The sequence below is a fragment of the Humulus lupulus genome, chromosome 9 (assembly GCF_963169125.1).
Source record: "Humulus lupulus chromosome 9, drHumLupu1.1, whole genome shotgun sequence".
NCBI lineage: Eukaryota > Viridiplantae > Streptophyta > Magnoliopsida > Rosales > Cannabaceae > Humulus > Humulus lupulus.
In genome coordinates this window covers 8,000,918-8,073,006 of record NC_084801.1, presented here as the reverse complement: position 1 = coordinate 8,073,006, position 72,089 = coordinate 8,000,918, and the positions used below count along the sequence as shown (strand labels likewise).

General features: G+C 35.8%; 3 protein-coding genes and 1 non-coding gene across 6 annotated transcripts; 2 read left to right on the top strand and 2 right to left on the bottom strand.

Annotated features, from left to right (window-relative positions):
• The first annotated feature begins 25,991 nt into the window (after positions 1-25,991).
• On the top strand, positions 25,992-26,098 carry LOC133802972 (small nucleolar RNA R71). The gene has a single exon (XR_009877714.1). It is a non-coding gene; the product is annotated as a small nucleolar RNA R71 (small nucleolar RNA).
• Positions 26,099-31,264: 5,166 nt separating this feature from the next.
• LOC133802538 (tobamovirus multiplication protein 1) lies at positions 31,265-40,071 on the top strand. The gene is made up of 13 exons (XM_062240864.1): positions 31,265-31,673; positions 32,347-32,397; positions 34,398-34,431; positions 34,777-34,863; positions 34,950-35,001; positions 35,455-35,638; positions 35,749-35,844; positions 36,551-36,611; positions 37,505-37,569; positions 37,805-37,879; positions 37,994-38,066; positions 38,713-38,879; positions 39,572-40,071. The coding sequence occupies exons 1-13, from the start codon at positions 31,566-31,568 to the stop codon at positions 39,593-39,595; spliced, it is 1,077 nt and encodes a 358-aa protein (XP_062096848.1). The 5' UTR covers positions 31,265-31,565; the 3' UTR covers positions 39,596-40,071.
• A 7,204-nt stretch (positions 40,072-47,275) lies between these two features.
• LOC133802536 (mitochondrial ATP-independent inner membrane protease subunit 1a-like) lies at positions 47,276-48,781 on the bottom strand. 2 transcript variants are annotated; one of them, XM_062240862.1, is made up of 5 exons: positions 48,629-48,781; positions 48,308-48,532; positions 47,869-47,979; positions 47,627-47,689; positions 47,276-47,542 (listed from the first exon to the last, which is right to left on the bottom strand). In XM_062240862.1, the coding sequence occupies exons 1-5, from the start codon at positions 48,770-48,772 to the stop codon at positions 47,516-47,518; spliced, it is 570 nt and encodes a 189-aa protein (XP_062096846.1). In that variant the 5' UTR covers positions 48,773-48,781; the 3' UTR covers positions 47,276-47,515. The 2 variants fall into 2 exon arrangements, with proteins under 2 accessions (XP_062096846.1, XP_062096847.1); XM_062240863.1 differs by lacking the exon at positions 47,276-47,542 and having other exon boundaries at positions 47,655-47,792.
• Positions 48,782-56,422: 7,641 nt separating this feature from the next.
• Positions 56,423-59,498, bottom strand: LOC133802154 (transcription factor bHLH144). Of its 2 annotated transcripts, none has more exons than XM_062240424.1 (4): positions 59,299-59,498; positions 58,806-58,950; positions 58,458-58,649; positions 56,423-57,569 (listed from the first exon to the last, which is right to left on the bottom strand). In XM_062240424.1, the coding sequence occupies exons 3-4, from the start codon at positions 58,563-58,565 to the stop codon at positions 56,847-56,849; spliced, it is 831 nt and encodes a 276-aa protein (XP_062096408.1). In that variant the 5' UTR covers positions 58,566-58,649; positions 58,806-58,950; positions 59,299-59,498; the 3' UTR covers positions 56,423-56,846. The 2 variants fall into 2 exon arrangements, with proteins under 2 accessions (XP_062096408.1, XP_062096407.1); XM_062240423.1 differs by having other exon boundaries at positions 56,423-57,841; positions 59,299-59,495.
• Between the last annotated feature and the right edge of the window lie 12,591 nt (positions 59,499-72,089).

Genomic DNA, 72,089 nt, shown 5'->3' with positions numbered 1-72,089 from the left:
TTGTATATTAAATGCTTAGCAAATCCTGCTTACTTGTGTATGGTACTGACTATTCAGAATCGGCACTGGTCGTGTAGTACTGACCTAAGAGTCAGGAACGGCATAAGCGTCAAGAACGCAGAGCCGATAAAAGATTAGATCTAATCAATATCAGCGTTGAATGACTCTAGGAGCATTAATGCTGGACCGACCCTAAGGTCGATGAAAATTATAAGCACTTGACTAGTCTAAGACTAGTTACTCAGAGCCAGGGCCAAAGGCCTAGGTGACAGCTTGTCACATGGCTAGGGAGCCCTGGACAAGCTGTCACCTATAGGTCATAAATCATAAATCATAGGTCATAAGTCATAATCGTAACTATAGATCATAAATCATAATAACAAGTCAAATATAATAAAAAGATAAGTGCTTATACAGGGATGGCCATTAAGCCCTGGACATCAACTTAGGTTCGTCATACAATTTTGGCAACCAAGCCTACCAGATATAAGTCTGTCATACATCATTGGACACCTTAGGTCCAGACACACTTACCCATTTATTGTACCTTAAATGTTAGGTCATACAAAACATAAACTAAACTACCTAATTTTTCTTACCAAAAACCGGGATATTGGAGACAATAGAGGGATTGGAAACTCCTAAAACCAAACATAAGAAACCATAAGTCCTCTAGAGAAAATAAGATGAAAAGAAGATCTAAATTATTGGAATAAAGACTTACCAAAAACCTTAAGTTTGAACACCTAACCAAAAGTCATTAAAACAAGTTAGGTTTTGAAATAAAAGGAAAGAATAAGAAGAATGGAAATGAACTAAACCTGAAGATTAACGGTACCTTAGATAGCTTAGAGCTTCGATCTATACCTCAAACACTGAAATCACACAAAATCTTACTTCCCAAGTGTTTAGAAAAGCTTTAGATTGAAAAGATTTTAATCCCAAAATCTTAGTGTTTGTCTCTAGAATGAACTTAATAGCTTGGAGGCTCTGAACTATGCTTGAAAGATGATGAAAAATGGCTGAGTGAAGGGTCTTGTTTATAGATTTCAAGGAGTGAAACTAACTCCTTTTAAAATGAATAAATAAATGACTATAAATACATTTTTCGCTCACCAAATGCCCAGAACTTGGTCAAAAACGTTCAGGAATAAGTCAAAGTTGTTGAGAGTTGTTTCTAGTTTTGGATTCCATGAAAATTCAAAAATGGTCACTGGAGCCAATATATCGCTACCTATAGGCGATATATCGCCTACACCATAATCCCGAGGGTCCGTGGTTTTGTTCGTGCGAAATCGACGTGTTTTCCATATCAATCATAGACGATGTATCGGCCCCTATAACTGCGATATATCGGCATACGCTGATATTTCAAACACGTTTTTGCACACTTTCAGCACACTTGAATTTATTTAAATCACTTTGACTGAGTAAAATGTGATCCTAACAGCTACTGGAAGGTTCTAGAGTTTCCTAGACTTATCCATGATTATTTTTAATCATCAAAAACCTTAAATCCTTAATAAACATACATGTGACAAGTGTCACATTCTTAATTATTCTATCTAAACCTTAGGTTATAATAAATAATATTCTTAGGACTATCTTCATTAATCAAACCTTATGATAAAATTAATAATTTCAAACTATAGGGTAAACTTATAAAATCCATAACTAGCTCTACGAGTTTCCAACTAAATCACAGCTTGAATCAATAACCACGAAAACTAAAATACTAAGCTACTACTACTACTACTAATATCTAGCTAAGTAAAATTCTGAGACGCTACATAAAAATACCTACCGGTAGTGATTGAATAAAAACAATCACTACCCAAAAAATTTCATAAATAAATTATTATATATATCGAGGCGGGTATGGGGCAGATTATGCTAATACCGTATGTATGCGGGGCAGTTATTCCCCACCCCAGTCATTTTCCTCGCTTGAACGGTTTTTTCCCACCCCATTCAGATCGAATAACCATGGGTACCCATATCCATGGGTTATATATTGCCATTCCTAGGATTTCAAGACACATCTTAGTGTTATATCACATGGAAGGATTCCATGCATGAAGATTTCTTAGTGGGATGCTCAAGAATATAGAGAAATTCATTAAAGAAAGATACTTGTTGTACAAGAATTAAAGGAAAAACAAATTAATAAAATGGAGTTTTAAGTTTGTTTTTATTTTGTGATTATCACATAACTATATAAAATTAGTAATAATGTATTTTTCTTGATTGGATTTATATTTGTTAATGTGACTTCAACTTATAGTTGTAATTTAATCTAATTATTGAACTTGGTAAACATAAAAGTAGAAAACCAACTTTCATAAGGGGTATGATTAATCGTTACATTTATACACCATTTAAAAAAAATGATAGTAAAATACCTTAGAATATGGTTTTAATGCAATATCATTGATAACAATTTAGTAGGTGTATAGATATCAACAAGGCAGGAAATTGACAAAGTGAACTTCTCTTTTTCCCCAAATCTCAACCCTTGTCACATGACCTTATTGCAATCTTCTACTACACCTCAGTCCTTTGCTTCTTCATCGGGGGATGGGATCTCTCTTGGGAGAGAATCCCCATAGAAACCTATTTAATTGCAAAAATAAAATAAAAAATAATTTCTTAAATTAAAATTTAAGTGAAAAATAACTAAGTAAATTACATAAGGTTTATAATTCAAAATGCCAAATATAGTCCCAAATAAAATTAAAATTTTAAAAAGGCTTATCATATATGCTAGAAAATATATATTGAAATGTACAAAAATAAATAAATAAAGTATTAATAAAATAGAGCCCTGTTGGGGTGAGAAGTTCTGCCCCAAGCTCTTTAATACTCAGGGACGGTAAATGGTTCATCCCCACCTCGTCTTTTATTTAGAGCATCTCTAACCCCACGGCAATACCCTATATATATGGGGTTGCTGTGCATAAATCCCTCTAACTGAACGGTATATGTTAATGCATTTAGCCGTGTGTCAACAGTGACACAGCATATATGTCGTGCACTATTCATACGGCAAAACCTTTTTTTTAATATATATTTCATCTTTTTTTTAAAAGATAAATATATTTATATCTTATATACATAAACATATGAATATTAAAAAATAATATAATAATAAAGAATATATTTTTTGGTGTAATTTTTTATGTTGTGGTTGGAATGGAAAAAAATATGGTGCTAAGATTCTTTAGTTTTGGTGTTGGTGCAACACCATATATAGAGTTATGAGTTGGAGATGCTCTTAGATGGAAAATTTCTAATCCACTAGGTGTTAATTGACATTCCTAGTTATGTATTAATTGACTAACAATATTGGATAAATGTTAGCATCTTATTGGGGTATACATATTTGATTTTTTTTTAAATAATTATAAAATGAATTTAAAAAATAAAATAATAATAATAATAATAATATTGGGTACATATATTGGATACATTGTGTGGATTGATCATTTTGTTGACACTACTAAGATGGTTTATTGGATTAGTGGTCCCATCATACTTATCGAACACTAGCATTTTGAAGTTAGGTTGTAATGCCCTAAAATCTAGGGATTGGTAAGGTGTGCATTTTAAACAATGCTAAACTCGCTAATCGAGTCATTTGGCCATAATCGTGTAACTAAGTATGATTAGTGATTTAGGGTTAAAAATTTTGGTTAAGATATAACGTTTCACTAAAACGTTTACAGTATACATTGGGATCCCAAAAATATAATTTAAAGGTTAATTACAAGAAAATATTTACAACCAGCTGATCTAAGCGACAAAATAGGGTTTAACCCTAGTTCCTCTTTCAACCTTCGGCTGTGGTGGTCGAGCAGTCGCATATGTACACATCGTCACCTAAGCTCTCCAACTCAAGGATGGTCCAACTTTCTTTTGCCTTTACCTGCACCACATAGCACTCGTGAGCCGAAGCCCAGCAAGAAAACTCAATATGCTCATGAATAGTAATAACATGTCATCAAATCATAATGTACATGCCTAGTAATAATAGCCTTAATCACGCATGCAAACAAGTTCTGATAATTACGGGGGATTCATGACGAGGAATCCTGCCCTCCTGAATGGATGGCTATCAAGTCAATCCTAATCAGATGAGTGATTTAACACTTTGTGGTTCCATTAACCATAATGAGTGACTGACGAGCAATCAACTACGGGGCTCAGCACCCACATCCATGTGGCTGATGATCATTATAATCATACAGAGCTTATAGCCCTGAACAGATGAGTGAATATCACTTCGAGGTTCTGTTTAACCATAATGAGTGACTGACGAGCAAGTCACTACGGGGCTCAGTACCCACAGCTATGTGACAATCCACTCACCTGGACCTTCTGGCCCTGGCTCCAATCGAATGAGTGACTATTGGGTAAGTCACTTCGGGCTCAGCACCCATAGCCATGTGATGAAGTAGTCACCTGGGCCCTCTAGCCCTGGCTCTAAGTGACTAGCCATAGGCTAGACAAGCGCTTTTAGTTTTCATCGAACTTGAGTTCGGTCCGGCAGTAATGCTCATTTGAGTCGTTCAATACAGATATCGATTAGATCTAATCTTTGTCGGCTTGCGTTAAACACGCTAAGACCGTTCTTGACTTATTAGTCAGTACTAGGTGACCAGTTGTAACGACCCAAATTCGCTAATAAAGTTTAAGGGCCTTGATTAGTATGCCGGGAGGGGATAATTGGGATTAGAGTGAATATTATTGACTTAAATGTGTGCATATGTGATTAATGATATTATGTGATAATATGAATATTTATGTGATATATGTGAGAACCACATTATTATGTGGCCAGGTTCATAGAGCGCAACTCGAGACAATCCTAGGGTCAGATAGCGGGAAAAGTCACAACGGGACACAAGACATGACTTTGGACACGTCAGGGGTATTTTAGGTATCGGGTAGCGGTTTGGACTATCGGGTCATGAAAATAAATATATGGAGATATATATTGAGGTTAGGATGTCTAGGCGGGAATATTGGGGGATTTTACCGTTTTGGCCTCGGGGACGGTTCCGGCACCCCGAGCCGTGGGATTAACTTAATGAGTAAGACAACTTAGGAAGCTTTTAGAAAATTAGACCGACATTTTGGTTACTCTCACTTTCACTCTCAAGGCAGGAAAAACAAAGGAAAGGAAGCTAAGTAAGATTCAAAGGAAAACAGAAGAAAAGTGAGGAAGTTATTAGGAGATTAAGCTGGATTTTGGAGGCTTAGCTTAGGGCACACTCAAGAACTAAATCAGGGCTAAGGTAAGCACTTAATTCCCTTCTCTGTGATTAGAACTTCTGGATTTTCTTGTTGGGTTACTGAGGAAGTTGTGGTTTCATATTTGAAGGCAGAATTGAGGAGGAAATTTGGAGATTTTGCTAGGTTTTGGCTTGGTGAAGTGGTTCAGCAAAAGAGGTAAGCTTCAATCCATGATTTAAAGGTTTTAATTTGGATTTGAATGGCTGGTTTGAGTGTTTATAGCTTTTGAATTTCAGAAGTTTGAAAGAGGAGTTTAGGGTATGTTAGGCTGAGTTTTTCTGTGGAATTATATGGTTTGAGTAATGCCAAAAGAGGTTGGGTTGTTTGGTTGTGAGTTGGGGAGTTTTGGGATGGTTTAAGGAGAGGTTTCAAGCCTTAAAATGGTGGATTTTCTGGGTTCGAAGGGAAGGGACGCGGCTCTGTTCTAGAGCGCTGCGACCCTAGGATGAAAAAGGGCCAAGGAGGCTCGGTCAAGGGAGGGCGCCGCGGCGCCCAAAGCAAGGGCCGCGGCGCGTGTTTTGATTGGGGTGGCATTGGTTTTGTTTTGAGGCTAGGGCCGCGGCTAAGCTTCAAGGGTCGCAGCCCTTGGTTTCACACATGAGCTTTTGAGGATTTTAGGCATGGAAAAGTGGTCTAGTATGCTCAGGATTGATTTCACCACCGTGATTGGTGGAATTTGAATTCCCGGGAGTTAGTTTTGTAACCGGAAACCTATATACGAGTATTAATGGAACCCAATACTTTGGTTGTGACTAGGTGATAAAGGCTTAGGCTCGGAAACGGATCGTGCTTGAGGGGCATTGCTTGTAATTCAATAACCGTACAGACTAAAGGTAAGAAAACTACACCCGGTTGAATATTTGAACGGGACTAAGGGCTCCCTAATATAAATGATTGAAAGAATGGTATTATACCACGTAAATTGTAACCAACGGCCTAAGCGAGCCACGGTTAACTTGTGCAATTGGCACGGCTCGGACATTGGTATCCGAGGACAGCTTATATGCACTGAGTTCAGTTTAAGCGGGCCGGAGTCAATGGGTTAAACAGAGGGTGCGGCCTAAGGTGTCGGCCCTAGCATTTGTGTAAATTGAATACTGTATTTGGCTATAGATGAGGTTGTTGAGTAATCTAAGTGTGGTTGAAGTTGCTTGTACCTTGAAATATGCTTATATGCTATGGATTTGGTAACTGAACAAGCTTGCTAGAATATCTGTTTGAGATTACTATATATGTTGTGTATGTTGTTTTCTTGCTGGGCCTTGGCTCACGGGTGCTGCGTGGTGCAGGTAAGGGCAATGGCAAGATCGATCAGCCTTGATTGGAGAGCTCTGCAGGGTGAATGTACATGACAGGCTGCTCAGCCGTCACGATTGAGGAGATTACAGGGATGAGAGGACCAGAACCTTGTATTTTGCCTTAGTATGGCTAATATTTACTTTTAACTGTTGGGTTTTGTAAACCAGCTTTTGAACACTGATCTTTTGGGTATCCCTATTGTAAATTGTTTATAACTTATAAAACGTATCTTTTGAGACCAAAATGTCTTTTAACCCTAGAACACTTAAACTAATGACACATTCTTAAATTGATGACTTGATTAGCAAGTCTTGCACTTTATAAGTACACCGTGTAGCAGTCCTAGCTACCCAGGGCGTTACACCAGTGCCCAGTACTACTGCCGAACTTGACTAGTGAGTCACAGCTTCACAATTAATACTGACACCATTGCCAATTCTGACTATTTAGTCAGTGCCACGCACAAGTAAGCAATGCTACCAGGCATATATCATATGTTAAATATCCAAATGTAGGGCATTCAGCATGCTTACTTAACAGTTGCTAGCATAATTATGATCATGCACAAACATAGAGACTCAAGCTCTGATCAATCTCATATTCAACATTCATGGCATGCCCTAATCACATGTTTCTCGTGCATCACATACTAGGTGCAGTTTTCTTACCTCTGGTTCAAGCGAGAAATAACAATTGAACGACCCTTGAGAACGATCAATCTTTTGATCCCTTAGTGGTCACCTAGTCATAACAAAATATGGGATTCCATCAATAAAAGCAATCAATAAAAGGTTCCCGGACCAAGACCTAGCCTCCGGGACATCGAATCCTACTAAACTGGGTAGTAGAAACAATCCCGAGGCCTAAGGTCTGAGTTCCCATGATCAAAACACATTTCTGGCCAAAAATGCCACTAACGGTCGCGGCCCTACATCCACCATGTCGCGGCCCGCCTCCCAAACAGAAGCGGCCACCCTTCAATTCCCAACACGGGCTGCGGCCCTACCTTTCCCATGTCGCAGCCCAACGACCTTCTTGCACCCACTTGCTTCTTCATCAAGCTTGGGCCGCGGCGCTCTAGAACAGAGCCGCGACCCCACCTGAAACCCAGCCAAAAACCCTTGTTTTTCCTCTTCAAACTCAATTCAAAACCTCACTAAAACACTTCCAACATCACAAAGCAAAGGTCTCAACTATTACCACAACTTGTCTATCATATAACCAACAAAACCTAAGCTTTAAACCAATCAAAACCTCATCAAATTCCCATTCCTATGATCAAAGCTTCAACCTCAAGACTGTAACGCCCTAATTTCTCATAGATTACCGAGAACACAGCGTTGGGACATAATTGTAAATATTTCTCTTTTATTGAATAAAAACTTAAAAATAAATACATGGATCCATGGTTTTACAAAAATAAAATAATTGTCTTCAACATAAAAATGAGCAACATTTAAATAAAACTTTAAAATAAAATTTCTTTAATAAAAATAAATAATTAGGCCCGCTTGATCTTCCTCGACTATATGGTCCCCACGAGTACATCACGAAGCTCTTAATTCCCACTCACCACCGGCCTTTCTATCCTTAATTTCTGAAATAATAACATCATAAGGAGTGAGCTTCTAAGCCCAGTAAGGAAAATATAAACAAGGGTTAGTCATATATTCAAACATAACATAAATTCACAAGAGTCATACAAACACAAACCTCTAGGTCATATCATAGCTTAAGTCATAATTCTACATCATAATCTAAGTCATAAATCATAAGCATAGGTCATAAGTCATAAGTCATAGATCATAGGTCATAAGTCATGGATCATAGGTCATAGGTCATAGATCATAACTATAGGTCATATATCATAATCATAACTATAATAACAAGTCAGATATAATAAAAAGATAAGTGTTTATACAGGGGTGGCAATTAAGCCCCGAACAAAAGTCTATCATACACCGGACATAGGTCCGTCATAAAGTTTTGGCAACCGAGCCTACCGGACATAGTCTGTCATACATCATTGGACACCTTAGGTCCAGACACACTTACTCCTTTATTGTACCTGAAATGTTAGGTCATACAAACATAAACTATATCATAAACTACATAAACTAAGTCATAATACTAAACTACCTAATTTTCCTTACCAAAAACTGGAATATTAGAGACAAGAGCGGGATTGAAACTCCTAAAACCAAACATAAAGAAACCATAAGTTTCTAAAGAAATGAAGATAAATGGAAAATCTAAACCATCAAGATAGTAACTTACCAAAAACCTTATGTTTCAAAGGAATTGAACACCTAACCAAAAGTCACTATCACAAGTTAGGATTTGAAGAATAATAGAAACTATAGTGAACTAAACCTGAATATAATGAATACCTTGGATAGCTTAAAACCTCGATATATACCTCGAACACCGAAATCACACAAAAACTCACTTCCCAAGTGTTTATAAAAGCTTTAGATTTGAAAGCTTTAACCTCAAAACCCAGTGTTTCTCTCTAGAATAATCTTAGCAGCTTGGAGGCTCTAAGTTGTGCTTGAATGAAGAAAAATGGCTGAGTGAAGAGTCCTATTTATAGAGTTCAAGGAGTGAAACTAACTCTCATTTCAATGAATAAAAGAAATGATTAAAAATGAATAAATTTGAATTATCTGTTCAACAGACGCCCAGAACTTGGTCAAAAACGTTCAGGAACGAGTTAAGGTTGTTGAGGGTTGTTTCTAGTTCCGAATTCTACAAAATTCAAAAATTGGCCACTGGAGCCGATATATCGCCTAGGGTTGGAGATATATTGCCCCTACCATGATCCCGAGGGTCCGTGGTTTCATTCGTGCGAATTCGATGTATTTTCTGTATCAATCGCAGGCGATATATCGACCCCTATAGCTGCGATATATCGGCATACGCTGATTTTTCAAACACGTTTTTGCACATTTCAGGATAATTTGAAATTGATTAAAAACTACTTTGACTGAGTAAAACGTGATCCTAACAGATAATGGAAGGTTCTAGAGCTTCTAGATCTTTCTTTTAATTAAACTATTCATCAAAAATACTTAAATCCTTAATAAACATGCTTGTGACAAGTGTCACGTTCTTAATTATTCTATCTAAATGTTAGGTTATAATAAATAATATTCTTAGGACTATACTCATTATTCAAACCTTATGATAAAATTAATATTTCTAAACCATAGGTTAAACTTATAAAATCCATAACTATTTCTACGAGTTTCTAACTAGATCCCGGCTTGAACCAATATCCACAAAAACTAAAATTCTACAGCTACTACTACTACTTCTAATACTACTACTACTACTATCTAGCTAAGTAAAATTCTAGGATGCTACAAAAACTAGCACCAAAAACAGAGTAAGGAACTAGAAAATTCATGGCTGAATCTTACCTTAAGCTAGAGATTAAACCCTCTTCAATGGCTGAACACAAGCCTAGAACCTCAAGCATCAATTTCCAAGCTTGAACCCTCAACTTGAGCTTCAAAATCCAAAGAGAAATGAGGAGAAGAAGATGAACGGAAGAGGAAGAAGAAATGCTCTATTTTCTACAGCCTTCTTAGTTTATATATATCCTTTAGGTCCAAAAGACCAAAATGCCCCTAGGCTCATCTTCTTTCCTTAACAGCCCCAAGGGTAAAATTGTCATTTCCCATCTAATCCCGCTAATCATAATTAACATCCTCCAATTCCCATTACTCCCAATATTCTCAAATTCTAATAAATCACATCCCATTACCCTTTAATTCCCGGCAATGTTCTAGTCACCAAATTACCCCGAGACTTACCTCGAGCCCCGAAACTAACCACGTTATGACCAAACCGATAACTTGCATTCAAAGATCGTCTCATGCCAAACGGCTCGAACAAATCCACATATAATGTGGTATTATTCATAATTCACCCACATGCATGAAAATGCACAATTATGCCCTCAACAGGCCAAATTAGCAAAATGCTCTTATAATTAAAAATGGATCCATATGCATGCATTTATCGTCATATAATAATATAATTCACATAAACATGTATATAATCATTTAATGGCATAATAAATCAATTATGGCCCTCCCAGCCTCCTAATCAAGGTCCTAAACCTTATTAGGGATTTTGGGGCATTACATAGGTGGCATGGAGTGTCTTGTATTTTCTTGATGAAGGTGTAACCTTACTCGTTAATTGAGTATAGGTCCTTCTCTGGTTTCTTTGCTTGTTGCTCATTCAATTCTCAATCCATTCGGCCAAGTTTTTTCTCAAGTGGATTTCTTTCGATCACGAGCTTGTTCTTTCTTATTAAGAATCGACCTCAATAACCTGGTCATATCGCCTCCTATTATTATTTAAGTGGTGAGGTCTTCCCCCTATTTCCTCAAACACAACCACCTTAGAAATTGCTTTTCGACTTGTTGGGTCCTTGCTCGTGTTGTCACCCTTATTTTTTTGTCATGTCCTCATCGAGGAGCCTACAACCAAATTTTAGAATGGTTAATTCTCTATCCTCGCAAGAATCTTATTGACCACCTTCGTCATTGTTGTTCGTCCTACTTTGATGAAGGTGAATAGTGTAAGATTAAGTTCATGCATAGACACAACTTTTTACCCGGGTCTTCCTCTCATCACGGCTGGTCTCCCCATTCACCAAGAGGGTTGTTTCTCAACCACTCACACTCCATTGCACCTTCAACAAGAGATGGTATAAGAAGTGCAGTAGTAGTGCTCAAAGTGGGATGTTATATTCCTCAATGACTATTTGGTCCCTTGGGGGCAGTCACAAAGCCTCCTCTAAGGCAGCCACAGTCTTGGCCTGTTGATCTCTAACCCGTCGGAGCTCTTCCTTGCCTCAGCCACAACTCATTACACCTGCTCGATATGGAAAGGTGGCATTAGCATGGAATTAGTAGTGTTGTGATCCTTATGTATGCTTTGTTGCTTTCCAGGCTACTGAGACATCCTTGGGTCTCTTATGTTCATCATTGGTACAATCATGCCCTTGAGGGCAGCCCAAACAAACATTCATGGGGTTATTTTCATATTAGTTAGGTTTGATTGACTCAATGAAAGAACCAAATTATTGATGCTAGAAATCATCGACGACAATTTTTTATGAGACAAAAAATAATTTTATGTGGTTTGGCCCAAAAAAATTTAACCTGTGTTCACAAATCTTTTTATTGAGTTCTTTATGGTTTTCACACTTATTTCAGCATAATTTTGGCATAGTCCATCTCTCCCCCTCCCTCGCCTTTCATATTTTGTGGCTCTCTTATTTATTATGAGCCATACAACTATGTTTCCTTTAAATTAAGGGTATTACCCTATTTGTTTTATATTAAAAATAAATAACAAATTTGTATAATTAATTAAATATAAATAAATTTAGAAAATATCTAAGTGGTTGTCTATTCTTATGTGGTTGACTAATCAACAATCATTCCATCTTTATTGCTGAATATCTCATTTAGTCCATCTGGAATTATTACCAATTTAATTTATCACAATTTTATCTCTTTTTTATTATTTGAATTCGTTTGCTCAAGCATGTCATTCATGTTGGGAGAGAGTGAGATTACTGTTGGTAACAAGTTTACCATGTGCGCAGCATAATGCATAGGGTGGTGGGCCAAAGAGATTTAAAAAAAATTATTTAAACAATCTTTAAATAACGAGATCTATTAACATGCGTACATTAATCAATAAAATAGAAAATATTGGGAATCTTATGAGTTGATGAATATCAAGATTCCTCACTATCTTTTTGTATATCTAACGAACATCAAATTCTTAGCAGTCTCTAAAATACTCATACCAAGATCTTCCAAGAAGTATCTCTACACCTCAAGACGCAAGTGGGCAAGTACAATAATTGTGGGAATTTTAGTGATTCACAAGATATTCTGAGATCTTTGAACTTTCAAGTCTGAGATAATTTTCAGGTTTAGAGAATAAAATACGATATATTTTCTCTCTATGAAAACGTAAAATCTTAGAAGACTCTAGAAACTCTTTTCTAACAGATAGTTTTATAAATGAATTAAAATTCAAAATTTAAAATTCAAATTATAAAACAAATTATTAAATAATTAAATTAAATAAATAAAAATATCCAATAAGTTGTTACACGCCAGTCCTAGTGCAAGCACTATGATTGGCGTGTAACACATGTCCAATTTCAGGGCATGTGTCTTAACAAATTTTTTTATTTATTATTTAATAATTATTTATTCAAAAAATATAAAAGTATCTTAAATCTGATAACTATCCTTATCAGATAAATATTTTAATTACTGAATGAATTTTAAACCATTTCAAATCCAATTTGAATTATCTTATTTATTTTTCACATTATTTAAATAAATAAATAAAATTAATTAATTCAGAATTAATTATTTTAATTATTTTTATATATATTGAAAATTACAATTATTATTAAATAATTAATTTCAAAAAATTTAATTATATATTTGCCTTTGAAGAACAAATTTATTCCAAATATGTTATTTTATTGATTCTTCTCGATTTCAACTCTTACATTGAATAGTGTTGATAGAGCCATCTCGGGGACCTATGGACCTATAATTTCAAGCTCCAATAAATTTCTATTATTAATTAAAACTCTTTAATATAATAACCTTAATTTATTAATCTCAATATTATTCTACTAAAAATATGAGACTACTCTCTTGTAATTATAGACATTTATTTATAGAGTATTTTTTAAAGATAATAAGCGTCAATCAATTTAATCACTACATACAATTCAATCATATATTGATGGTTCATAATTAAAGCCAGGATAAGATCACCATTTTACCTCTTTAATTATCTCTTGTTTTTTTAAGTACCATTAACTTTACTAGTGAAGGTTAATTCATAAACTGATTTATGAATTTGAGCTCAATAATCTTTCAGTTCCAAAAGCTAACCCTTAAGATAACCATTATTCAAATCCTCTCGGAAAGTTATAGATTCTATATCCATATATTATGTCCACAACCATTCACATCAATGAGTCTCCAAAACAAAAGTTTTTCAGCTTGATCATTTTGACAAACCATAACGAGTGAATCAAATAACTCAAATGACATAAACAGGAGTTCATAATAACTTCAGGAATAAGATCAACATGTATATGATCATCTTAGTAATATGTTCAATTAATACTTATAATATAAAACGGTATTCAGTTAAGTATTAATAACATATCGGGTCCAGTTCTTATAACCGCATTATACAAAGTACATCCACTAAGATGTCATACTACATCAGTAATCTGGATCTAGATTACATGTATTCATAATACTAGTGAGTCGTACTTATTTAATCCAAAGATCACATATAACTTTGTTTTACTGTGAACTATTTAAATTTGTTCCCTACAATCTTATTCCTCTTGCATCATTACAAGATTGTAGTTACAAGTCGTACTTATCATGTGATTTGAGTGCAATAATTATGATGATTATGATATGATGGTTAGTTGAATGGCAGATTGTTAACTTGTTGAATATTATCGTTCAATGGGTGAATGTTGTGCACTGTTGAGTACTTGGTTATGTCTTGTTAAATAATTGAATATTATTAGTGATTGTGTTTTAAATGTTATGTTTTCTTGATGGGCCTTGGCTCACAGGTGCTACGTGGTGTAGGTAAGGGCAAGGGTAAGGCAAGTTAATCATGGGTTGGAGAGCTCTGGGGGCGAGGTGTACATTGTCAGCTGCTCGGCCGCCACGGTCGAGGAATTGTACAGGAACGAGAACCTAAAACGTGTATTTTATTAGAGTGGCTTGGCTATTTATAAGCTTTGGAAATTTTATAATTACGTTATTTAAACCTTGATTTGGGATCCCATGTACCAAACATGTATTTTAATGAAAAATTATTCGTTTATAACTAAAATCTTTTAAACCTAACATGTTTGTATCGTTAGATTCACATTTTTAATCAAATGACTTGATTAGCAAGTCTCACACTATTTCAAACACACAGTGTAACGGTCTTAGTTATCCAGGGCGTTACAGTGATCATCTCCCGAGCCTCTCAAAAACCCTAGTCACAACAATATAATGTAGGATTAGTCTCCCTTGAACCACAACCTACCATAACTTCTCTATAAACCCCACTAGGCTCTAAATACACTTTAAACATGCCTAATATTGTCCTAGGAACCTTAACTTTTGATCCCTTAAGGGTCACCCATCAAAATCCATTGAAAACAAACTCAAAACCCAACTGTTAGCAAAAGTCGGTCAATCGACTAACCAAAAATGGTCATGCCTGCCTAAAACATAGGTCAGTTGACCGGGTGCCCTAGGCCGGTCAACTGGCTCAAGTCAGAGAGCAATTTCTGCATTTTTTCATAAATCTAACCTTAACCGATTCGACCACAAACTTGTTCCCAACAAATTCCAAGCAGATTTAACACCAAACTCAACCCCAATACAACTTGTACAAGTAATATGCAACATTAAAACACCCTTTAAACATGCATTCACACATTAAAATCCCAAATGACAAACTTAGGGTTCTAAATCCACATTTTGCCCCAAATCGGAGATTCAAACCAAATTCATGAAAACTAATGGGGTTGGGAGCTGCAATTTAGTTTATAAACTTGTTTCAATCTTTAATCTACCCATTAAAACAACCTAAACTCATCAATTATGAAATAATTCCCAAAATCCCCAATTCTTACTAAAGAACAATGAAGAACACCAAGAACACATACCTCAAATGAGAAATTCTTGATGTCCAATGGTTGGTATAGACCTTAGCAGCTACAAATCCTTCCCTCGATGCTTGAATTCCCTTCAAGATACTCAAATTCAAGTCTACACTTAGCTTTTTGGGAAAAATTTGTTTTTGGGTAACTATGAAGATAGAACTAGAGATAGTGTGTTATAGAGAATGGCCTAGAACGTGTAGAGTGAGACTATGCTTCAAACTTACTCATTGTTGCCTAATTTCTTGGCCAAAAGACCACTTTGCCCTCACATGTACTTGTTGTGTAAAATCAATACGCAAGTGCATGTAATCGTAACAAGTAATAAAGAATAAGTGAGATCGTTCCCACGAGGAATGTATATTAAGTACCAAAACTTAATTTTTATTTCTATTTGGCTAACGATAATTGAGTCTCAAGAATTAACTAAAATTATAAAACAAAATCCTGAAATTAACTTCAAGAACTAAAAATAAACAACGTTAAGAAAATTTAATGGATTAAAAACTAGGGCAATCAATTTCATCAACCATCCTCTTTAATTTTTTTTAACACAAATCTTACTATTCATTTTTTCTCTTGTGATAGCAGGTCAACAATAATAACTTATATTCGTACTAGGATATATAAGTCTCAATCCTAGGCAAATTTTCTACATCTCTGTGATAAATAAACATAAGATAGGCATTAAGATTAACAACCCTAAAACTACACAGACCACACAAGTACTCTCGTCCTAATATGAAATCTATGTTTATTCAATTACAGCATATTCAATTCTCACTTCTCAGATTTCGAATCAAAATCATATATTTCATGTCAATGGTGATCAATCATTCACAAGCATTAGCTTCAAATTGAATAAATCACAAGATAAAATTGAAATCATAAAACTTGCATTAATTTAAAATAAAGGTTCAGGAGAATCCATTTACACCCTAGAAAAAGAGTTTAGTTCATGACAAGATTCATAATAACCATAGAAGAAATAAAAAGCATCCAAAAATACAGAAAATTCCAAGTAGAAAAGATGAAAACTGTGATGAATTCTTTGATTCCACTTGCAATCCTCCACAATGTGCCTCTAGCCGTCTTCTAGGGTTAATCCTCCTCTTAAAAACGTCATTAAGAAAGCTTTTATAATCCCTAATTAATTATGTACAAAAGGACAAAATTGCCCTTGAAAAATGCCCTAAATTTGGCTTCCGTACGGACTGACGTCGCGGCTCCATGTGATAGAGCCGCAACTCTAATGCATTTTGCAATCCAGATTTCATCTCTGGATTTTGTAGCGCTGTCTGATAGAGTCGCAGCTCTAATTCTGATTTTAATAGAGCCTCAGCTCTGTCTGATAGAGCTGCAGCTCTAATTCTGGCAGATTCTTTTCTTCTTCTCTGAAACTCAAAGGACTGCGGCTCTACACCATACAGTTGCGGCTCTAATTCTAATTTTTCACCAAATCATCAATTCGACCCCCAGTTTCGCCTAGTTTTCATTCCTTAGCCCGTTTAACATCGTTTCTTCAAGAATTAAGCGTTTTTCCTCCAATTTCAAGCTATTTCCTTAATAACCACACCTAATCCTGAAAACACAATAAACATCGGCATAATATCGCACAAAACCAAATAAAAGACTAAAATTGCATCTTAAAACACGCCATAAAAACATACCAAAACTAGTCCTAACAATACTTAACCTCAAAACTAACCTCATTTGCCTAAAAATCCAATTACACCACTAATCTCTAAATTTACCACTTAATCCATCAAACGTAACTATTCTTCCACTTAATTTCATTTCACCAATAACCCTAAAATATTGAAATTTCTGAAATACCCCTAGGCTTGACCCGAGGGCATTTTTCCTAGTTGTGACTTTTCTGCTAAAACCACTCAAAATGATCCACTCATGCCGAAAATCACATATATTCGCATAATAATGTGGTCTCAAGCACATAACACATAATTTTTATTGTTTAACACCCAAAATGTGACAACCACTAAGCGGTAGTTGTAGTAAAAGTCGGCCAGTCGAACCACGAGAAGATATCCTAAAACTAAAAGATTAGTAGAAAACTAACACAAAAAGTTAGTAACATGAAATAAATAGAAATGGATCTGAAAATAGATTTGGGATTTTTTTGTTGTCTTTTTGGTGAAATGATGAAATGAGACAAGTCAAGTGAAATAAAAATAAGATGTAATCAAGAGTTGAAAAGTAAAAAGGTTTCAAGAATCATTCATATGCTTGTTTAGTTACTTAGTTACTTGATTTACAAAACTACAAAAGTAAATAGTTCACATCCCAACATTTACTTGGAAAATCTAACATTAAAGTCCATATTCTTTTCTAACAAAAGTCCATTTGAGTTATAAAGTTCTTTACTTTAGGAGCACAATGTTAATCTTATGAAAAATCTAAAAATGACAAAATATCCAAGGGCAATAATGCAATAGAAGATTAGACATAAAATTATGTACTTTTACTAATTAGAAGCACATAGAATTTACTAATTAGAAGCACATAGAAAGAGCATGACTAATTATATATACTATTAGCACAAGTAAATAAAGATAACAAAATAAAGATGAGGATGAAAGAACATAAACAACTCAAATGCATTATATTAAGAACATAGTAAATCAAAGTAGCAAAATAACATCACTCTCATATGGAATCATCACTAACCTTCCTAGGAAGATTAGGCCGTTATGCTCATCATTTTCACAAAATTCTAAGAAGAAAGTGAGTAGAATTTTTGCTATAGTTTCTTTACTATAAAAATTACATTCCAAATATGAAAGAGTCTCTATTTATAGAAGAAAAAAATGACTAAAAAGAAATTAAACTACAAATGGGGTTTACAAAATAAATCTGAAACATTAATAATAGAATATGATTTTGAAAAATCAAATCTTATTATTAATATTAATCTAGCTATTTTAGTGAATGGTCAACATGCCCCTTTTTCTAAAACAACACAAAATATGAGCTTTAAAGCTCAAAATTGAGGGTCCAAGGCCCAAAATGCACAAAAAATGAGCTGGAAGGTGGTTGGTGGCAGCTGAGACTTTGACCAAGTCGCAGCCAATCAGAGGAGGCCACGTGTTAAGGTTGTAGAAGGGGAAAGAGGTATCAGGTGGGTCAAGCTGGGTTGGGCGGGCGCGCGGGTCGCTGGCTGCTAGGCTACTCGTGGACGTGTGGCGTGAGGGAGAAGCGCCACGTGGCACGGTGGGGTGATGGAGAACAAGGCAAATTTTATTCCGTCACATACAATTTATTAAAATCATGATTAAGCTCTCAATTATTTAAGTGTTTGATAAAAATAGAACAAAATATTCAACCAAGCACACGGATTTTTGTTTAGCTTTATTCCCATTCAATTTACACAGTTCATCATTCAATCATAGTATCATTGGCTAATCATTGGTAACTTGATTCAACTCACACCCTAAACAAAACATTACTAACACGATTAAAACCAAAACAAAACTACACAAAAACCAAAACAACACAAACACGACTCAGACAACAATAAATCTCTTCCCCCAAACTAAACCTAAACATTGTCTCCAATGTTTGTGAACAAAATAAAATAAAACAAAAATGTAAGGAAAAGAGACTTACCATAAACATTTATAATGGTGGAGGCGGCGGTGGCGGTTGATACGGTGAAAACGGAGATGGTAAAGGAAATGGAGCCACATCTTCCTCGTTCTGGATAGACCACCGATTGACCAAAGCATTTAGTTGGTCCACGTGAGCAATTTGATACTCACTTTGCTGCGCCATGTAGTGTTGCATATGCTGCTGCTGCGCAATCTGATAGTTGTTCTGCTGAACCAAGTACTGAAACTGATTCTGCATCAGCTGCATGTAAGGATCAAAAATACCCGCCGCAGGTTGAATAGGCGACTGTTCAACCGATACTTCTTGCGCAAACTCCTCCGGAATTGTACCCTCCATACCCGCTTCATTATCCTCTTCGTCAACTTCATCTACTCGGGGCCTTTTATCAATAGCACACTGCCGAGGTGGTGGTGCTTCTAAGGTCGGTAGTTCATACCCCATCACCCTATTCGAAGAAATTGCCGACATGGGTTTCCGAACTACATCACTTCCAAACATAACCACTCCATAAGTTCGGTATAAATCAGTGATTAAGGAACCATGACCTAATCCTCCCGTAGTGGTCAACATACTGATATCCTTCATACTCTTCCTAATCACTCGGCCGACATCAATTTTCATGCCAGTCATAATGGCATAAACCAACAACAGCCTCTCCTTGTTGATATCTGACATATGAGTTGTCGGCATTAGCCTTGCACTCACAAAGTGCACCCAAGCCCGCACCACATGATTTAATTGATAGCGCCACAGGTATTTTGGCACACCACCAACAACAGTAAACCGAGCTCCCGGTATACTCAACGTTTCCGCCACATGGACCCAATCAATATCATCTCCATGAGCCCATTGATGATATTCATCATCCTCCCGTTCATATGTCGGCATATCATATAATTCAGCAATAGTATCTATACCAACCGGAACTTGAACACCTCTAACAAATACGTCTACATTCTTCATCTCCACATAGTTTGCATAAAATTCTAATACCACTGACAAGTTGGCATGGCTAACATCCTCTGAAGCAAACATATCCCAACCCCTTCTTTGAATTTCCCCCCTAATTTCTTCATAAGTTGAGAGTTCACATGGTGATTCCGTATACTCAAAACCCCGCTCACTGATTACCTTCCTCTTACGAATCCTTGTATAACGCTCAAAAGCGGCTTTACTTACGAATTTGGTAACATCATAATCTGGGGGTGGTTCGGGTTCCTTAGTAGTTGATGGCCTAGAAGAAGATGGTATATTGGTGTTCCTAGAAGAGGATGTCCTAGAGGGATTTCTCTTAGGTCCCATAATATGCTACCAAAATTTGGACAGCACCTCCCCTGTTTTTGCAATATTCCCCCAATTCCAAATAACTTCTCAAACAGAGGCAAATCAATGCACTACCAAACTACACAATCCCCACTATACTCTTCAATTAAAAATCCCTTCTTTCCCTTCTTTATAAAGAAATTACCAACAAAAAATCTAAATATTTGGAGAAACACTTACTTGACAGTGATAATCTCCTCTTGAACTCTCCAATTGCACCAAGTAAGCATGAAATCACCACTTCAATTGATAGAAATTGAAAAGTTAGGGCTTGAAGAAATTTTTGGGGGTTTAGGGATTTCAAACTCAGATTAGGAAATGAGAAGAAGAAGAAATATGTGGCTGAATTAATATGTGGATTGAAGAGATAATAAGGAGAAATGGGAAAAATTTCTGGGTAGAATGAAGAAATTTAGAGAGAAAATGAGGAGAAAGGAGTTGTGGATTTTTTTCAAAATGGGGAGAATGGGAAAAATATAAGAGGGAAACCTCCTTTAATGTTCGAACCCGCATGCGCGCCGCGGCGCGCCCCTCCAAGCGCTGCGGCGCGTATCAATTCTGGATTCTCTGGGAATTCGCCAAGCGCCGCGGCCCTTCCCATAGGCGCCGCGGCGCGCTCCTCCGAACCGAGCCTCCTTCTCTGACTTCGTCAAGGGCCGCGGCTCTTGTTGCATGCGCCGCGGCCCTCTCTCCACAAGGCCAATTTTCAATTTTTTTATTTTTTTTATTTTTATTTTTATTTTTATTTTTAATTTTTTTTTATAGTTTTCACGATTTCCACGGTTCTATTACATTAAAAGAAAAACTAAAAACTAAACAAAATAATAAGTCCAACCACAACTAAAACTAAAAATTGTTCATGCTTTTTACATACTAACTGAACTAAAAATTAAAAACAAACATAGGAATGCCTCCTACGAGCGTTGTCGTTAACGTCATTTAGCCGGACGCTGCTTTAGTCTTCAGATCAAATCAATTCCAACTCGACCACGATCCTACATGTCTTCACCGGTCCCTCCAAGTAATGCTTCAATCTCTGTCCGTTCACCTTAAAATCTCCCGTCTTTTCACTATGAACTTGTACTGCTCCATAAGGAAGTGAAAAGACTACCGTATACGGTCCAGACCATCTTGACTTCAATTTTCCAGGAAAAAGTTTAAGCCTAGAATTAAAGAGCAAAACTTTATCCCCTGGTTGAAAATCCTTCCTCAATATTCTCTTATCATGAAAAGCCTTCGATTTCTCCTTATATATCTTCGCATTCTCATAAGCTTCATTTCGGAATTCCTCAAGTTCATTTAACTCCATAAGCCTATTCTGCCCCGCCATGAAGAGATCAACATTCAGCTTTTTCACAGCCCAAAAGGCTCTATGCTCCAATTCCACCGGTAGATGGCAAGCCTTACCAAACACCAATCGATATGGTGACATACCAATCGGAGTTTTAAATGCCGTGCGATAAGCCCAAAGTGAATCATCGAGCTTCTTCGACCAATCCTTCCTCGAAGTATTTACTGTCTTTTCCAAGATACCTTTTATTTCTCTATTCGATACTTCAGCTTGGCCATTTGCAATTGGGTGATAAAATAATGCCTTGCGATGATGAACACCATAACGAGCACAAAGAGCGGTGAACCACTTATTGCAAAAATGACTTCCCCGATCACTAATAATAGCTCTTGGAGTACCAAATCGAGTGAAGATATTTTTATGAAGGAATTTAATAGCTTCCTTCCCATCACAAGTAGGAGTTGCTGCAGCTTCTACCCATTTAGAAACATAATCCACCGCAAGCAAAATATACTTGTTATTATACGATGATGGGAAGGGTCCCATAAAGTCGATCCCCCATACGTCAAATAGCTCAACTTCCAAAATACCGGTCATCGGCATTTGATCTCTTCTTGATATGTTCCCAGTCCATTGACAACAGTCACAACTTTTGACAAAATCATTAGCATCCTTAAATAATGTAGGCCAGTAAAACCCACTTTGCAAAACTTTCGCAGCTGTTCTTGTTCCGTCAAAATGACCACCGCAATGCAAACTATGACAGTGAGTTAAGATTGACAACATCTCGTCCTCAGGCACACATCTACGAATAACTTGATCTGGGCAATGCTTGTACAGAATAGGCTCCTCCCAATAATAATGCTTCACCTCCGAATAAAATTTCTTTAATTGTTGCCTTGTCATTTCAGGGGGTATAACCTTTGCAGCCAAATAATTTACATAGTCCGCAAACCATGGAACCTCCTTACCAACATTCACTTCGAACAATTGCTCATCTGGAAAAGCATCATTAATCTGAACTTCTTTATTAAGAGAATTTACCCCAACCTCTAAACGAGACAGATGATCAACCACCAAGTTCTCAGTACCCTTCTTATCCTTAATTTCCACATCAAACTCTTGTAATAGCAAAATCCACCGAATAAGACGAGGCTTGGAATCTTTCTTAGTCATAAGATACTTTATTGCCGAATGATCCGTATAGACTACCACCTTATTTCCAATCAAATATGGACGGAACTTATCGAAGGCATAAACTATGGCTAGAAGTTCTTTTTCCGTTGTTGCATAATTCAGTTGAGCATCGTTTAAAGTTCGACTAGCATAGTATATAGTTCGAAATACCTTATCCACCCGCTGCCCAAGAACCGCTCCAACTGCATAATCACTAGCATCGCACATAAGCTCAAATGGAAGGTCCCAATTAGGAGTACATACTATCGGCGCTGAAATGAGCTTCTCTTTGAGAGTCTTGAAAGCAACCAAACAATCATCATTAAGATCAAAAGGAACCCCATTCATCAACAAGTTAGACAGCGGCTTTGAGATCTTAGAGAAGTCTTTGATAAATCTCCTATAAAACCCCGCATGGCCCAAGAAACTCCTCACTCCTTTAACTGAAATTGGTGGTGGCAAATTCTCTATAGTAGAAATCTTGGCCCGATCTACTTCAATTCCTCTCTTAGAAATTTTGTGCCCCAATACAATGCCTTCACTAACCATAAAGTGGCACTTTTCCCAATTAAGCACCAAATGCGACTCCTCACACCTTCTCAACACCATCTCCAAATTCGCCAAACATCTGTCAAAAGAGGACCCATATACCGAAAAATCATCCATAAAAATTTCAATGCCTTTTTCAACCATGTCAGAGAATATTGCCATCATGCACCGCTGAAACGTGGCTGGTGCATTACATAACCCGAATGGCATCCTCCGAAAAGCAAAAGTCCCATAAGGACACGTAAAAGTTGTCTTTTCTTGATCCTCCGATGCAATTACGATCTGGTGATAGCCCGAGTACCCATCTAAAAAACAATAGTAATTATGCCCCGCCAATCTATCCAACATTTGATCAATGAAAGGCAAAGGAAAATGATCTTTCCTCGTTGCCTTATTCAACTTCCGATAATCAATACATATCCTCCACCCCGTCACTGTCCTAGTTGGAATCAATTCATTGCTTTCATTCTTTATCACCGTCATACCCCCTTTTTTCGGTACCACTTGCACTGGGCTTACCCAAGCACTATCAGAAATTGGGTAAATCACCCTAGCATCCAACCACTTCAAAATCTCTTTCCTCACCACTTCTTTCATTGTTGGATTAAGCCTTCTTTGAGCGTCAATAGTCGGTTTCGCCTCATCTTCCATCAGAATTCTATGCATGACTGTCGATGGACTAATTCCTCTTATATCAGCCAAAGTCCACCCTATAGCAGTTTTATGAGCCCGTAACACCCTCAACAATTTCTCCTCCTCTACCTCTGAAAGAAATGATGAGACTATAACTGGAAGAGTCTCTTTCTCCCCAAGATAAGCATAACGAAGGTGGTCTGGTAAAACCTTTAACTCTAAAACAGGTGGCTTCTGAATCAATGGTAATGGTATGTCTGGTCCTGCACCCAACTCTTCAAATTTCTTATGTTTCCAAGGCTCAACTGATTTTATCCAATTTAAATAACTCATCACCTCTTCATTCCCCTCACCATCTACATCTTCAACTATGAGACTCAACTCAAGAGGATTCTCCCTTAATGTTTTTCTTTCCATTACTTCTTCGACCACATCAACAGAGAAACAACTATCACTTGTTTTAGGATAAGTCATAGCCTTAAACACATTAAATACTACTTCCTCCCCTTGAACTCTCAGCTTCAACTCTCCCTTTTTCACATCAATCAATGCTTGCCCAGTTGCTAAAAATGGTCTCCCCAAAATAATTGGAACATTCTCATCCTCTTCCATATCAAGGACTATAAAATCAGCCGGAAAAATAAACTTATCCACCTTTACCAACACATCTTCTATAATACCACGAGGATGCTTCACAGATCTATCAGCCAGCTGTAATGTTACTGTAGTTGGCCTAGCTTCCCCCAAACCAAGCCTTCGGAATACAGACAAAGGCATTAAATTAATACTCGCCCCCAAATCACATAGGGCATGCTTACATTCGAACTCCCCAATAGTGCATGGAATGGTAAAACTCCCAGGATCTCTCAACTTTTGAGGAAGCTTCCGTTGCAAAATTGCGCTGCATTCTTCTGTTAATGCCACTGTTTCATAATCACCCATTTTTCTCTATTTGAGAGAATCTCCTTCATAAACTTTACATAGCTAGGCATTTGTTCCAATGCTTCCGCAAATGGTATATTTATGTGTAGCTTCTTGAACACCTCTAAAAACTTTGCAAACTGCTTATCCAAATTATGCTTGCGAAGTCTTTATGGATATGGAACTCTAACATGATGCTCAATAGTTACAGGTGGGGTCTCCTCTTCTTCCTTAAGGTCTCCAGTAACCTTTTTATCATCCAACTTCTTCTCTCCTTCAACTGACTGACTCTTCTTTGGCCCTTCATATTTCGCTCCACTCCTCAAAGTAATAGCTTGGCACTGTTCTTTAGGATTTACTTCTGTAGTGCTAGGCAAATTTCTTTGAGCTCTATTAGTCATTAAAGTAGCCAATTGACCTATTTGAGTCTCCAAACTTCTTATGGATGCCCTAGTTTCAGTCATGAACTGGTTAAGCACATCAGGTTGAGGTTCAGCTGGTTTCATTGGTATTTGGGGAGGTGGTCTATTTTGTGGTTGATAATAGCCCGGTGGAGGATTTTGGTGTGCATATTGTTGTGGATATGGTGGCCTATTTTGGGTAGGTATATAAGGTGGCTGAGGTTGAGGATAAGGTTGGAGGGTGTTTTGGTTGTTAGACCAAGAAAAATTGGGATGGTTCTTCCAAGCTGAATTGTAAGTCAAGGAATTTGGATTGTTAGGCTGTCTTTGGTAATTTCCTATGGCTTGAACTTCTTCCATGGGCATATTATTCATGTCTGTAGCAGGGCATTGGTTTGGTTGATGGGATGTACCACACACTTCACATGAGTTTTGAACTTGCATAGCTTGAGAGGGGAGTGTGGTCTTTTGCAATTGCTTTGTCAAGGCTGCTACTTGAGCAGTAAGCATGGTTATGGCATCCACTTCCATCATTCCAGCCACCTTCTTTGGCTGCCCCCTTTCATTTGGCCATTGGTAATTGTTCATCGCCATCTCCTCTAATAGCTCATATGCCTCATTAGCACTTTTGCTCATAAAGGCACCTCCCGCCGCAGCATCTATAATTGTTCTTGTCGTCCCATTCAACCCATTATAGAAATTATGCACCAACATCCACTTTTCTATTCCATGGTGCGGACACTTCCTTAGCAACTCCTTAAAACACTCCCAAGAATCATACAGTGACTCTCCATCCAACTGATAAAAATTATTAATCTCACCCCTTAACTTTGCAGCCTTCGCTGGAAGAAAGAACTTGGCAAGAAATTTCTGAGCTAACTCCTCTCATGTAGTGATCGAATTCGCTTGTAAAGAAATCAGCCAACTTTTCGCCCTATCCCTCAACGAAAATGGGAATAGCCTCAGTCTTATAGCATCATCGCTCACCCCATTCATCCTGAACATATCACATAACTCCAGGAAATTAGCTATGTGTAAATTAGGGTCCTCCGTCGGCATACCTCCAAACTGAACAGTTGTTTGAACCATCTGAAGGATGGCTGGTTTGATCTCAAAGTTGTTGGCAGCAATGGTTGGAGGTCTAATGCATGAATGCACTCCTGTAACAGTAGGAAGTACATAATCTCTCAGTGTTCGTGCTCCTTGCTCCCTTGGAACCTCAGTAGCCCCTTGACCATTATTAGCACCGTTTCCCAGATTATCAGCCATGGTGAATTCCAATTTCCTTTTTATCTTCCGGTTTTTCCTGCACGTTCTTTCAATTTCCCGGTCTATTGGTATAACCTGTTTTTATCTATTGCTTCGCATATACCAACTAGTCCTAAAACACAAGAGAGCCTTGATCCGGATTAAATGTAAAAAAAAACAATCAATTTAGAACAAAAATTAACTTATTGATATTAATAAAAACAGTCCCCGGCAACGGCGCCAAAAACTTGATCACCAAAATGTAACACGCAAGTATACGCGGTCTAACCAAGTAATATATGATAAGTCAAGTGTCGATCCCACGAAGACTGATATTAACCACCAACAATTAATTTCTAATTCTAATTGATTTGCTTAATAATTTCAGATTGACAGTTAAAATAATTATTACTAAAATTTAGGAAACTACTAATACTTAAATAAATGCAGTAAAAAGAGTTGATTTAATTTAACAGATGCAAAAGTTAGGGCTTTAGTTTCATCAACTTTCCACTTATGATTTCTAATCAATTCTCAAGATTTCTTAATTCTGTTACGGTAGCAGATTACAATTATATATTATAGTCTTGTTAGGATCTATAATTCTCTACAATATATTATTTCCTACATCTCTGTGGTAAATCAATACATTGCAGGCTTTAAGCACAAAAACCCTAAACTACACAACTCATAAAAGTACTTTCGTCTAATATGAAATTGCGATTATTTATCTATAGCATAATTACCCTTTTCTTTTCAGAGTTTAGGTTAAAATCATATGAACATGTAAATGATGATCAAACATTCACAAGCATTAAATGTATGATAAATAATCCACAGCAGAAGAAAGAAATTCAGGAAATTTCATTAAGAAATCAAAGTTTCAAGAAGAATCCACTAAAACCCTAATAACAAGATTAGTTCAAAGCAGACATAATGACATCAATCAAATTAAATATAAACATAAACATCAGTAGAGAAATTACAGAAGAGAATAAGAATTCAAACTTTAGGTCCTCAATGTTTTTCTTCTGCCTCCAAAGACTTATCTCTCTCTAATTCTGCATAATCCCCTAATAATTAACTCTAAAAACGTATTTAAACAAAAACCCTAAAAAATCTAACAAATTCGACAATTCTGAAATTCACGTTCAGCCACACGCGCCGTGACCCTAGCATCCAAGCGCCGCGCCGCGCGTCAATGTTTCAGCGCATCCTCTCTGACTTCAGCAAGCGCCGCGGCGCGTCCCTCAGGCGCCGCGGCCCTTCAAAATTCCAGAATTAAGGCCCTTTCTGTTTCTCCCTTGCACCGCAGCTCTCCATTCAAGAGCCACGGCCCCTCAAATTCTTCCAAAATCTTGATTCCAAACTCCAAATCTACCAATTATCTCCGCAAATGAGTCTTCAGCTTCCTTCTTATCAACTTTTAGCACAAATTGCCCAATTTCAACTGATTTTTCAGTCATTTGCCAAACTTCACGATTTCTTCTCCTATTTCCTGAAAACATACCAAAACAAGCATAATACCGCAACACACTCCACCAAAAGTGACTCAAACTTATCCTAAACACATGTTAAAACTATGCTAAAAACAGACTCATCAGTTGGGCGGGCGCGCGGGTCGCTGGCTGCTAGGCTACTCGTGGACGTGTGGCGTGAGGGAGAAGCGCCACATGGCACGGTGGGGTGATGGAGAACAAGGCAAAGCCTAGGCAGGCCTGGGCTCCTTTGGGCCTATTCCTGTTGGGTTTGGACCACGAAAATGCCATTTTTTCATTTTTCTTTTTCAATTTTAACTATATCTTTCTTCTCTCTTTTTATTAATGTCCAAATGCAATTTATTTCCTAAAAATTAAATACAAATTAAATTAAAATTAATATTTTCAATTATAAAATATATTACAATGAATTCATAAAAATATTAATTAAAACTTAATTTATTTTACACTTTAAAACTAATAAATTGACATTTTGAGCACTAATCAATTACAAATATACCATCAACGGGTCAAAATTACTAAAATGTCACTTTTTAACAAAAGCGGGTCTTTAAACACATTCAATACACATAATCATACATACTCAATTATATAATCATATAATAAACATAATTACCCCACTTGCACTCCCGACAAATACTTAGTCATATTAGGAGTTTCAGGATGCTACATTAACAAAGTCCAATAAAAGATTAAGATAGAGAAATGCAAACCCGAGTTGTAGAACAAAACTCCTTAACCTTCTTGCAAGCTTCAAACCCTAGTTAGAACACCACTTTTATCATTTGATGGAAAAAATCAAAATCAAGGCTTATATGTTAGATGTATCATTGTCCAAATTATCTATAGCATAGCCGTTGATGGATGCTTGAGGCTTTCTCTAGTAGGAAATGGAATTGGGAATTTGGACAATGATACATCTAAGAGAACTCTAAGAGAACCCTTTTATAATGTAGTCACCGTCATAAATTCCAACCAATAGGATTAGAGCTTTTGAACACATCATTTGGAGCTTAAAACATGTGTCTGTACAGACACGCCAGGCAATGCATCACCTGTTGTGATTTGCCCAAACCCTAAGATTTTAGGCGATGCATCACCTCCAGGCAGGCAACTAGGGGTGTTCATTGGATCACATCCAATGGATTTAAGCCCATCTGATCCAATCCAATTATCCATTGGATGTTAGATTTTTATAACCGATTCAATCCAATTGAATTGAGTCAATCGATCTGATCCGATCCAATGGATAATTGGATTGGATTGGTTCCATCCATTAGATGCATCTCCTAGTTATTTATTAGATCGGATCGGATCTATCCTATTATTTAGAGTATTTTTTAATCTAATTTTCATGTATATTTTAATTATAAAACACACAAATTACTCATTCAAATAAAAACACTATTTAGTTCTAATAATTTAGAAGCATACAACACAAATTCATCTAAATTAGAAGCATATATGTAATTTAATGATTATTAGATCAGTTCGGTCAGTTTTTATTGGATATTGGACTCTCATTCAACAACCGATCGTTCCAATTTGGATTTTTAAAATTTTAATCCGATCCAATCCAATAGTAATTGGATATCAAATTTTTGGCAATCGGTTGTAATTGGATTGGATATATTCTGCACACCTCTACAGGCAACGCAACACCATATAGGCAGGTCCAACTTCTCAAAAGTGATCTTAAACACCTCCAAATAATGCCAAACTTTTTTGGCATCCTTAGATACCTCAATGTATCACTTTGGACCATAAAATACAATTTTTGAATGCCTACAAACAAAAATCAAATTTCACATATTTACTATCTGAAACCATAATTAAGATTCATACATAACTTGTGTAAGACTACTTGGACTTTATATTTTAACCGATACTAACAATTCATCCTCAGAACCCAGCGAGCATTGCTCAACCAGCGAGCACTCAAGCCCTTGGGGATTCTTCTTTCCAGGTTAGCTTTGCATATCAAGTCCTAGTTGCGTTCAAGCACCATCTCATTGAGTAGAGCTATCCGGTTCGACTTGTATCTCAAGCACTGATCTACTTCAAATTGACTTTCTTCCATTTGAGCAGATATGTTTTCTTGAATATTGTACGTCTTCTTAATTATCACGTGTTAAGAATATCTACAACATAATTAAAATTTTAATCACATCATTATAAAAATTTGTTTAAAAGAAAAACACTCATTTCTAAAAAGCATCTTCAATCTTATCCTCACCCTAAACGCTTGACCTTGCTTAAATCATAGGACCACTATCCCAATATACTAATAATAAAACCAAAAAAATTGAAAAGAAGTATATTATCATTCCTGTTATTAGAAGCAATCGATAATCTTTATAAAATGGTTTTGGAACACACTCGAAAATCTCGATATTTTTTAAAAAATTATCAAAAATATGATATTTTGCAAAATAACTTTAAAATAGGATTTGTTTACACCAAATAATCTATTTTAATATTATCAAATTTACTTAAATATATATATGAGAGCTTCTTAAGTAGGGGTATCACTTTTGCCTCTTTCGGTAAGAGCGTTTCCGTTTTCGGCAAATCTATAAATTACAACTCAATTTTTTTTATATAACAATATATAATATAATTATAGCAAGCATCTTACTAATTTTTGAAAATTTTTTAACAATCTATAGTGCTGATATCAGGGTTCAAATAATGTGTTTTGCACGCGTATAATAAAAAAATACACACGCGTGCAACTGTTATTTGAATCACGTTTTTGGCACTATAATTTATTCACAATTTTTTAAGAACTGGTGGGATATGCATTATAATTACAATGTATATTATCATATAAAATAATTTAAATTATAATTTTTTTATGTACTAAAAACAAAATTATCATCCAACAAAAAAGAACAAAAGTAATGTCCCCATCTAAGAAATTACATATATGTAAAGAAGTGTATTCTAATCCTTCTTATTAATTATTTTATGAATAATGCCCAAATATTATATACAATAACTTAATACACTTTTTTAAATAGTAAGTTTCAATTTCAACCAAATATATTTATAAATAAAGTACTAGGCCCACTATCTTAAAAAATTTATAATATTTGAGTGGAGGTATCTTTAATCATAATTTATTCGAAAATGGAATCAACGTGAATCTTCTTTGAGTCTCACACGATTCAAAGCAACCAACCGTGCGAGATACCCCGCACAAAGTACCGAACCTTTTCTTCCACAATCAATATCCCGAAATTACCAATGTACCCCCGTCCTCCTCAAATATTTACTAAATTTACCCTTGACATTTTCCTTTCTCTTTCTGTCTCCGATTTTCGCCCAAGGGATCTATCTGCCATGAAAGATTCCATCAACGAGGTTCCATTCTCAGTCCGTACCTTTCTACTTCTTCAACATTTCGAACCCAACTCACTTCCAACTCAAAAAGCTGTCTCCCATTATTAGAAACACCAGGATTTTTCATATATACACACACACTCATATATATATATTAGATATATATATATACATATAGAGACATATACTGTAAACTATTAAAGAAGATGATTGAATTGAGAGAAGAAGGGTCTTGCTTACCGAGGCTTTTGATGGGTGTTAATGTTGCTCTTGCTCTTGTTGATGTTTCTATTGCGGTTGTTTCATTTGCTCAGGTTTGGTTTTACCAACTCTTTTTAATCAATTTCTTTCATTTATTGGGAATTTGGGTTGGGTTTGGTTTTTGTTTATGGATTTGACAACTGGGTTTTGTGGAAATACTGCGAATGTGGGCTTTCTGTGGTTGGAATTTAATGAATTGGGTTCGAGTGGTTCAATGAATTTAGACGAGCATTCTATGTTTTGACGCCAAATTTGGGCTCTGGGTTTGGTTTCCTGCCTTTGTTTTGACTGGATTAGTTTTGGATTTTTGTCTGTAGAAGGTATCCTCTTTGGATAAGTATTGTGCTTTATTGCTTGTTATGGAAATATGAGAGTTAGTATGAATACTTGAGGCATATAGCTCTTAATGTAGTTGACTTGTTGGAAATAGGTTGTAGTTGACCATGCAAAATTGTAATGTGTTTGATAGCTTGAACTTCATATGCTCTGTTAAGGATAAGAGGAGAGTTATTAGGCTAAAGTAGTAACTGGAGCTTGTATGAGCATTGATATTACAAATCCCCATTTGCATTGTAGTTTATTAGGCCATTTCTTTTGGTTAATACACATTTTATTAAGAATTGAGAGACCAGTTATACAATTGAGGAAAAGATGTTTAATGCATGCACGTATTATTTGTTTTACTTTCTTAAAATGTTCAATGCTTATTTGTTTCGTCGATTTCAGTTATTCAGGATTCACTCCAGGAACATACACAGCGGGTGGACTCGCCAAAAAGTAAGTGTTATGTTTCTGGACAATTTCACTTGATATCCATGTGCATAATGTGTCTGTGCATGCCTATTTTTATAGAAGTCATATTTCTAGTGTGGTTAAGCTAAATGACTTGGGCTGTGAACTATATCTGACCCTATTAAGTAGTTTGGTTCCTTGGCATACTGTGAAACTGTTCAAGAAATTTCCTTTAGAGATGTAGGCTGCTAGATACTGTGTTAAAGACTCACCTGTATCTCAAAGGTTACTAAAAACATGTGCTTAATAACAAAATTTTGACAGTAGCAAGGGACAAAAATGTTGATTCCGGCGAATTTTGCCACTTATGATCAGTGTTCACAAGAACAAGACGGTTCAATGTCTTACAATGTTCAAGCAGCATTCTTGTCGGAAGGATTTTTTAGGAGGCCCGGACACCTACCGAACATCCCTGAAGGATGGAACAACATGATAAAGAAGGTGGTGAAGGTATGGAGAAAAATCTGGGAAGAGAACAAGGAGATCTCTGAAAAGGGGAGGCAAGAAAGTAGTAGAAATGTTGAATGAGGAGACAACCCACTTTTGAACTTAAGACTATGCGCGTGCTCGATCTAGCAATCTTGTACTATTGTTTTGATGAATCGTCACTAAACTAAAAAAGAAAGAGAAAGAACTGGGAGTTGGCACCTATGGCACTTCTATAGCCTTTTTCATTTCTTTCATTTTATAGAAACTAGTGATGTACTTCTATAGCCTGAAGTTCACTCCTTTGGTATTGAAACCTCCAACTCTTATTTTAGCAGCAGAAATAACCTTCTTTGCTGCTACAGTGGAAACCTTCAAATCAGAAGAAACCTCCCCTTTGGCTTTTTGAAACTACAGCTACCTTGAAATCAAAAGCTGCTACAACGCGCAGTTGCTATTAGCTTTTTTGTTTACTTGAGACATAGGCATAGGCAGGGTAGGGATAGGGATAGGGATAGGGCTTTGTTTGCTTTAGCGTAGAGCTAAAAAATAAGCTCTATAAGTCGAAATATAGTATCTTTATTTGGGCTGCTAAGTAGAAGTAGAAGCTATAGGCGAATTCGCGCCTTGCTGTTAAGTAAGGTGGAAGCTAGCGTTAAAGGTGCTTGCCCACGGCTATTCGTAGATCTGGAGTTCTATGCCGATTGTGCTACTTTCAATCCTTAGTAGCGGGCATTAGGTGAGAGGGCGCCTATATCATAGCAGTTATTGTGCTTTCTAGATACCTTTCCATGCTTTAACAAGCCAGCTACGCACCTTGCTCTTCTCTTAGTTGCAAGTTGCTTTGATTTGGAAATAAGCTGGAAGTCAAAAAGTAGTATGAGTTGAAGTGAAGAGCACTAGTTAGAAATAATGAGTAGAGTGGAACACTGTTGGCTGAACAAAAGACGTATGACTTGAGAAAGTAAGATCGGAGATCTGCTGTCGGGAAAAGGAGCTCCAATGGTTCTTTAGAAAAAGAATAATAGGTCCTTTTAGCCAAATCCAGGTTTTGAGTTTACTTCTAGTTTTGGAACGATGGGAACTCCTACTCATAAACGCTAGCTTCCAGCTTATAACGAGAAACACAACTTACAAGTTTTTCACCTAGGAAGTAGTTCCAAGGCTATAGTTTTGAAATTTAGGTAGATAATGGTAGTACTGTCATGCCCAATCTAACTTATCTCAAAAGAGATGCCTACATGAGGAGGAAATCGATGCAAGAAACATGTACCTGTTTGTACATTTTACTTGCATTCAGCATTGCTTGCTAGTTTGAATGCATTTTGTATTTTATCTTCCCCAACAGCATACATACGCATGCCTATGTTTGTTCTTAGTTGATATGATAATATATGATTTATATATGAATGTATGTATAAATCTTACATTTACATTATATGTACAAATACTTAACAAATCTTTGTTTTTTGTTGTTATTGTCTGTTTACCATAATTAGTTTCTATCAAGAATCCTATTGAAGGTTTTCGTATTTACACATAAAACTTTCAAATTTCAGGTGTTTCATCTGATGATTGGTTCTTCTAATATGGGTAAGAAAATATAATTTTGACATTATATATATATATATGTGTGTGTGTGCCATCTAATACCTAGAAATCCCCCAAAGTCACTTAGCTGGTCCAAGTTTGAAACTATGGCTCCTTGCCTAACTTTATAATATATGGGGAGCAGAAAACTATAATAATTGCTATATATAGGTGTCTAGAGGGACTCGAACCTCAGATGTTGTGGTAGCCTCCCCTCTTTGGTTTTTTGACATAATAATATTTATCTGTTACTTTAGCTTAAGCTTTTTGTCCATGCAAATTTAGTAATTTATGACACTTCTGCAATTTACCATATCATGAGTTAACATATCTAATTTCTCATTACAGGTTACTTTCTATATTTTTTATTAAGTCTTATTTCTGCTTGTGAGGGTTGGCGATGTTGGTCACACTCTTGTGGCTTTATTTTCATGGGTATGCTTCCTGTCATGGCAGCAAGATATTTATTTTCATTAATGGCTTGTTGGAAGTTCTTGAATGGTGAAACTTTTGCTTTGCAGCTTTCCCAAATGTTCTATTTTTTGCAGCGTTTCTTCTTCTTTTATCATTCTGGTATGTTTTCTTTTTGGTCAATTCAAAGTTTCCAAATTTATACGAGATACAATTTCAGTGTAATGATTCCTTAATGCTGCATTCAATTCCTTCTTCTTACAAATCTTAAATATCCTTTCTTCTCAAGTGGTTTGGAGGGAAGGAAAACAAGAAACTTTAAGATGACAGCTTTGTGCTAGTAAGATAATCCACTTGTTGTCATTAAGGAAAATTTATATTTCCATTGACTGTATGATGATTTCAATGGCTTAAATCTCTCTCTCTCTCTCTCTTGACTATATAATGATTTGTTTTCTATGTATTATCCAAAATTTATCATAATTATGTAAGAAAGAAATCTAATTGTCGTTCTCAAATTGATGATTTTGCTATCTGCCTATTATAAACTATAAGTGGTGTCCCCTTGCTTCTCTGTCTTTTCCTTTTTGTTCCCCTTAATAAACTTTCCTATAGGGTTGATCTCTGCCATCAGTCAGATGATGAAGATGAGGAGGATGAAGAAAGCAGTGCTGAGGAATCTTTGCTAGAGAAGACATTTAATGAACGGAATTCATTAAATGCAGATAATCATAATCACAGAAGATGTTTACCTTTCCGGTTGGTTCATGTTCGAAGTCGCCAGAAAATTGTTATTTTGGTATGGAAATAGCATGTACAATAGTCTATTAATATTTTCAGTAAATTAATGAAGTGTTGTGTTACTACGTTTTATCAAGATGCATAACTCAGTATTTATTTATTTATCAGGCAACTCTTCTAGTTATTGTAATAATGTTGGCATGTGCTGTTATAATCTGGATTGGGATGGGAAAAAACCCTATTGATTCTGCAGTGGTGGCTCGGGTATGCACTATGCACATATTGATACATTTTGTATTTTTCTTTCCTTGGTATTATAATAGAATGCTGTCTAGATTTTCCTGACTATGAATTGATCTTATTTTTTCTTTTTATTATGACATGAATACATATGAAATGGTTAATAATTACACTGAATCTCTTTTTCCTATGCTTCCAACACAGTTACATACCAGGCATTATAGCCAGTATAGCGGAAGGCTCAATCATTTTTATTGTTTTAATTTTTTTCTTATAATTTTATCCAAAAATTCTAATTTATCTCCCAAAAGTTGTGAAAAGAAAATTATAAATAGGCCCCTTTAATAAAACTATGGCTCCATGCCGGTCCAGTACTGTTTATGGTCCATTGTTAAGTTATTGCTTTCTAAGGTTACTTAGGGATTTCTAGTTGCTTTCCCACATATAAGGATTTTCCAATGGCTTATTTGTGGTACAACATACACTGTAAACAGGAGATTACTTTTGCAAAGTGTTCAAATCAGATAATTGGCATGTCTAAGATGCTAAGTTAAAACTAACTTTTCTTAATTTGTGCTTTCTATGAGTTAAATGAACAACTGTTAGTGATAAATTGCTATAACCTTGATTGCAATATCTTCTGATAGAACAAAGAAGGTTATGATACTTTTATTTCTTCGTAGATTAACATATATTGGAGTTGTGACAATAATAGTATTGATTTATGCAGGTATATGTAGAGGTTTTTGCAGGAGCAATGCTTTTATTAGCTGGAGCACTAGCTTGTTATGGTAAGCAATTTTCGTTCAAGTTTATCTGCTTTCAATTGTCAGAAGTTCTAGTTATCATCTGTTTTGTTCATTTTCTAGTAATTTTTTATTCAGTGTAGGAACTAATTAGGTCATTGTTGGTTACTTTTTCTTGATGGGGTGACCAAATACATAGTTTTTGTATTATGGTGTCAGAACTTGTTACACTTCACAAGATGCTATCGACTTATTTTTAGTTGAATGAAGTAATATAAAGGTTAATACTTAAAAGAACCGGAATTCCACTTGCTTCCATATTTACAAGAATATGCAATTTAAGTATGATGTATTTCATTTACAATAAATAAAATAATAATTTCTGACAGTATAAAACTATAAAATATGTGAAGCAAAAGTAAAGGATTTGCCCCAAATTAACAGGACCTCACATGTAATTTCAAATTCAACACTGATGCTTCCTTGATTTTCTCTATTACATTGAGACGTTAATATTGACTCAGATTGTTTTAATTGATTCAGAAAGTTTGAGTTACCCATTTCTTTCTCAGAAACTGAAGGTTTTAATTCCTTCCAAAGAAATCCTAGAGAAAAAATAAAATCATGATCATTAGTCTATTTTTAATGGATTTTGTTATTTGTATTTTTCATCATAAAGTCAAAGTGTTTATATATAATGAACTCTCAGGAGAAGTCACTATTTGGACACTTTTCCATATGTTTGATTTTTCAGAAATTGGAAAAGCACAGGTTGTTTTACACATGTTTTCTTTTACCATTAATGCATGCTAATTATTGTTTGATTATTCTGTTCTGTGGTGCGGTGAATACTTTTTACAATCAAAACAAATTACTTGGGTCCTTTATTATTATTATTATTTAAGTTATAATTTTTTTTTGTCTTTCTTTTTTTCAAGGAATATTACTATGCCTGAAAATGAGCAAAGTCAGAACTGAAAGAGCTTCTTCAGAGCTTTGGAAGGTACTTTTTTCGAATTCATTCTTAATATGATATCACCGTCTTTCTTAACTGCTTTGAGTTTTGCCATCTCTGATGCTAAACATGCTTTACTTTTCAACTTTATCCAGATATAAGATTGCTCAAAAGGTTTGTTTTTTGGCATATAAATTGAAAACCTTTTTAAGCGCACTTTCCATGTTTTTTTTTCATGAAAGCTGTTAAGTTGTGCTGAATGAATGTAACTTTGGGTTTGCAGGTTGCGGGTTTAGCTGTTGTTTGTGTTATATGTTTCACCTCTAATGCTTTTGTGGCTTTGTTAACTGACATTCCTGTAAGTTCCTATCTATAGGGCATGTAATGCCATTCATTTTTCATTCAAACATCTAACTCGGTCTAATAGATCTCTAGCAGTTCATTTCTCGTAATTTTTTTTAAAAAATTGCAGATGCTTTATCACTGGCATGACCAGGAAGTGAATGGTGGTTGTATATCTCTTCTAATTGTGTATTACTTTGTAGGTAAGTAATGCTAACTAACCCTTCCAAATTCAGTTGACCTTTATTCGATTGATGGTTTTACACAAACACAAAGTAATTTTGGCCACTATATTCTTCGACTGAGAAGATTCTATGCTATCATTTTTCTCTCTACATTAGACTTTTTTTATCTCATGTGGTAATGGTTGCATCTTTAGCAGTTTTATAGATGTGACTAGACAAATCCTCAAGTGTTTTGTTATGAGATTTGCTTCACTATTATATTCTCTTGAGATTATCCATACAAATTTCCTGCTAGAAGTTTGTACAGAAAGAAATTCCCATTTTATATTAAGAACTCTTGACCAACCAAGAGGGTTTTCTTCAGGTTTTAGTTTCATTTTATTCAAGTTAAAAAAAAATGTATCGACAGTACAGGGAATTTGTGGATAGAAACAAATTGAACTTCCAAGGTTCTATTGTTAGATCTCTCCTTAGCCCCCCTAATGATTACTTGGAGTCAAGGATTGATTAGCAGAGTTAGATGTAAATTTTCTTGTTGATAATAAATAATAGCTCTTACAGGTTGAACATGGTTAAAAGATTGTTCTTCTCTCTAGTAAAATGCTCTTGGGAGAATTGGTAAATTGTCTGTTGATTTGTTTTATTCACTTTTGTGTGCTTCTAGGTTCATCAATCCCCTCAGCCTTTTTATTATGGGTAATGAGAGAAGTACCACCATTAATAACAGCTTATGTACAACAAGAATCAGCTACATTAACTTTCGTAAGTGATAGTACAGCAGCAATACCAAATCCTCAGCACTGGACGACTGCGCCAAGTGTGAGAAATCAGGTCTGTATTATTCTTCCTTCATATTCTTCATCTATGTCGTGTGTATAGATATATGATAGACATACTACTCTTTGTATAGGGAATGAAACAGTTTGCTTTTACAACTCCACAAAAAGAACTTCCCTCATAATTCAACATGTTTGTTATAAACATTATTTTGCATGAACATTGGCTGTGGTTTTATTAAGTAGCCAAGCACAACCACATAATAATATAATTTTAAGGATGGGAAGATTACAGGTCATATCTCAGTTCTGCTTATTAGGGGTAGCAGTTCTGTGTAGTCTGGTCAAAGTAACCAAATTATTACTTACTAATAAATATTTAAACTGGAGACATTAGCAGAAGTGAAACTTCATTATAGATTAGTGTCTTGTTTAGGTCTAGAAAAGAATTTCTGGAGGAGGTGTGATGTTTTGAATGTTATAGTGAAGAAGACCACACAGAGCCTTAGAGCATAGAATGGGGTAAATTTTACAGGTTTTAACAAACAATATAGCTGAGAAAACAGGATCAGAAAACAGAGAAGTCATCAGTGGAAATTGGTTTTCTACTTTATCTTGTGATTATAAAAGAAATACATTTTATTGCTTGATAAGTAGTTGTACTCTTTGGCTGAAGTTTAAAACCACATCATGAAACTTTATTTCTAAGACTTTGGCTTTGCATTTACTTTCTGCTTTGATCTGCAGATATCAAGAGCAAGTCCTATATAACTCGACGTCTATATATGCATATCAAGTTGTGTTTTTTTTGGCCCCAAAAGGTGATATATGGCCTACATATGTGGGCACTGGATTTGGTGAACAATCTTTGGTGAGATCAGTGTCACAGCTTGAGGGACTTGGATGATGATGAGAAAGAAAAAGGCTGCCACTGCTGCTGCTTCTGAGTCACACACAAATCCTTAACAGGCAGTTGGACTTTAGCCGTAAGGTTGCCAATGCCATGGTTTTTTTTTTTTAACTTTTAACACTTTATGCATTGTACATAAGAACAAGTTGCACAATGAGAAATCTTCTAACTTTATAAAAAGATTTCTGGCTGTTGCGAAATTTTTTTGTTGGTGAATATTTGTTTGTGTTTAGAAATGAGAGAAACATAGTATGTGAATCCTTTTTATATGTTGGACATAATAACTTTTGAGACAATTTTCGTTTTCATTAGTAATGAAGCTTGACATGTTTGGTAAGCCAGAACAGTCTCTGCTCAAACCAACACAAACTGTACCAAAACAATAAGACTTCACTTTTATGAAAATTTGAGTTGAAGATCTAACAAAATTGTCAAGAAAGAAGTCAAAAGTGATTGCAATCTAGAGATTGTAGATGCGGTTAAGTCCACCTTAATAGTTATTGTAATATCCGGTAGCAATTTTTTTGTATTTTGTTATTAATTTAGCTATAATTAAAAATGTGTTATATTTAAAATAATACTTTAGGAAGTGGTATTATTTTAATTAGTCTTAGAAAGTGAGATGATCGCTTAGAATGTTAATTTATTTATTTTAGTAGTTTGAATAAATTAATACAGAGAAAGCCTAAAATTGTCATTATATTTATTTTGGGATTAAATAAATAAGATATTGAAAGGGATTATTTTATTTATTTAATATTTTATTAGTATTAGTGGTAAAGGAGAGGGATCCCCCACGGGTATTTGAAGAAATAATTTAAAACCTCCACCATTAGCAATATATCTCGCCAAATAAAATAATCTTTCTTATCGAAAATTGGATCGCCATTCACATAGGGATCGTACTCATAACATATATCATGTGAAGTTACTCTTTCTAGATTAAAGGCATCACCATGACCCCAACCCTCCGTGCATAAACTCGGACCAAGAGTTGTATCAAGACCAATCGTTTGGATCTGACTAATAAATTCCTTGTTAACACTCCCTCTAAGAGATAGATTAAGAAATGCATTGTTCTTTTCAATCTTAGTGACACGCAAAGGTATTCGATGTTTTATGAACTTGGAATTGTCTGAAATAAAAGCACTCACTCCTTCATCATGGTTGATTTCAATGGTATCGAAGCAGAAATCATAGCATGTAACAGGGATTTCCAATGTCAAGTCATACAATGATCTATCCATGTTTGGCTTTGAAGACAACTTATCCAATAATTGTGTGTAGCTATGATAGCTCTAGAATTTAGAGTTTTTTTGCTATACTTTTATACTTTAGTTTATAAGAAAAGAGTGATGAATTGAGTATTTAGTTGTTTAATTTTAATTAATTTCATCTTTGTGTCTTGTGTAGCTTAATTTTAGAGTTGAGTATTGTATTTAACTATTTTGGAATTAAATAATTAATTTGCTTTCATTTTCTGTGTAAAATGAGTCTAAACTAGTAAGGAAAGCAAAATGAATGAAAAGATGGCAAGAAGAAATTGGTGAATGTTAAAATGTGTAGAATTGCTAAAATGATTGTTGCAGCATTCTGGAGCTGCGTGGACAATTGCAGCCCAGCCCAAAAAAAGTCATTGCAAGTTGGCTTTGATAGCTAGCGTGGGGTAGGAAAAGTGTCACATGGGTGTACTTGTGTCAGGAGAGAGATGGACCAAATGAAAGTGGGCCTAAAAGTGGAAAGAATGATATGGGCTTTCTAAAAGGAAAAAAGAAGTAAAATATGCCCTAGCATATTTAATAAAGACCAAACTGAAAATAAAAAGGAGGGCTGCCAGAGAATTTGTTCTTGTTTTTATCTCTCTCTAACTCTTGTATTTTTCTCTTTTTTGAATAGTCATTTTAGTAATCCATGGATGTTGAATTTGAATTTGGGTTTTGGTTTGTGTACGCCCTGATATTTCAGCCCGGGTCTTTTAGGCAGCTCGAGTACAGCTGTCTAGCCAAGGACAGTACTAGGTGATCCACAGATTGATATATCCTCTGCAAAGGCAGTGAGACTCCCCGAGCAAATAACGCGAGCTGATGAGTACGGAGCAATAGGACACGAGCTGGAGACGCATATAAAGCACAACGTCCTAGACGCGAGCTGGCGTTATGTCCAGGTCGGGATACGCTGAAGAACTGTCATTTCCAGGAGCCTTTATAAACCTGAATACGTTATATATAAACGTGCGTGATCAGACATCACATGTCCATTTATCCCTGAATTTTCGAACACGTAACATAAACGTGCATGATCAGACATCGCATGTCCGATTATGCCAGACGACCCATGATCAGTTTTACCTAATGATTAGACCATACCTTAATATATATTGTAATATTCTTCATTTGTGCAAGACATGTCACAAAAATGATTTGTATTCACATGTTGACCCCAACACCTATCCTGGGATGGCTCTTCTATAAATACTGTAGTGGGCAAAATCAGTGACCTTGATAAAAAAGAATCCAACAAGCAATCACTCAGCCCAATAAGGTAGCCTAATTAGCCAACAAGGCCCAAACCCATGTAAATGGGCTCGCATATACAATGTATCATCCAAACGCCCAAAACCATACCCGAACATGAACCCAGATACGCTCAGTTAGCCAGGGACCTTGAAATAGTCAAGGCTCCCACCGCATTCGCCAAGAATATTTCGGAAAGAAACCACTTGGAACGAGTCAAACGAATCAGAAAGACGGAGGAGAACGGAACGAAAAGGAGGACAATAAATAAGACCATCAAGGGTTGAGAAAGGGCATCAGATAATCACTGGACTTTCTTTACTCTCTAATTGAAAAAAGGCTACTCTATTTCTGAGCGATCCAGTCAAGCAAGACTAGTTAGTCAGTCTAATTGGACCTGACCTAGTCGCTCGGCCCCTCCATCATCGCCACCATCACTCTGACCATTTTACGACTCTTCCATCCATCATTATTTCAATTATTTATATCGTAATTTTATTGCTTTCTATTATCTCTTATTACAACCCGACTGACTTGAGCGTCGGAGTCCCTTTGGCTGACACCCCACCGGTGCTCCCAATTGAATTCTCATCTCTCTTCTCTTTGTTCTTGACAGGTTGCTGGTGCCCATCATCAATTGTAAGAAATTACCTCTACAAATACCAAGACCTTCGATAAGAGAGGGGGTTGGATCTTTTCTCTATAATGCAAATACTCTGCCAAAATATAGAGAGAGATACAGTAATAATATTGACTCGTGGACTAGGGGGATTTTAGCCTCCGAACCACGTAAAAAGGAACGAGTGTTCTTAATATTCCATCCCGAGCATCCTTAAGTGTTATTATCCTTATCACGATTTATCCTTAAGCACTAATTTATTCAAGCTAATTACGTAATATACTATTGACAAAAAACCGCATTAACAGTTTGCTAAATTAGCTATGAGCTAAACTTTTTTAGACTTGGATTACTAATTGTAACGCCCTGGTTACTCCAAGACCGTTACTGTGGACTTTAAACAGTGCTTAACTCGCTAAACGAGTCATTTGGTTATAAAAGTGCACCTAGGTGTCATTGATAGGCTAAGGTAAAAGAAATCTTGATTAAAATGAATGGATATATTTTTATTTAAAATATAAAACTGTACATGGGCCCATAAAAACGTTTACTAGTTATTTACAATCCAAAATGGACATTACAATGTAAAAATCACAACTCGCCGACCTAAGCGGCAAAAATAGGGTTAACCCCTAGTTCCTCTGAGAAACACCTTGGACGTGGTGGTCAAGTAGCCGCATCTGTATACATTTCCACCTAAGCTCTCCACTCAAGACTGGGTGAGCTTTTCTTTCCCTTTACCTGCACCACATAGCACCCGTGAGCCAAGGCTCAGCAAGAAAACTTATTACTGCATGTATACAATATCAATAAATGATTATGGTAATCATTCTGGGGCTTGCAGCCCAATCAAATAAGTGATTATTGAGTCACACGATGTGCACAACCTCTAAGGATCTATTCCCTGTATAGATGACTAGTAAGTCCATCTCTAGGGTTTTGCTCCTTAAATAGATGGCTAATAAGTCCATTTCTGGGGATCTGCTCCCTAAGCCATGTGGCGTATCAGTCACCTTAGCCTTTTGGCTCTGGCTCTAAGTAACTAGCCTTTAGACTAGACAAGCGATTTTGTTTTCATCGAACTTAAGGTCGGTCAAGCATTTCATACTTATGTTGATAATGCTTATGTCGATTAGATCTAATCTTTTAGGCTTGCATTAAACACGCTAATACCGTTCTTGATTCATAGGTCAATTCCATACGACCAATGCTCAGTACCATTGCCGAACTTGACTAATAAGTCACAACTTCACAGTCAATACTGACACCATTGTCGATTCCGACTAATAAGTCAGTACCACTCACAAGTAAGAAAAACTGCTAAGCATTTAATATGCAATCAATATCCACATATAGAGCACTCAACATGCCTCATCAATAACCATGCATGTCACATACTGGGTGCAGTTTTCTTACCTCTGGTTCGAGCGTGAAATAATAAAAGAACGACCATTTGAGAGTGATCAATCCTTTGGTCCCTTAGTGGTCACCTAGTCATAACCAAATATGGAATTCTATTAATAAAATAAATCATAAAAGGTTCATGGTCTAAACCTTGCTCCCGGGACCTCGAATTGTACTAAAATGGTTAGTAGATTCGATCCCGAACCTTAGGAATTGAACCCCCGAGCCTAAGCCCTTGTAAACTCCTCCCTGGCACAAAAGGAAAGGGCAAGCTGCGACTTGGCCTAGTGAGTCGCGGCGTGCCCCAAGTCAGAGAGCACTCTTGCTGGGTACCAGGGGTGGGTCGCCACTTGCCTGGGCCAAATCGCGACTTGATCCCACGAACACAGCACCCCTACCATTTTCTCCATTCAAACCTCATCAAACATTTATCAAATCAATCCAGATTTCACACCCAAGCATTACCACAACTTACCCAACATTCAACCAACAAAACCTAAGCATTAAACCATTTAAAATCACTTCAAATAACCACTTCTATAATCAAAATTTTAAGCTCAAAAACTAACTCAAAACAGAGCAAAAACCATAAAATACATGGCTGAATTCTTACCTTAAACTCAGGTTTGCATCCCCTTCAATAGCTGAACTAAAGTCCTAAGCTCGAGCCTTGATTTCCCAGCTTAAACCTCAAATTTAGCTTCAAAATTCAAAGGAAAGAAAATAGGAGAATGATGATCGTGAGGTAGAAGAAAAGGGCTCTGTTTTGGCTTTCTAATTTCTTCTACAACCAACCTAATTCAAATATATCCTAAGGTCAAATGACCAAAATGCCCCCAAGCCTAATTATTTCCTTAACAGCCCCCAAGGGCAAAACCGCCATTTCCCATCTAATTCCGTTAATCATAATTAACGTCTTCCAATTCCCAATATTCCCAAATATTAATAAATCATATCCCATTACCCAAATCCGATGAACCCGAAACCCGAAAATCCGACCCGTGTGCACCCCTAAAAAATTCTCCTAAATAAATATTCTGCCCAGAATGCTAAAACATCATTTAAAAATTCTCCTAAAACATCAACCAACAAAACCTAAGCTTTAAACCATTTAATCCAATGAACCCGAAACCCGAAAATCTGACTCATGTGCACCCCTAAAAAATTCTCCTAAATATTATGCCCAGAATGCTAAAACATCATTTAAAAATTCTCCTAAAACATCAACTAACAAAACCTAAGCTTTAAACCATTTAATCCGATGAACCCGAAAATCTGACCCGTGTGCACCCCTAAAAAATGATGTTTTAGCATTCTGGGCAAAATATTTATTTAGGAGAATTTAGTAATTACCCATGACTTAATATTAAATATTAGCTATAATTACTTATTTCAGAGGAAGCAATTGGTGGGATGGCAAATGTAACTCTCACTCTCTTTAAGGGACCCAGATTCGAATCAGTTGGGTCACAATTGTATTTTTACAAAATAAAAAATCAAACACTTATATATGTAATTTTTCTTTCCATCTGGTGCCTAGGCCCCAGCTAGTCCTTAGCTGGGTCCGCCCCTGATTAATATGATAATAATAGTAATAAGTTTGGGAAAATTAGGTTAGATGGTGATCATATAATGTGCAAAAAAGTTCATTTAGAAAAGTTTGAACGTTAAAGATGACAAACTAAGCTGTGTAGTTTCGTATATTGGAAACCTATTAAGGTATTTTAGGTATAATTGTCGACTCAGAAGTTCGACTTTAGCAAATTAGGTTTGAATGGAAAGATAACTGAATAATATATAACTTTTTATGAAATGATCTTTCACAAATTCAGACTCATTAAAGATGATATCTGGGTCACAAAGTGATTACTTGGTTGCTAAAATTAGATAGCAAGCATTTAAGTTTGAACTATATTATTTAGAGTTTTCTAATGCTAAAACTTAAATATTTATAGTTAGAATTCAGATTTTGAAATTAGGCTTCATGAAAGCCTACCTTGGGATTGGGGGGTCGGGTTTGAAATTTGACCTAAGGTAGAAATTTTAGTCAAGGGTGTGATGGTAATATGATTCGGTACAATTAGATTAATTAATTAGATTTAAATAATTAATTCAAGTTAGTTGTAGATGATATTTATGGATTAATTAACAAAAAATTACATATTAATTAATTATGGGATAGATGTTTATTAATTAATTAGACTAAGGGAATGAAAGTTAGTTATTTATAAGTATTAATTGAATGTTTAATTATTAGTATTCCCGAGTAGGGGTATCTTGGTAATTTCCATATTAGGGGGTATGTTAGTAATTTTATCCTAGGGGCTAAAAATCAAGTCTAGTTTCATTCTGAACCTCGCCTTGGCCCAATGTGCGCCTGCTACGTGGCTGATTTGATGCAGAAATCAGATAAATTACTCTATGGATCCCATATGTATAGTAAAATTCCATTGTCAACCCCCAAGTGTCCCATTTGATATGATTTTATCCCAAATCCGACCCAAACTCCCACTTAGCCAAATAAGGTCCATAAAATTCCAAAAAGTAAAAAATACAAAAATAACTTCAATATTAATTAATTATTTAATTATAGTAATTATTGTTTGATTATTGTGTTCTGTGGTGCGGTGAATCATTTACAATCAAAACAAATTACTTGGGTCCTTTATTATTATTATTATTATTTGTCTTTCTTTTTTTCAAGGAATATTGATATGCCTGAAAATGAGCAAAGTCAGGACTGAAAGAGCTTCTTCAGAGCTTTGGAAGGTACTTTTTGCCAATTCATTCTTAATATGATATTACTTTCTTTCTTAGCTGCTTTGAGTTTTGCCATATCTGATATAAGATTGCTCAAAAGGTTTGTTTTTTGGCATATAACTGAAAACCTTTTTATGGGCACTTACCATGTTATTTATTTATGTTACAATTTTCGTTTTCACTAATAATGAAGCTTGACATGTTTGATAAGCCAGAACAGTCTCTGCTCAAACCAACACAAAATGTACCAAACCAATAGACTTCAGTATTATGAAAAATTGAGTTGAAGATCTAACAAAATTGTCAAGAAAGAAGTCAAAGGTGATTGCAATCTCAACCCAATTGAAAAACAACTCGAAACAAATGGCAGCGGCCACAGCAGCTTCAACCGAACTCTGCAAGCTTTTGCCACAACTTTGATTGAATTGATCCTCAGACTCAACAACCATTTGATGCCTCTAATCCGAATGTCTTTACTTGACCTTTCAGATTGCTTCAGTCGAAGAAAGATCCTACATTCGTGCAAACTTATTAGCAACATTTGCCATGTATAATGATTAGACTAAGAAACTAGAATATATAGTTTGTGTGCTTACCTTATCTAAGATTGGCTCTGTTTTATTTGGTCTCAGTGACCCAAAGTCTTTGGGAGGCCATATCTATCGTACAAACAACCAAAGGTGAGAGAAAAGTCTTAGCACCAATAAACTCAATCAAGAAACGTCAAGACAATCAGATGATGGCTTTTTCTCAGTATTGTACCTTAAAACCAAAGTAAAACACTTCTCAGGCATAGTGAAACAGTTAAGAATGAAGCCAAAAGAAAGAAAAAGCATACCCTCCAGATGAATTTTCCTTCAAGGAGACCATAAGGGACTGGCCCAAAGTTTCTCGAATCCCTGGATGCGTAGATATTGTCTCCCTCTACCCAAACATGTCCCTTTGGAACCTTAGAAAAAAGACACGCAATAAACGGAAATAGTAGTTTTTAGTGTTTTTTTTAAACTTCAAAAACCACACACAACAGAGTTAATCATGAATGCATACAAACCCATGACCCGAAAACTCAAAAATAATGCAAAACAACGATAAAAAAGTGAAAGAGGCATAACGTCGAACACTTGGAAGACACAAACAAGAACATGAAAATATAAAACAATTTCCAAATCAAAACAGATTCCCTATACCCAATGACCCAAAAACCAGCTTCAAACATTAAAATCAGAAAAACCCAATTGCATAAAAGAGAAGAAACGTAATTTGAAAACCATATATACCACAATGGTGTCGGTCCTATCACTCTTTCCGGGCTCAACCACATACGAAACAGAGTCACCTTCCAATCCAATCAAGCGTTTGGTGACCACAAGCGTTGGGTGCAGAGGTGATCTCACGAGGACGATATCACCAGGACCCACCAACCCAAACCGGGTCGAGATCCGTTCGGCGAGGATCAAGTTGCCATTGAGGCTCAGAGTGGGGAGCATGCTAGGACCGTAGGGCTGCAAACAGGGGATCACGGATTTATGTCCATTTTGGTAATTTCGCTACTGTGGCATTCGATGGAGATTTGATCGAGTGTGGACAGGAGTACTTACCAGAACTATGGTGAACAGGTATTTGTTGGCCACGTGGAGGCCACAGAAGACCTTTAAGGTTAAAAAGGCCATTTCCAGTCCTTCACGGACTACATTTTTCTCTTTCATCACATAAAGAAAGTCTCTGACTTTTCTATATGCCATTCTCTCTCTCTCTAGAGGAGAGAACAAAATTTTATCAATGAAAATAAAATAGCAGTCGTATGGGCAATTATGTCATTTCATAGTTTTATGGGCCTGTTGTTGTGGGCTTGAATCTTAATATAGCAAGGGTGAGCCCAAGTACTTAGACCACTCATACTTTATAAAGAAGAAATTATAACAAAATAAAAACCTTTTAAGAATGAAATCATTGGTTATGCACGAAAAACATGATTTTTGACCACTAAAAAAAAATTATTTTTTTTAAAGAACTTATGTGATAGGAGTGAGTTAAATGTTAAAAAATATTGGATAGGTTCTTGGTGTCATAAGTGACAAATAATAATAGAGACAACAATTGAAAATAATCATTATTTTATACATATAAATTTCTCTAGCATAGTACTTTGTACGGTTTTAGATTTTTTGTTGTTATTTTTATTACTTGTTTGAACTCTGTGTTTTAAAATTTTTATTTTTTGATACTATATTTTGTAAAAAAATTCAAATAGATACCTAAACTCAATTTTGATGAAGAAAAAATTGAATATAACAACACAATTTTTAAGCATAATGATTTTATTTATAAACTGAATTGTTAGTTTGATGAATTATTTGTAATTTCAGTTGAGAAAAGTTTGATTAAAATCAGGTTTAGGGTTCTATTTGAACTAATATACAAAATATAGAGTCCAAAAAATAATTTATCAAAATCCAGAATCCAACACAAATAATGAGACAAAACAAATAGTCGAAAAAAATATAAACCCTATTTTGTATGACTTTTTTTGTTGAGAGAGACAAGGTTTTGAACCCATGAAACTCCATTAATTCATATTTGACTTCATACATGCACAAAAGTGATATGGGTTTTTAATATTAAAAAAAGCCTTCTTTCATGCAACACTAATTTCACATTTATGAAGGGTAAAAAATGAGTTAATCATTTGTAATAACAAATTACAAAAAATAAGTGGGAAACAAAAATACATTTTTTTTATCATTGATATTTAAAGGTTAGTAGTTAATAATTACATCATATTTATACATGGATAGTTATATGAATTTTAACTAGTTTATCTTTATTCGTTGGCTGTGGTCAATTAGGTAATTCAACATAACAACAATATAATATTTTTTAAAAGAAAAAAATGTGACCATCATATAGAAATATAACTATTGAAAACTCTTTAATATATCTATACATATGAAAAATAAGAGATTAGATAGGATAGAATTATCTCAATTTTCTCATCGAAACTAAATTATCCCATTATATGATCATTAATTAAGTTGTTGGATTAATTTTTTTGCAATATATTTTCTAATTACTTAACCAAATCACATGATGAAATTTTGGGTGCTTCTATTGGCACATCCTTTTGTTTTATCTCCTCACCTCCTTTTCTAATTACACTCCTCATAAAATTTAAAATTTAAAAAAAAAAATTACCCTTTCCTAATTTTCATTTGGTACAAAATTACCCTATTATAAAGAATTTTTTAATTTTCATTTGGTACAAAAAAATTTATACAAATATTTAAATTTTAAAAAAATAGAAAAAATAGTAAATAAAAATATGTTTGAATTAAATGTTTATAAAAATATTAAAATATATAATATAATTTATTTTATATTTGTTCTTTAGTTTATGTGTTAAAAGCACGTGAAGAATTATAATTTTATTGCGAAACAACTAGCAATGATATTTGTGTAAATTATAATAAAGATATGTTTATAAATAATTAAGAGGGGTGCCCAGAGAAAAGGTGAAATGTTAAAGTGCACTCTAGGATGTCCAACACCCTAATACGTGGCATACTATTATTAGTATAAAAGAAATATTGGGTCTTGTATATTTCAATTCAATTTAAAATATGTGACACTTAATATTAAATTGCATCAATAATAATTCGCCACACCTTATAGTGTCTTATAACAATGCTTTGAGAAAAAATATAAGTGTAAATAAAAGTGTCCTAAAATTTATTATATACTATATCATACTTTCCAAATGTGATTGAATTAAATGGAGGGTAAAAAATAAACATGTACTATATTTTTACTCTCTTTTATTGGATGGCAAATTCCAATGATTGTGTTGGATTTTTTTTTTTCATCAATTTGACATTTGAGAGCCTAATTTGTTTTAATGGTATGTTACTTTCAAATTGGGATTCATTTCTTTCTTCTCTTTTCAAAGTTCCATTGATGACCTAAAATATTATTTTCAAAGTTTGAATTTTCTCTTTAATTTTGTTTTTCTCACACTCAAACTATCTTGTTTTTCTCTTTAATTATTCCTTTGGCTCCAACAAATTTATTTCAATTTATTTTTATTGTATACATCATATCTAGATAATTGAATGATTTTCAATCTAAAATAGGGTGGCTAAGCTATTATCACATTTGTGGTCTATGAAATATTCCCAATGGACTTTACCTCTTGACCTTTTTTCTTTAACATATTCCCTTATCTTTTTGTATATATAGAAGAAAATGTAAATATATATTTTAAAAAAACTAACTTTTGTCCCTTAAAAAATATAACTTTTGTAAGATATAAAATAAATTCACAGAAATGTACCATGATAAGTTTTATTTTTATTTTGAAGAAAATGTGTTAAGATTTATAAATGCATATAGTATTTATAATAGTAGTAAATAAATAAAAATTCCCTAGAGGTTCTCAATTTTTCGTGAGATTATAATATATAATTTTCAAATACTTCTATTCAATTTTCAAATATGTTTTATTTTAATAATCTAGTGAAAAATTGCAACACTATAAATCATATGATTGTTTGGCTGAACTCTTGTCCCTGATTTTTATATGATCTCCTCTAATAGCTAATTGTAGTTATTAATGATTTTTTTTCCTTTAAAAAAATTATGATTATTTGGTATAAACACTTTTTGGTCATTACAATGTCTAAAACAATAAATAAATAAATGTATTATCTTGCATGATTTAAAATGTTATAGTAAATATCCAAAACCTAACACTTTTATTTAGCAAAAATTGAAAATCTCGTTGTTGCATTTATAATTTTAGAAAATAACTCATGATTCAACCTAGTAGTACATATATGTCATATTGTAATTGGACCAACAAATTTGTTGACCTAATTTTCAACGACAAACTCTATAATATATAGTGTAGTTTTTACACTAAAATAGTAAAATTTTTACTGTTTTTTTATTTTATCTCTAATATTTTACTACACAAAAAATATTTTTTATAAAATAAAATATTCTCTTTATTTTTTATTATAAAAATCCGTATAGTATATATTCCATTACTTTATTAATATAATATTATTAAACTATAATACCAAAAGTAAAAAAAAAAGACTGCCTTGTTATTTTTAGTGAAAAATATGCACTATTTTAGTGTTATAAAGATCGATTGAAGATGAAAAAAAAAAAACGTTTCTCATGATGTAAACAAGACTCCCTTGAAAATAACATAAAGATGGCCAAGTTTTCTAATGTGTCCTATTTTAAACAAATAAGTATTCTCATGACTTATTTTTCAACACTTCTAATCGATGAAAATGATATTTTTTTAAGTTATTTTGTATTTTAGCCTAATTTTGATAATTTTTTTTCAAATAACATCGGTCTAAAATTTCGACTAACTATCTAAAATTTTCGACTAACTATCTGAATTTTTTGACCATCTGTCTGGAATGTCGGATGTCATTTTGCAAAAAGTTATTAAAATTAGAGCAGAATGCAAAATAACTTTAAAAAAAATTATTTTATGAAAGGACCCACATTTATATATATATTATATATAAATTTATTGGTTTTGAATCTTACATGCATGCTTACTTGATTATCATGCATGTTTCTTTTTCTTTTCTTTTATTTTATTAAATACCAACAAACAAACAAACGGTGTTATCTCACTTCTCACATTTCTCCTAACCTCATATAAATTAAGGTTGATAATGCCTCCTTGATCAAAGCAATTAGGTTAAAGATGATTGATAGTTGATGAGGAGCCCACTAATACACACCAAGCCCTTGAAAAGTTATTTACAAGAACATAAATAGCTCTCTCTCTCTATATATATATATATATAAATATATATATATATGTATTCTTTGTTCTAATTATATCAAATTCTCTCATTTGATTTAAAACCCCTTGAACCATAAGACTTTGTTGTTGCTTTAACTAACATAATGAGCATTGAGTGGATTTATATGACGCTCCCCCAAAGTCAACTTATGGGACATTAATATTATCCTTCTTATTCTTATATTCTACAACTCAAACTTATTGTATTTTCATATTTTTGTTGGGGACTAAAGATGTTCTCCAGGCAAAGTAGATATATACATATATAATATTAGAATTTAAGCAATGAGCTTTACATGTTTCAAAAATATTCTCACAAATATTTATTACATAGTGAAATAGGCTTGTATACTTATAAGTTTGACCAAATACAACTACTTTTTTTAGTTTCTTTTATTTAAATAAAAATTCACAAAGGGTGCAGCAAACTAGAAATTGATTAATTATGCTTTGTGAGTCAATGATGATATGATTAGTACATCCTATACTCTTATGAGTGTGTAGTGATCAATATCATTTTTCCTTTTTAAGTTCTAAATCCACTCTTTTCCACTAGAGGAAAAATTGAAAGATAAAGAGATTCCAACATGAAATCATTATTAATCTTAGCATTATTAATAACCTCAACTCTATTTGTTCCCTAAAAACTTGTAACACCCTACTTCACAATGTAAAACTATTATGTATAGCAAAGTCCTCTTATATGGACATAAAGGAAATAAAAAGTCCAAGGTTATTATAACCTCTAACTTTGACATATCAATATTATAAAAATAAATGTGATAATGGCTTTTGGGGTGATATATGTACTCTACCAAAAGTAAAAATCATGGTGGGTTTTACCAATCCATATGAGCAAAACTAAAGTACTATTGAGTATAACTTTTTTTTTTTTACCTAGGAGAGGTAATTCAAACAGTTAGGCGTGTAGTTTGTTCCAATCAAAACTGCGCTCCAAGTCTTTCCTGAGTGATTATATAGTAATTATTATATTTTTTAATGGAAGTAAAATATATGATTATTCGAGTTATGCATTCATTTTATTAGCATACTGATTCTTTTTATTAAATGCATAAAGGGTGTTGTCGTTTTCGTTGAGGGGATAAAGCTAGATCAAGAACAGAGGTAGTATAGGGGAGGGAGCTTCTTTTTTTTTTTTCTTTTAATTTTTTTTATATAATTAATTTTATTTTATTTTTTAAAAAAGTAGCACTTAAGCTCTCCTAAAATTCTAAATAGCCCCTTCATAAAAATCAGGCTTTGTCCTTGGGTAAGGTTGTCCAAGTAAATTTAACCAAATTATGGTGGGTAAATAAGTTTTGGGGAAGATGAATGAACCTTTTGCCCTAGTATGTCAAAGTTTAAAGGCAAAATATCTGGGTGTTGCTCTTTTTTTCATTCTTTTACTAGTGTATGTGTTTTGAGTATTATTTGTGGCTTGGAATCAAATTCTAGTAGACATTGATATGTAAATCCCTACACTATTGTTTTTCCAGCATGATAGAGCACTCACAATCGGTGAGTTATAATAGCTAATATTATAAAATTTAGCTCAAAATCATAAAAAACGCACTTCATTGGATGAGTTAAATTACTCCTCTATTTAGCTCACCATATATTCAGCTCAACATGAACCTACGGCTTACCTCTCATTCAAATATTTTTTATTGTTATTTTAGTCCTTTTTATTATTTCTCTTTCTAAATTAAGTATTTGTTTATTCTTCATCTCATTTTTCTATTATTTTAATTAATAAAAATATTTAAATAATGTAGAGAGAAAATATAGATAAACCGATGTATGGTGTAATGTAAAAGTTTGAAGTAAAATAAAAAAAAAAAGTTTTAGTGAAGTAATTTAAAAGATAGAGTAGAGCACTCATTGAAAGTACTTTAACTTTCTTTCACTCAAACATTGACGTTAGAAACATAACTTTCTAACCACAATAAATTTAAAGAGAAAAATATTTTATAAATTGCTATTTTAAAAAGCGATTAAATAGAACATAAATATTTTTTATAATTTTAAACATCTTTTATAAATTTTGAAGATTTTTTTTTTGAATTGATGTGTTGGGGCAAAGTTGTCAATCACCATTTTCTTTCACTTATCTTACTTACTACTCTTTAAATCAAAATTACACAAAATTCGGTTAAACCCTACGATGAAGATTCTTAGAAAGATATTATATAAAAAGACAAAATAGTAAAATTAAAAAGTAAAAGTGGTAAAAAAAAATCAATACCTATTGTCATAAAACTTTATTAAAACTAAAGAATAGCATGAGTAGAAAGATGTGACAAATTTTTTTGATTCCTCTAATTTTTTTCTTGTAATGATGATAACTGGAACTCTTAAGTTAGCTAGAGTATCCTCACTCAATCTGAGCATAAGCAATCAAGTGGTAGGGCAAATTTTCACTAATAAAAAAAGTATATGGAAAAAGCATTCCAAACCCATGTTAGTTTGTATAGAGAAGAGAAGAGATTAAGATATCCAATCCATCTATGCTTTTTGGATTTGTTCTTTTGCAACACATGTTTAAGAGTCTCACCAATGAATGGGTTGACATCATATTAAAAATATGTTATATTTAATTAATATTATTTGTAATCAATAGAAAAATGGTATCTAAAATCTATTGATTAAAACTTTGTTTCTTTGTTAGTTTCAACTTTGACTTTGAGATTCAGTTTGCTCAAGAACTTGGCATAATTTTTAGTTGCATGAATATAAGAAGAGATAATTTTTGTTTTGTTTGGTTTTGTTTTGATTTTAAGGCGAGAATTGTTTTTCCAAGTCATTGGACATTATATTTCTTTTTGTACTAAATGAATAAACTGAACACCAAAACTCAACAGGCATTTGACCAAGAGAACACAATAGTCTTAACTCACCAAGAATGGTCCCCAAAAAAATAAAATTACTCATGGAGGAACCTAAAGATGGCACATAAAAACAGTAACAAGAAAATGGGCAAATAGAAAAGAAAGAAAACAAAAGAATAAGGGAAAAAAAAAAAAGGAAAGGAGTAAAATGTGGTGGTGCTCCACTATCACCACTACCCCTATTGGGAGCTTCGACTTAGGAATGGAAAAGGCACCATATAACAATGCACAAACACAAAAAAAAAAAAGAGACCAAAGACAGTGACACAGAATCGTAGTCATATATGCTCACATAAAGTAGTAGTTCCCCCATCTTGTAGCCTCATAAAAACATGTATATTTATATTATAATAAATATATATAATCATATATGTGTGTACTAAAAGCAAAAGGGCATACTGGATTCAGCACAAGACATTAGTAAACAAACAATGTTGTGTTGTGTGGTCATGTGTGTGCGCCACAAACCCCACTGCCTATTGGATATGTGACAGAAGCACCATGACCACCATGCATTGGGGGGCCATTATGCTCATGTTCTCTGGATTTCAAACTGATAAGAATGAAAATGAAAAGTGCGAGGACAACAGCAAAAGAGAATACTGTGAAGGGCCATAATTAGTAGGCATTCATGGCAAAGTGAAGAAAATTATTAAACATTGCAAAGAGATGAGTAAAAAAAGAGGCATAATTATATAGCAGCAGCAGCAGCAGTCAAGAGTAGTGGCAACACACAACAATAGCAATTTATGTTTTAGCAAACTAGAATAGAATACAAAATGAAAATATCAACTCCTTCAGTCCAGCCTAACGTAATGTCTCCCTGCTTTGTAAAAGATGATTGAATCTAAGATGATCGAATGGAGATTCGTTATTCAACATGGAAAACAACCATAAGCAGCCTCGGATCAGTACAGTAGTACACACCTCTCTTGACTGCTGGAGTTTTCAGAGCGCTAACACTGGATATTATTATCTTCGTCAAGCCCACCTGAAGAGAAAAACAAATAGAGAAAGCGAAAAGGGAATAGTAGAACCATAACTGCAGTGGTAGAAACAAGCGAGTTTGATCGCAATTACCATGACATAATTCAGATCCTAATTTTTAAAATTTTTAACTCCATGCTTTTGCACTTCAACCTTGAGAGACTTCAAGTACTGAACAGCTTCATCTAGGACGTTTACAGTAGTCATGTCATTACCACCAGGTACAAGTCCTCGCAATGCCTTCATCATTTTTTTCATTTTCTGTTGCTTTCTTTCGCTGTTGCAGCTGCTACTGCCACTGCCAGAAGACTTCTGAATAGAAGATGATGATCTATTCTTCTTGGTCCTTGAACCATAATTGGAACAAGATTCGGGGGATGAGCTTCCATAATTTCCATAAGTTCGTGCAGTGCTTAGCTCTTCCTCATCGTACTCCTCTTGTTCTTCCTCTTCCAAGCTCAGCAATGCATCAATATCATCTGAGTCTTCCTTCAGAGTAGAAGATATTTCTCCAACCTCATTATTCCTATCTATTCCTCCAAAATAATCCTGGACATAAGCTGAGCCCATGTTTAAAGCAGGACTACCAAATTTGTGGGCAATAGCAGGGTGGAACATAATTTGACTGCGATGATCAGTCTGATCAAATATAATGAAATTCTTGGGGCAGACCTCAGAGGGCTGAAACTCAACGCCATGAAAATGTTTCAGGTGGTTACCACCAGGAGGTAAAGCCGCCCCAAAAGCAGATGCAACTGGAACATGCATTTCATTATTACCCGCTTGATATTCAAGGGGAGGTGCCTTTTTTTCAGGGTAAAATTGGTGGTTGCGCTGCATCAGGATTCAATTAGTAGATGAACGTTGGGTTTTCAGCTTTTTGAGTAGACAATTATTAGGTTTCAACTGGAACAAGGTTCTTAACGCGATCACAAGACTATGCAATGAATGAAGAAGTTATTGCCACTCAGGTACAGTAAAGCCAAATACTATAAGGTCTTCTTACGTATAAACAAAACCAGAGGGCAGTCCGTCCCAAATCCCAAAGTCCGAGGGTTACAAACAGACTACGTCACAGGTTTAAGCAATTGACGGAAATACTCAGCCTGTAACAAGAAAGTAGTAAGATAGACATGGTTAAGACAACAACAACAACAAAGGAACTACAATAGAGAATTAAGTACAAATTATCCAAGTAAAACTTAAATTACGACAATGACTAATGTTAGATTTCGAGCTACTTTGGTGTGAAAAAGTACATCATAGCATTGCTGTGATCAAATGACAGAGAAAAAATACAGCATGCTAGGTAGGAAGACGAACACCAACAATTACACGAGTGCACAGTATAGTCTGCTTGCACAAAAGATTCCAAATTTCCAAACAGTAGAGTTTGCAATGATATGGTAAATGCAAAATAAATGGCTAGTTCCCCAACTCATAAACCACTTAACCGAGTAACAAAACTACAATCTGAGTCAATGAGTCAAAAATAGCTCCTCCAGTAACTCCATACAAAATAATAAGTAAGACAAGGATCATGAACCAAGCAAGATAAACATACTATAAACAGTATTGTCTTTAACATACAATAATCACTCAATAATCCTTTCCCAGATAAGAAATGTTAAGCTTGGCAGGATATTATAACACACAACTGAAAGTTGACAAGCACAAACAAAAGTAAATATAGAAAAATGCTAAAATGAGTAACATTTGTACCTGGCAAACTTGCATCAGTTGGTAATAAGCAATGACCCCCACACTCATTTTAATTTTTCCGACTTCTTTAACTGCTCGATATCTTTTAATGGTTATCGCAATGAACATCCTCGAGCCTCCAACCAGCTTTTTAAGATTCAAAGAGAGAAAGAAAAGGCAAACAAATCGAATTCTTCACCCTACAAAAACCTCCTGCAAAGCCCCCCCACAAAACATTAGAATTAAAAGAGTAAAAGCCAAAATAACCAAACACTAGTATGTACTAAAAAGGGTCACAAATATTTCATCGTTTCCATTGAATCTTATAAAAGAAAAAACACAAACAAAAAAAATCCAAAAGGGTCTCACCAATATGAATCAAATTACAGAATAACGCGAAAGAAAACCACCAAACGAACACATTTACTGCAGTAAGTTGAAAGAGATGACGTCCAAGGCATTTTGATTCAATTCTTCAATTCAAATATCATCGAAAACTGGATCAAAGCTTTCACTGCAAAAAGAACAAAGGGTCCATACATAAGCAAAACCATAAATAAATAATATGTAATATAAACATATAAAGCTCACTTTTTTCTCTTCTTCTATGAAAAAATCACTCACAAAAACAATTAAAAATTCCATTTCATACTAAAATTTAAATTTTCTCAGCATCCAAACAAAATGGTACTTTTTTATAAACAAAGAGAACCAAAAAAAATACTAAAAAGTTCATACAAATCAAATCAACAAAAACCCACATAGAAAAGCAAAGATCTACGATCAAATACACAGCAGAACGAGCTCTAACTCAAAACTTGAAACCCCAAAAATTCAAACACAAAAGAAAACAAAATCATACGGTTATCTAGGAAGATCGAGAGGAGTTGACGATGATGAAGTATAAGAAGTTTAAGGATTCTTCAGTTGAGATGAATTCCCCTAGATTTGCGCTGCCGAACAAGATCTATACGACGATATTGTTGTAGAGAGAGAGAGATAGAGAGCAGAGTTCGGAAGAGAGAGAAAGAGTGAATGAGAGTAGTAAGGGCGTGTTTGGTTTGAGGGGTATTTAAGTTTTTTAAGATTTTGGGTTTGGATTTTTATGGAAAGATGTGCCGGGTTTCGAGACAGTGAGGAGTCAAACCCGGAGAACGAGAGCCGTTGGATTAGAGGGAGAATTGAACTCTCTCCGTCTATTACGGATTGAATATCGACCGTTGGATTAAGCACGCGTGCGAGGGAACACGTGGGGGCCCACCAACTTTGACGAAAACGGAACGGAAAACACCACTCTCTCTCTTCATCACTCCCCCCGTGTGTAACTCTCGCTTTCATAATTATTGTTTATTATATCATTATTATTAATTAATTAATTTGTTTTTTTTCCAAAAATTAAAAAATTAAAATTAGTCTAATCCTTGCCCACTATTTCATTTTCTTCTGTGTATTATGAAAGGACAATTCTCATGTGTTTTGCATTGATACTTTTTCACTTTGTTTCAAAAGTTTTTTTTTTTTTTAACTTTAGTATATAGACTATAGATTTGTTTTTTTAACCTAACCTTCTTTTTTGTAATTATACTAGTAACATACTATTTTTTGTGAATTTTTTTTTATTTTATAATTGCATAACTATAAATATGAGATCTTAGAAAATAAAATATAATATATTTTTATTCTATTGGTGGAGTTATCGTCTTCCCTCTTTAGAGCACTCATAATAGATGATGAATAATAGCTAAATTTTAAAAATTTAGCTCGAAAATAGTAAAAGACTTTTCCAATAGATGATGTATTTTACACAAATTTATGACCGTACATCTAAACTTATGAATTACTATTCATTGTTGTAAACATATCTTATTAATTTTTTTTCTCACTCCATTATTTTTTTTCTTTTTCTTTTAGGCATTCTCCTATAACATATATATATATATATATATGACAATTCTCATATAGGCGCTTCACTTTAAGCCCTACCAGTGGGGCTCTCAGTGTTCTCGACCTGTGAACAGTTTTCGGCGCGATTTTTTTTTCATGACCATGTATATTGTAGCTATTTAAAGCATCTGCAAATTTTCAAAAAATTTCGAATAATTTACAGTACCAAAAACTAAGTTCAAACATGTTATTGTACATGTAACTAATTTTTTTTATGCTCGTGGAAAGCAACATGTTTGAACCTAGTTTTTGATACCGTAAACTATTTGGAATTTTCTGAAAATTTGCAGGATGCTCTAAACAATTACAATATACATAGTCATAAAAAAAATTGTGCCGAAAACTGTTCACGAGTCGAGAACACTGAAGAGCCCAACCAGTAGGGCTTAAAGTGAAGCCCCTATATGAGATTTTTCCTATTTATATATATACTAGGTGTATTTTTATTTAGAAAATTTATTAATTATTTTTATTATGTTTTTATGACTGTTATATAAATTTTTAAAAAATAAATAATATTATATATAAAAGAATGAATAAACATGTTAAAAGAAAAATTAAACTAAAACAATGTCTATGGTTTTTTTTAAAAAAAATAATATGATAACATTTGAGATCACAAATGTAACGCCATGGATAGTTAAGACCGTTACACTATGTATTTAAATAGTGCTAGACTCACTAAATTAGTTATTTGGCCTTAAACGTGTAGCTAAACGTAATTAACGACTTAGGGTTAAAAAATTTGGACGAAAGGAATAATCATTTCATTAAAACGTTAAGTTCATACATGGAATCCCAAAATCAACATTTACAAAGTCGTTTACAGTTCCAAAAGGGTAATTACAACTCAAAAGTTACAAATAGCCGACCAAAGCGGCAAAATAAGGTTTGACCCTAGTTCTTATGAGAAACCCTGGCCATGGTGGTCGAGCAGCCGCATATGTACACTCGCCACCGAAGCTCTCCAACTCATCGCTGGTCCAACTTCCCTTTCCCCTTACCTACACCACATAGCACTCATGAGCCAAGGCTCTTCAAGAAAACTTAAACATGATCATAAGCGGTTACTAACATATTACAGAATTATAATAATCATGCCTAGCAATAATAACCCTACTCTATGTAAATAAGTGAATGCACTATCACATAGGGGCCCACTGCCCTAAATAAATGACTAATAAATCATATCAGGGCCATGTGCCCTAGGATATGGGACTAATAAGTCACCCAATGGTCTTGTTGCCCTATCCTCTGTATAACTAGCCTTGGAGCTGGCCCAGCGTACCTAGCGCTTTAATTTTCCATGACCATTGGGCCGAACAAGCGCATAATGCACTTGTATTATCCCAAATTACCTAATAAGTCTTAGGGCCTTGATTACGGGGGCATGATGGAAACTTATGTGATTATGTGATATATATATGTGCATCATTATATGGTTATGTGAGTTATATTATAATATGACTTGATATGCATGTGTTATGTGCATTAAATATGCATGTGGGCCTGTTTTTTTTTTAAATGGCAACTTTCGTAATTTGGCCCATTATGGTTATATTTGGCATATATGTGATATTTGTGTGGGACCACATTATTATGTGGATATATTTGGGTTACTCGGCACGAGACGATCCTAGGGAGCAAGCTATAGTGGGAAAGTCACAACGAGATCAATACTTGACTCGGGGTGAGTCAAGGGGTATTTGGGTATTTAGTATATTACCGGGATATTGGGTAATGGGAATAAATATTTGAGGATATATTTGGAGTTAGTGAGATCAGAAATAAATTCTAGGGATTTTGACTATTTTGCGCTCGGGGACGTTTTTGGGTACCTCGAGCCTCGGGATTTGCTTAAGGTTACTTAAGCTTGAAGTAACCTCTCATAACTATAAAACTCAGAAAACAGTCTCATTCTCTCTCCCGTTCTCTCATTTGACGCTCATTAGTGTTTTCGAAGGAAACTCGAGTTTTAGAGCTCGGATTCAAGCGAGGTTAGAGTCATAATGATTCTAGGAAAGATTAGAAGCTTGATAGTCGAAGGATTTAGGTGGAAAACAACCTAATCCGAGGTAATTTAAGTTGTGAATTTCTAAGTTTTGGTTTCCTTGAGTTTTGATTTGAATTAGTGATTTGGTGGAGGTTTTGAGTGAGATAAACTTGGGGTTTTACGGTGTTTATATGCTGATAATGTTTGAGGGATTTAATTTTGAGTTTAGGATTCAATTGGGTTAGATTTTGGGTGAAATTGGCTAACGAAAACAGGGGAAATTATAGGTTCACGGGGTCGCACTGCGGCCTTGTTCTTGGGCGCTGCGACCTGTGTGAACCCAGGACCTAGGAGGGATTATGTTTCGGAGGCGCGCCGCAACTCTCAGGGGCAAGTCGCGGCCCGTTTCTTGAATTTCAAACAAGGGGCTCTCTGTTCTGGGAGGCACGCCACGACCCTTAAGGTCAAGTCGTGGCCCACTGGGGCAGCTTTGGCCACCTTAGGATTTTAATGATAGTAATTCAAACCTAAGGGCTCGAGATCAATCCTACTACCCGATTTAGTAGAGTTGGACGTCCCGGAGGCTAGGTCTCGGTCCGGAAGCCATTATTTGCTCGTTATTGACAGGATTCTATATTATGATTATGGCTAGGTTATCGCTAGGGGCTCAGAACCAGAATCGTGCTCAAGGCTCGTTCATTCGTATCTTGTGCTTGGACTAAAGGTAAGAAAACTGCACCCAATATGTGATGTACGTGATTAGGGCTTGGCCTGAATGTTGAATATAGAGTTGATCAGAGCTTGGGCCTCTGTAAATGTGCATGATTATGATTATGTTTGTGAATGATTAACTGAGCATGTTGAATGCCCTGCATCTGGATATTTGTTATACGATGAATGCATGTTAGCATTATATAACTGAGAAAGGCCTGACTTAAGAATCAAGGACGACAATAGCACTGGTCGAAAAGCATTGACTTATGAGTCAAGGATGGCAATAGCACTGAGCGCTAGTTAAAAAGTAATGACTTATGAGTCAAAGAAAACAATAGCGTTGAGCGCTGGTTGAAAGGCATTGACTTATGTGTCAAGGACGGCAATAGGGCGTTGAGCGCTGGTCGATATGGTTAAGCCTAACCAAGAGTGCATTATACGCTCGTCCGAACCAATGGTCATGGAAAATATAACACCAGGTACGATGGGCTAGCTCCAAGGCTGGTTATATATAGGATATGGCAATGGGCCCCGGGGTGACTTATTAGTCCCATATCCTAGGGCTGGGCCCCGGACTTGACTTATGAGTCAATAAAGACATTAGCACTATAATGCCCCAAAATCCCTAATAAGGTTTAGGACCTTGTTTAGGAGGTCGGGAGGGTCATAATTGATTTATTATGCCATTAAATGATTATATGCATGTGTTATGTGAATTATATTATGATATGATGATAAATGCATGCATATGTGTCCATTTTTAATTATAAGGGAGTTTTGGTAATTTGGCTCGTTGAGGGCGTGATTGTGTATTTTCATGCATGTGGGTGAATTATAAATAATACCACATTATATGTGGATTTGTTCGAGCCATTCAGAATGAGACGATCATGAAATGTAAGTTTTCGGTCTGGTCATAACGTGATTAATTTCGGGTCTCGAGGTGATTTGGTAATTAAAACATTACCAGGAATTAAAGGGTGATGTGATATGAATTATTGGCATTGGAGAATATTGAGAATAGCGGGAATTTGAGGGTGTTAATTATAATTAACGAAATAGGCGGGAAAGGATGGTTTTTCCCTTGGTGGTTGTTAAGGTTTTTATTTAGACTTGAGGGCATTTAAGTATTTTCACCCTAAAAGATTTATATAAACCCTAAAGCTTTAGAAAGCTTAAGAAAACAGAGTCTCCTTCATCTTCTCTCCCGTGCACCATTTCCTCTCCATTTCTCTTTGAATTTTGGAGCTCTTTTTGAGGAACCAAGCCAAGGAACCAAGTCGTGAGGGTTTTGGGTTATGCTATACTATTGAAGAGGATGCTAAGCTAAGATTAAGGTGAGTTTTTAGCCATATAATCTCTTGTTCTTGCTCTGTTTTCATTGGATTTTCAGTTTGGTTTTTGAGTTGGAAAGTTGAGAATTTGATGGAAGTTTTGGCTAGGGTTACTTGGGTTGTGATGCCTAGGACATGTGTAGATGATATTTGGGTTCATTTGGGGATTTTAATGATGTTTGGAAGCTTTTGAATCAGGTTGGAAATGGAGGATTTGAAGGAGGAAGAACCAAGGCCATTTCTATCTGGTCCTAGCGCTATAGCGCCCAAAGGGGAGCGCTACAACGCTAGCCAGGGCAAAATGCCCCTGGTTGTAGCGCTGGGGCGCTAGGGGGGCAGCGCTGTAGCCCTACCCTATTTTCTCATATGCATATTTTGGGTGTTTTTAAGGGTTTTTGGCTCGGGGTTTCAATTCCTAAGGCTCGGGATCGAATCTACTCACCGTTTGGGTACAATTTGGGGTCCCGGGAGTGAGGTCCTAGGTCAAGACCCTATTATTGTTGATTTCATTAATTGGAGGTTGTATTTGGTTATGACTAGGTGACTGCTAAGGGATTAAAGGATCGATCGTTCTCAAGGGTCGCTCAATTGTTATTTCTCATTCGAACCAGAGGTAAGAACACGGCACCCAGTATGTGATGCATGTGATGCATAAGAAACATGTGATTAGGGCATGCCATGAATGTTGAATATGAGATTGATCATAGCTTGAGTCTCTGTGCTTGTGCATGATCATAATTATGCTAGCGATTGTTAATTAAGCATGTTGAATGCCCTACATTTGGATATTTGACATATGATATATGTTTGGTAGCATTGCTTACTTGTGTGTGGCACTGACTAAATAGTCAGAATTGGCAATGGTGTCAGTATTAACTGTGAAGCTACGACTCACTTGTCAAGTTTGACAGTAGTATTAAGCACTGGTTACCTGGTATTGACTAATAAGTCAAGGACGGTCTTAGCGTGTTTAACGCATGCCGATAAAGATTAGATCTAATCGACATTTGCATTGAATGACTCAAATGAGCATTAATGTCGGACCGACCTCAAGTTCGATGAAAACTAAAAGCGCTTGTCTAGCCAAAGGCTAATCACTTAGAACCAGGGCCAAAGAGCCCCAGTGACTGTTTAGTCACATGGCTATGGGTGTTGAGCCCGAAGTGACTTACCCAGCAGTCACTCATTTTATTGGAGACAGGGCCAGAGAGCCCCAGTGTAATGCCCTAAAATCCCTAATGTGGTTTAATGGCTGGATTAGTAGGCCGGGAGGGCCATAATTACTTTATTATGCCATTAAATGATTATATGCATGTTTATGTGAATTATATTATAATATGATGTAAAATGCATGCATGTGGGTTCACATTTCATTACAGGGGTGTTTTGGTAATCTGGACCGTTTAGGGCGCAATTGTATATTTGTATGCATGTCGGTGACCTATTGTTGAGGCCATATTATAATGTGGATTTGTTCGAGCCATTCGACATGAGACGATCTTGAGTGAAAATTAGCGGTTTAGTCATAACGGGATTAAGTTCGGGGCTCGGGGCGAGTCTCGGGATAATTTGGAGATTTGAGCGTTGCCAGGTATTAAAGGGTAACGGGATATGAATTATTGGTATTTGAGAATATCGAGAATAGCGGGAATTGGACGGTGTTAATTATGATTAACGAAATAGGTGGAAAATGTCAATTTTACCTTTGGGAGTCTTTAGAAATCTTTATTTGACCTAGGGGTATTTTAGTCTTTTCACCCCTAGGATTGATTTAAGCCATGAAGGCTGTGGAAGTTTGAAGAAAACAGAGCATAGAAATTACCTTTCCCGTACACCATTTCTCTTCATTTTCTCTTTGGATTTTTGAGCCTAACTTGAGGATTCAAGATTGGGAAGTAAGTCTTGAGGGCTTGGGAGTGTGTTCCATCATTGAAGAGCATCATAATCTGAACTTGAGGTAAGATTCTAGCCACTAAATCTCTGGTTAGCTCTATTTTTTCTTTGGATTTCAGTTGAGATTTCTAGACAGGTTGATTGGCTTTGCTTGGAGTTTTTGGCTAGGGTTCTTGGGGTTGTGATGCCTAGGACATGTGGGGATGGTTTTTGAGTTCATTTGGCACTTAATTTGAGGTTTGGAAGCATTTGAATCAAGTTGGAAATGGAGGAGTCGAATGGAGAAGATTCAGGGGCAAAACAGGCTAGGTGTAGCGCTATAGCGCCCACAAAGGGGCGCTACAGCGCTACCTAGGGTTGGCTTTGGGCGTTTTTAGTTCTGAGTAGAGCACTGGGGCGTTAGTGGGTAGCGCTGGGGCGCTACTCTGTTCCTTCATAATCCCGTTTTGAGTTTTTTTAAGGGTTTTTGGCTCGGGGTTTCAATCCTTAAGGCTCGGGATCGAATCTACTCACCGTGTAGGTACATTTCGAGGTCTCGAGAGTGGGGTTTAGGTCAAGACCATATTATTGTTAATTTTCATTAATGAAGGTTATAATTGGTTATGATTAGGTAACTACTAAGGAATCAAAAGGTTGATCTTTCTCCAAGGTCGTTCTTATACTAATTCTCGCTTGAACCAGAGGTAAGAAAACTGCACCCCATAGGTGACATGCATGGTTATTCATCAGGCATGTTGAATGTTTAAATGTGGACATGGATTGAATATTGAATGCTCAGCAAATCTTGCTCACTTGTGTATGGCACTGATTGAATAGTAAGAATTGGCAATGGTGTCTGTATCAAATGTGAAGTTGTGACTCATTAGTCAAGCTCGGCAGTGGTACTGAGCACTGGTCACATGGTATTGACTCATAAGTCAAGAACGGCCTTGGCGTGTCTAACGCAAGTCAATAAAGATTTGATCTAATCGACATCTGCATTGAATGACTCGAATAAGCATTAATGTCGGACCGACCTCAAGTTCAATGAATATTAAAAGCGCTTGTCTAGCTAAAGGCTAGTCATTTAGAGCCAGGACCAGCGAGCCCAGTGACTGCTTAGTCACATGGCTATGGGTGCCGAGCCCCGTGTGACTTACCCATCAGTCACTCATCTATTTAAGCTAGTGAATTACCCATCAGTCACTCATCTGTTTAAGCTAGTTACTTGCTCGTCAGTCACTCATTATGGTTTACCAGAACCTCAAGTGTTAAATCACTCATCTGATTAAGAGTTATAAGCTCATTCATGGTTAATGTAATCACAAAGCGATATTCACTCATCTGTTCAGAGTTATAAGCTCTGTATGATTATCATGATCATCATTTGATATTATATGCTTGCATTATTGTGTTTTCTTGCTGGGCTTTGGCTCATGGGTGCTATGTTGTAACGCCCTGGTTACCCCAGAACAGTTACGGTGAACGGTGAACCGGAAATTTGACTCGCTACCTGAGTCCTTTGGTTAAAAACGTGATCTAGGTACCATTAACAGGTTAAGGTGAAAAACCGATAAAAAGGAAAGGGTACATTTCATTAAGTAAATAAACTGCTCATGAGCCTTTTAAAATGTTTACAAGTAGTTCAAGTTACAAAAGAGTTGCTACAGTTCCAAATATACAATCTCCGCCGGCCTAAGCGGCAAAAATAGGGTAAACCCCTAGTCCCTCTGAGAACTCCTTGACCATGGCGGTCAAGCGGCCCTGTATGTACATTACATCGCCCAAGCTCTCCACTCAAGGCTGGCCAAGCTTTTCCTTTCCTGTACCTGCACCACATAGCACCCATGAGCCAAGGCCCAGCAAGAAAACATAGCAAGACATGATATAATATCAACAACGTTCATAATAACCATTCAGGACTATCAGTCCAACAAGTAGGTGACAATAGCCAAAAGTCACAATAATGAGCATCGCTCCCTCTAGCCATGTGACGATAGGGTCACCAGGGCTTAACTGATAGGTGATTCTTTCATAAGTTCGTTCAGGACAGGTGCATGGTGATTGGTCACCAACATAACCTTCCTCACGACTCTAGAGTCGAAACTATGGACAACGTCCCTTAGCCACGTGACAAACGGTCACCGGGGTCATATACCTTGGCTATAGTCATCTGGTCGTAGACCAGGCAAGCGCTTATAAGTTCTTCGACCCTAGGGTCGGTCTGGCATTAATGCTTTAGAGCCATTCAATGCATGATTCTCGACTTTAGAGTCAGTCCCTGACTAGTCAGTGTCTCACACAGGTAATCAGCATTCAATAGCATTTAATATGCAATCCATGTCCACATATATCAACCAATACGCCTTAATATCAAACCATGCATGTCATATACCTATACAGGGTGCAACTGTATTCATACACCGTTTTCTTACCTCTGGTTCGAGTGAGTATTATAATATGAACGACCCCTGAGAACGATCAACCTTTAAATTCCTCGACGGTCACCTGGTCATAACCAAAATATAGGATTCATCAATAAAAATGATAACCAAGGGTTCCCAAACCAAATCCCAGCCCCCGAGACATCAAATACTACCCAACCGGGTACTAGGTCCAACCTCGAGGCCTATGGTTTGAATCCCCAAGCTAAAAACCTCATTTTAGCAAAATTGGCCTTAAGGGCCGCGGCCCTCCCTGCTTCTGCGCCGCGGCGCGCCTCCAGACAGAGAGGCTCCCTGCCTGCCAAACGCCAAGGGCCGCGGCGCTCCCCTGCTGCGCCGCGGCGCCCAGTCCAGAATGGCTAAGTCGGCCACACGAACCAGTTTTTCTCCCTGTGCAATTCCCTCTCAAACCAGCCTCCCAAACCATCACAAAACCTCCTCCAAACATGTAATTGAATCCCCAAATAACAACCTTAGCTCACTCACATTAAACCCCAATCAACTAACACCAAAAACTCCCTTTAATCCTCACTCCCCACATAAAAAACCATGAGTTAAAAACCAAAACGAAAAACAGAGCATGTATAAAAACCAGTGGCTAAAACTCACCTTAGAACTGATTTTGAACCTCCCACACAAGCTAAAACAAGTCTCCAATCCAGCCCTTAAGTTCCTCTAGCTTGAACTATCACCAAGAACACACAAAATCATCAAATGAGCAATGGAGAAGATGAAGAAGGTGATGTACGGGTATGGAGGAAGCAAACCCCTGTTTTGCTCTGTTTAATCTATAGCCTTCTAAGTCACTTAAGTCATATATATCCTTCCAAAAAGACCAAAATACCCCTTGTGTCATCTTAAGCCTCTAAACCACCCCAAGGGCAAAATTGGTACATTCCGCTAAACCTGTTAATTATAATTAACGCTTCCCATTTCCCGCTAATCTCAATATCCTCAAACTCCAATAATTCATATCACGTTACCCTAAAATCCCCGGTAACGCTATAACCTTTAATATCACCCCGAGACTCACCCCGAGCCCCGAGCTCAAACCTGTTATGACCAAACCGATAAATCATGTTTAGAGATCGTCTCATGTCGAAATACTCGAACCAATCCACATTATAATGTGGTCTCACAATATATCATTATCGCACACACAAATATACAATTATACCCTCAACGGGCCAAATTACCATAATACCCCTGTAAACAAATGTAGACTCACATGCATGCATTTAACATTATATTATAATACAATTCTCATAAACATGCATAAACACATTTAATGGCGTAATTAAACAGTTATGGCCCTCCCGGCCTACTAAACCAACCATTAACCATAATAGGTAATCCGGGGCATTACATATGTGGTGCAGGTAAAGGGAAAGAAAAGCTCACCCAGCCTTGAGTGGAGAGCTTAGGTGGTGATGTGTACATATGCGGCCGCTTGACCACCACGGCCAAGGAGTTCTCAAAGGAATTAGGGGGTTTACCCTATTTTTGCCGCTTAGGTCGGCGGGTTGTAAATTTCAAACTGTAATGACCATTTTGAGTTGTAAATAACTTGTAAATATTTTGATGGGCCCATGAACAGTTTATGTTTTAAATAAAACATTTCCTTTCCTTTTGACTGGTTTTCCACCTTACCCTATTAATAACACCTAGAAGCACGTTTTTAACCAGAGAACTCGGGTAGCGAGTTAAATTCACGGTTCAACGTTCACCGTAACGTCTTGGGGTAACTAGAGCGTTACACCTAGTGACTGTTTAGTCACACGGCCATGGGAACTGAGCCCAGGTGACGGTTTCGTCACATGACTGTGGGTTTCAAGCCCCGTGGTGACTTGTTCGTCAGTCACTCATTTGATTAGAGACATTGCCAGAAAGCCTAGGTGACTGCTTCGTCACACGGCTATGGGGACTGAGCCCTAGTGACTTGCTAGTCAGTCACTCGTTATGGTTTAACATAACCTCAAAGTGATATTCACTCATCTATTCAGGGCTATAAGCTTTGTATGATCATAAGGATCATCATTCGCATGGCTGTGGGTGCTGACCCCCGTGGTGACTTGCTTGTCAGTCACTCATTATGGTTAACAGAACCACCAGTGTTAAATCACTCATCTAATTAGTATTGACTTGATAGTCATCCAATCAGGAGGGCAGGATTTCTTATCCTAGATTCCCCAGCATTGTCTGAACTCATTTGCATGCTTGAATAGGCTATAAATTGCTAGGCATGCCAATTATGATTTTGTGACATGATATTACTGTTCATGAGCATATTGAGTTTTATTGCTGGGCTTCGGCTCACGGGTGCTATGTGGTGTAGGTAAAGGCAAAAGAAAGCGGACCATCCTTGAGTTGGAGAGTGTTATCCCCAAAATTTGAAAACGATGACGTGGCAATAGAAATGACAAATGGCAAGGAATGGTTGGGTGACCTGGCTTAGGAGTGACCCGGTAGACCAATGAAGAATTTTGACTGGCCAGAGAAGTGTCATGACCAACCAGGCATGACCTTATCCGACCAGTCACATGCTTGTCTACCCAGGCATGACCTTGTCCGACCAGTCACATGCTTGTCTGCCCAGGCATGACCTAGTTCGACCAGTCACATGTTTATCTGCCCAGGCATGGCCTTGGCCGACAGACATGACCTTGGCCGACCGGTCATGACCATGTCCGACCGGTCATGACCATGTCCGACCAGTCAAGTGCATGTCTGCCTAGTCAAGTGCATGTCTGCTCAGTCAAGTGCATGTCTGCCCAGTGAAGGTGTGGTCGACCAGCCTGAATGAGATATGGATCGACTAGACAGAGCAGGGCTACGCAAGAGATCCCAGAAACGGCTTCAACAAGAATCGGTCTTAGCTTGCACGAGAATCTCTCAGTTTATCCCTTGAATATAGTATACTGTTATATTTTGAATATTATTGTAAATTAAATATAATGAGAATAGCAAAATATCCAGATTATGGGGGATATCATTTGTACGATCCTGAGCCTATAAATACAAGGCTTATGGCATCATAAAGAGACTTTTGAACTTTTGATTCGAATTCTAATTTTCTAGAGAGAGAGAGAGAGAGTACTTGTATTTGAGAGAATTCTTGTATTCTTGTAATCTGCACTGAAGAAACTCAGTTGACTCAGGTTCATCTGATCTTGAGTGCAGATCTATAATCACAACTCTAAGTGGATTAGGCTATTACCAACACATTGGGGCTGAACCACTATAAAAATCGTCCGTGTCGTTTATTTCTCTTGAAGGTTTTTATCGTTATTGACGTTTACACGTCGTTGGCCAAAAACGCGGTCAACATTTTGGTGCTTTCATTGAGAGTCTG

What these genes read in the sequence shown, in the direction of transcription:
- LOC133802538 (XM_062240864.1), top strand. Translation starts at nt 31,566, where the DNA reads ATGATTGAATTGAGAGAAGAAGGGTCTTGCTTACCGAGGCTTTTGATG. An exon ending in GCGGGTGGACTCGCCAAAAA is followed by an intron (nt 32,398 to 34,397) that starts GTAAGTGTTATG and finishes TTCAAATTTCAG; the next exon opens with GTGTTTCATCTGATGATTGG. An exon ending in GATTGGTTCTTCTAATATGG is followed by an intron (nt 34,432 to 34,776) that starts GTAAGAAAATAT and finishes TTCTCATTACAG; the next exon opens with GTTACTTTCTATATTTTTTA.
- LOC133802536 (XM_062240862.1), bottom strand. Translation starts at nt 48,772, where the DNA reads ATGGCATATAGAAAAGTCAGAGACTTTCTTTATGTGATGAAAGAGAAA. An exon ending in AAGGAAAATTCATCTGGAGG is followed by an intron (nt 47,690 to 47,868) that starts GTATGCTTTTTC and finishes TTTGTACGATAG; the next exon opens with ATATGGCCTCCCAAAGACTT. An exon ending in CAGAGCCAATCTTAGATAAG is followed by an intron (nt 47,543 to 47,626) that starts GTAAGCACACAA and finishes GCACGAATGTAG; the next exon opens with GATCTTTCTTCGACTGAAGC.
- LOC133802154 (XM_062240424.1), bottom strand. Translation starts at nt 58,565, where the DNA reads ATGTTCATTGCGATAACCATTAAAAGATATCGAGCAGTTAAAGAAGTC. An exon ending in AACTGATGCAAGTTTGCCAG is followed by an intron (nt 57,570 to 58,457) that starts GTACAAATGTTA and finishes ATCCTGATGCAG; the next exon opens with CGCAACCACCAATTTTACCC.